Raw genomic sequence first — 72,089 nt, forward strand, 5'->3', positions numbered from 1 at the left:
CTTTTGGCAAGAGCTTGGGTTGGATTTGGTTTGGCTGGTGGAATCTCTTCTTCAGCTTCTTCCATAACATAGGTTGCAAGTTGGAGATGTATTCTACCTTTTTATATTTTATTTTACAGCTTTCCTATATGCTCCATGTCTACAGATTGAATGTGTGAGCTTGGGGAAATGAATCTAAAATTTGTATAGTGAGGAAGGAAATATATGAAAGCATAAATTTGTTGTAAGGTTTTATTCTATAGTTTGTGGGAAATATTTGTATTTCTAGGTTTGCTGAAAGCCTTCTGTGTCTTTCTGAGTCTGCGTCGTGCAGGGAGTTTGGATTTAATATTGGCCTTCAAGTGTTTATTATTTATTTAATGTTGACGTGAATTTTATTTATTGGGTAATATTATTTTATCCATTAAGTAATTCAAAGGGGGTAATTTGTATTCTTTTATTTAAAAGTTATTTTCACCCCAGGTCAATTGTTTAATTTATTTTACCTACCCTTGGATTTGATTGGCTGGAAGTTTATGGTAGGTAGAAAATATATTTTATTTTCTTGAACTTTGGGAAGGTAGGTATGGAGTATAATATCTTTTTGAAATATTTTGATTGGAGCATGGTTTTGCCTGGTTTTTTTTGGATTCTTCCATTTTCTAGATTGGTGGTTTTATCGGCACTTCGCATTGTTTTATTTTAAAGATTCTCTGCAAGGTGTCTGAAAGATTGTTTGGGGATTTAGAAAAGAATTTTAAATTGATTCTCATTTTCAAAAATCAGATTTGGAAGGGATTATTTTATTCTTCTTGTTTTTGAGAAATCAAGTGAAAATGTGAGAAATGGTTTCCTGTATTTTGTCTTGTAATTTTTCCTGTAGTTTTTCCTGTAGGTTAATTTGCTAGTTGCTTGATTGTGTGGTACTTTCCGGATTAATTCTTGTATCAGAGGTATTGTTGAGGGTGTTGGTGAGTTTTCTAGTTTTATATTTGATTTTATGTGATGTATTTTGTTGGTTTCAAGCATATTTACCTTCCTATGTTATTGGGGAAAGAATTGTGCTTTCATCCATATTGATGTGCTATGATTGGTGAGTTGGAAGTGTTGTTGTTTTGGGGAAGCAAGTGAGTTGGCGTTGCTATGGTTTTACTTTCATTAATGACAACAAATTTAATGGCTTGGTATGCCTATGTTTATTGTTGGCCAAGAGGCTCATTTTTTTTATGTTGTTGTAGCTTTGACTGTGTCAAGTTTCCTTGTCATAAGGCTTTATGAATATGAGTTTGGTTGTTGTTTTTTTTTTAGTTTTGTTTGAGATTTAAATCAGATTTCAATTAAAAAGCTTTTATGATATTTATGATTCTTTTTATTGATGGTTAATTATAGCTTTTGATGTGGTATTCCCAAGAGGTTCATTGTGATTTTGGCTACTTGAATATCTTTGTTTTGGGGAGTAAGCCATTAGATGCATATGAGTGTTATGTTGCAGATTGGTATTTTATTTTAGAGCCTCTTGTGATGTATTGTTGGGCCATGTTAGGAAGAGTGGGCTTCCTTGTGATGACCAGGGTCACGAGAGATAGGCTTGCATGAGGTTCTTTGTAAGGATGCATGAAGTCTAGACTGCTAGGGCACATTGGAGTTTTCCATGATTTGTGAACAAGTGATAACATTGATAATAAAATAATTGGGATGGGAAATTATAACTAATTTAAACAAGATAATGAATAGTTTTAGTGCCTCATGGCTTAGTCCTAGGGAGGATGTTTTAGGATAAGCATGAGAAGGCCGTGAAGATGGTAAGCTAATCTCCCTTGGTCTCTCATAGGTTCCTTATGAAATATTGTATGGATGTTCTTAGTGAATGATTTGCTAATCTTATTAATGGAAATTACTAGTAAGTGTATGGGTAGATGGTAAAATGAATGCTTGTCTTCTAGAAAAGGATTATAATGTATCATGTGTTATGGTTTAAGGTTATATCTCCATTTGGTGGATGCTATTAGTGGTTATGGAATTAGGATATTGTATCATAGTTTGTGTTGAGATGAATTCATGTAGTTACCTAATTTGTAATGAGATGATTGTTGGTTAATTGATACAGTGTAAGATAGTTTATGAGTATTAAACAAGCTATGGGTTAAATGATTAAGGATACTTTGTGAGTATTGCATTATGTGCTTGTGGAATCATGATGAAGTAATAAGTATGCTAGGAGCATAGATTTATAAGTGACTATGTAGGAGTTAATTGTAAATTGAAATTATGTTAATGCAATGTAAGGGTTAATCTTGATATATGGATGGTGATGTCCATAGTCGAAGGTTGGTTAAAGGTAATAGGAACATTTGGACTTGGCATATAAAATGAATCTAAGTGAAAAGGAAAATAGATGTGCATTGAAAGATAGAATCTAATATTAAATGAAAGATTAAGTAGATTGCATATCATGAGTGTTAGGTATTTCTATGATGCACCTATGTGTGTATAATGATTAAGATTATGAGGTATTGATCTGGATGAAAGTAAATGTGTATTGCTTATGTAGGTAGATTAATTAATGGTGTTGAGATACCCTAGGGAGTTGGTAGTAATGATTTATTGTATTCCGCTTGCGTAATTGTTTGAATAGCTTGAGTGAATTATTCTATGTTCATAACACTTAATTGTTGTTGTGTGCTCACTGCATTTCTTAAGTGATGTTATGTGTTGTATTGTTTTAAAAAAAAATTAAATTAGTGTGTTTTTAGCTATATTTCTCTGGGGTATTTTGGCGGGCATTACAAGTGCTCCATGAGCTTCACTAGGTGCTCCTGCACCATTAGCACAATCTCGTGGGACTAGAATAGTATGACACATTACACCCTCCCCCAGCCCATCAACAATGCTTTCCCCAACCATTTCCCCATCCACTAGTATTTAGACTTCAACTCCAACAACAACAGCGTGAGCATCTTCATTGGTGCACTCTTCTTTTTCTTTCATGATCGCTTGCATCAGTAACAAGTGAACGTGGTCACTTAAATATAATTCTTTATAGTAGACTATCAAACATAGGCAAATCAATTCATGGCAATGTAATACAACAGTACCGAAATAGCTGTTTGTCCTGACCCATTGCCCCTGTCGCGGTCACGGTTTGCATTTGTACATCCATCATCATTTCCCCCAGACTCTTTATCAATGCTTTCTTCTATCGGATTATGCTGTTAAACATGACAAATTGTACAGGAGTGTAAGTAGACATTAAATCCATATGCCTATGAACACTACTAGACCAAGGCCGATGAATTTTACATAACTAAGGCAATAACAGGAAGATAGATAACATACACAAACCACAACAACATAAAAAATGCTCTATGGTATAACACTACCTCTCACTGGCTATTATGCACAATAAGAGCCCAATACCTATTCATCTCTTCTCTTATCCTCCAATGTTTGCCCCAATTCACTAGACTCCTCTACAATCTTCTCGCCACTGCATGCACTCAAATTTCCATTCATTGTCTCCTTCAGCTTCTCCCTCCAAATATACTTTTGAAGTTTCTTGTCCAATACCATGGCTGACTGCATACAAAAAAGAGTTACTCTATAGTATAACACAACATGTGATGATATAGCACTACATGTCATGCATAATGACACCACATTACTTGTTCATCTTTGCACCTATCCTCCAACCTCTGGCCCAATTCAGGAGACTGCTATGCAATCATCTCGCCACTGCATGCACTCGGTTTTTCAATCATCATCTCCTTCACCTTCTTCCTCCTAACAGACGTTGGATATTTTGGATGTGGTTTTTGGGAAACACTACACACGGTGTCACTAGGCAACTACATTGACTATTCTTTGCTCCTATTGTCCATCGTTTGCCTCAATTCAAGAGACTACTCCATAATATTCTCACCACTACATGCACCCAATTTTTTATTCATCATCTCTATCACCTTCTTCATCCAAACAGACAGATACCTAACAAACGATCGAGATTTTCAACTTGCTTTTTTGGGCACACTACATTCCGTGTCATCCAATACAACAAGACACTCCATGCTCCCTCCATGAGCCCCATCAAAATCAACATACAATGACATGGAAAAAATAGTCAACATACTACACAGTGGAGTATAAAACATACCATGCAATGAAAAGACACATATGGACAAGCCAACAGACAATCAACTTCAATGACAAATGTGTGGCCTCATCTAAAGTTGGCCTTGTTTTTTCTGTGACATTCTTCTTTTCTTGCTTCCCTGATGAATCAGATGCAGGCTCATTGACTTGAACGTTTGTTTCAAGATCTGAAGTCTACCTTGTTTTTTTGTAGCATTCTTCTTTTTTTGCTTCCCCAACAAAACAGGTGCACCCTCATTTGTTTCAAGATTTGAAGTCGGCCTTGTTTTTTGCACAACATTCTTCTTTTTTTTCTTCCCCAACAAAACAAATGCAACCTCATTCATTGGCACGGTTGTTTCATGATTGGCCTTTAATGCCAAAACATCCTCGCCATGGCCTGCACTGTCACTTAAACTCTACGCAATAGGATAGGATAGCTCAATAAGATATTCTTCAGATGTTTAAAGGAATTTAGTAAACTGTAAAATAATATGATCACTAAAATTTACCTCTGTTACAATATTCTTTCTTTCCAGTAACTCTAAAACCTTCTTCCATCTCACCTCCCTAACTGGACTATTGTCGTACACTTGCATTGCTTCCTTTATCTCTTCCTTACCTTCGATAGGAAGCTCATCATGTTTTTTATTGCCATATTTCATGCACACTCGTTCAGTGATATGTTTTTTTTGCATACAATGTTGTACGCTCATTTGGTATTCAATATATAACTCCCTCTTTTTCAAGTACATCTATGATTTCTTTGTATGATCTGTGTTGTGTTCTCCACTACCACATAGTTCACTTCTGCGTCATGCAACCCCTAATAATAGAAGTTGATGTTCTCTAGCTCTATGCATATTAAGCCTCCCCAGATCCTGAAACTTATGACCTCCATTGTAGGAACAATGATGAAAGAGACAAAAGTAGTGCAACCTACCATTAATATGTTCTTTTTTGTGATCGGCCTATTGCTGTGCACAGGCAACAGAGACAAAGCATCACATTAAATCAAACATTATAAAGATAATCTAAAATATAATGACTAATAGTGGACCTCCTCATTACTTACCCCTCCTCCTTGTTCCTGTTCCTGAGTGCTGACAGAATCACCTTGCCCTTCAGTGTCCTTCTCTATGCTCACCTCGTGCTCGCTATGAACATCCCCTTTTTCACTCTCACTGACTGGAGCATTAGTATAATCACCCTCATCTTCATTTCCAATGGCTTCATCTTCCTCACTAGCAGAGCCACTATCATAATGTTATTAAATAAAATAGCACACATCATCGATGCATTTTATGCCCATATATATATATATATATATCTACATTTCCACTTATAAGTCCCAACTTCCAGCAACCATCCCATGCAATGATGGAAAAAAATTATAATACAATGATAAATAATTACCAGTGTGGTTGTGCCATCACTCAGAAGCCGACTTGACAATGGGTTCAAAATTGGAGACCCGACTCATGACTCATTTAGATTGGAATCACCAACTAGTCCGTGACCTGAAAGGCCATCTCCTGACTCTTTCAGATTTGGATCCCCAACTAGTCCCGCATCTGAAAGCCCAACTCCTGACTCTTTTGGATTTAAATCCTCAACTATTCCTAGATGTGAAATTCCAACTCCTAAATTTTTCAGATTTGAATCCCCAACTGGTGCCACATCTAAAATCCCAACTCCTAACTCTTTCAAATTTGAATCCTCAACTAGTCCTGGATGTGAAATCTCAACTCTTGAATATTTTAGATTTGAATCCCCAACTGGTCCTGCATTTGAAAGCCCAACTCTCTCCTGGGTATACAAATTGGATCTCCAGTCACAAGCATTAAATAGTGACAAAACCAAGGAATACTACGTGTTGTATAATCCATTAAAATTACTTAGCTTATAGGAAGGCTGATGTCATGTGTCACTACAAAGCGAACGTGGCCAACTCCTAGGAGATCATCCACCTTTAGCTCCAGTAAACCATAATCAAGATCAATAGTTTCCCTCAACCTTTTTCTAAACACAATTGACATGATTGAACTGAAAAAAGAAGAAGATGCAATTGATATTCTTCACACTATCAATAACACCACACATTCACCACAAATGACACAATCAACACACGATCGGTTATTCACACATTGCAATATAAAGTGAGCATGTCGCTGTATTATGTAAAACCCAGGTAACGGTTAGCAATAAACTATTCATGACATTTTTATATAGAACATATTTCGTTAAAATTACAACAAAATAATGATTATGATCCCTCACCAACGCTGTCAAAAAGGCTTCATGAGTTGTCCCCATCCAAAATACAACACAAAAACTAGACTTTGTTAAGGATTGATTAAGTAGGATGCATAACACGCTTAACACATCGGTTGCATCTATTCTGGCTCCAGAACAGACCTTTCTTACAACGTGTTAGCAATAGGTTAGTCAATCGCAACCATTAATTACAAAATCAATGGTGTAAAACGAGTGTGCAGCAATTAAGATGGTCACTCTATGTCACACAATACATAGGGATTAATTACCATTAAGAAAGTCTTTGATGATAAATAATGTGTACAGAGACCTCCAATTCATTATTCAGAAGACACATGTCTTTTAAAATGAGTATCTATTCTAAAGGTTCCATCTCTTTGTTGATATGGGAATATTATTAATAACCTAGTCTTAAGTTTCAAAAAGAAAAAAACATTGTGAAGGATAGACATGTGAGGAGTTCATCATGCCAATCAGAGACATCTAAAATAGAACCCCAAATGATATTTGAAATCGAAGTTGGATCATCAAACACATGTAGTTCTCAAACATCACGAACATCGATAATCTAGATATACAAATACACTGGGATGAACATAAATACTCTCATGCAAATTAACAGAATATATACAAATTTATAACACATAATTCACAGGAATAAGGATTTTAGGTTCATATATTAAACACTAGTTTCATGACTCGAAGATCCATAAATAACAATCATACTACATTCAGGTTGGAAAATAATGTCTTATTGTCTAATATGGTGCATCTATAACATAGAGTATAAGGCATCAACCAATTGCATTGTTCATTTTCACCATTATCAAATTCAGTAAAAGTAAGGACATTAATATTAGATGATCAAGAATTGAATTTTATACATACATTTCTATCGCATATATATATATATATATATATATATATATATATATATATATATATATATATGCATATCTATATATGCATATCTATATATGCATATATATAACAAGCCCCTTTAAAAAAGTTGCACAATCCCAAATATTATTAATGAGGGGACATTACAGTGCAAGTAGTATTAAAGAAGGGAGAGAGAGCAACAACCTGGGAACGTCTGGACATTTGCAGGGGGACTGCTCAATAGTCCTTGAAAATTAACAACCTACATGGATACCTAATGTTAGTGGCAGTCTACATTGGGAAGTAAATGCATTTCAAAAGACATAAAAGGAACCTACTATTAGTCCCAACTAGTGCTAAGAGGGGAGGGGTGAATCAACACTTTACCAATTTAAACCAATTAAAACATTTAACTCAAATTTGTACTAGCTTATCATTCATCAATATAAGCATAGACTATAGAAGATTATGCATGCATGAAAATATAATTAGTTAGTTACAATGCATTCTTTTGACTATTCAAGTCCACTTTAATTTACCATTTCTAATTTAAAAGTATATTATGATGGTAAAGGATCCACCATTGTTGAGTTAAAAGTAGATTAAAGTTTATTTCTATTTACAATTCTCTTATATCTATAAATGTATGTTTACTAGAAAATAAGCTATGTATTCAAGTGATTGAGATCAATGGTTACAACATTTTTCTTTCCTTATGGAGAATTTTGATACAATTTATAAGGTGACATCTAAGATAGGATTCTAAGCAATGATTCATAATTATGTATCATATTTGGTTTGAGAGAATACTTCTAGTTTAGTGCATAGGTCAACTGAACTAAATCAAAATGAATGATGCTTTATTCATTCCTTTTCATATCCAATAAGCTCCAAAAATTAAACAAATCATTTTAAAATTTCTCAATCTCGAGTAGCCATATTAGGATTGTATAAACAAATTCCCTCTTTTGCCTAATTTAGGACTATAACTAATTTTAGAAATTGCATTTTTACACAAGGAATAAAGAAACAATGTGAAATTTGGTGAGGAAACTAGTGGCCTAAGAAGTCAAACTAACTCCTTTATTCTATAACAAAAAACCCAAACACATAGTATTGCCTTCTTAAGTCACTAAAAACACTCAAATCAACCTTCTTAAAGATGAATTAGGGTCATCATGGTGGACGATATCTTGTCATATATAAAAGAAAAATTGAAATTGAAATTACCAAAATAGGAGAATTGAGCTTATCAAATACCTTAATGCTTCTTTTAGTATAAAGAGAAAACAACAATAGAAGTCATGCTAGGAAATTTATTGATTAACACCTTTAATCAATCCAATCACCACATTTAACTATAAAATATCTTTATTTTGGAGCCTTAAAAAGGATGAAGCAAAAAAAACGCTAAAAAAGGCAAAGAAGCCACTGCATTGATTGTAAATTTTATATATGGAAGCATTTTATTGTGCTTTCTAATGGATTTGGGTATGAAGTAAATAAATCATGCAAAGGGTCAATCATGTGATTTAATTATGTATAGTTCTCATTCATTAAACCCGCATGGCAGCATGGAAATACACAAGCAAAAATTGCAATGTTAGAATGTGTTCCAGAGTGCTTTCATTAAATAAAATAATTTGAGAGCATCCTTACGAAATCCATATTTAGCACATCCTGCAATCGTTCAGTTGTATGGAATGATTTGAGGCATTCTGTCAAAGAGTTCACGCTCTTTGCCTATGATTCCACATGACTTTGTAAACATGTATACCAGAGTGTTTCAACTATAAAATCTGAAAAATAACCCCTTCTATTAAGCTTTGATTGATGTCCATACCCTGATGGTAATCTTCCGTGTTGGCATACATAGGGAGGGTGTTGGCAAAGGTTGCAGACCATGGCTTTACACCTGCCAATTGCATTTGATTGAAAGTTTATGAAACCCTTTCAAAAATCCATTTTGCTTTGACACCATTATCAAAAGATCCCATTGTAGCATGAGCTGGAAGTACGCTATCAAATGTTAACTTCGACTGGGCCTCGTGAAGTGCTACAACGTGGGAAAAGTAGATGAGTTCGAATTTCATTTGGCTTTTGCACGCAATAACAAAACTGCTTAGGAGAACGGAAAATGGAAACAAGTGCAGATGGAAAACTTTAAGAAACCCCCTCAGATAAGGTGTAAAAACCTGGTGAAAGGTGTATAATTGTCAGGGAAAATATTAATTTTACAGAGAAAAAATAATAATTTCTATTGGTGAATCATTCATGATCGCTCAAAGTTTGTGAAAAACTCTAATGAATCATAATGTTTTTAAAACCAAAAAAAATATTTGCATGGGTGAATTGTAATGTTTTTAAAACTAGAAAAATATTTGCATTGGTGATTTGAACCTATTTTCAAACCATAAAAGAAAAATATATTGGCAATTTGAACTTATTTTCAAACCATTAAAAAAATATATTAGCGATTTCAACCTATTTTCAAACCATAAAAAAAATATATTGGCGATTTCAACCTATTTTCATACCATAAAAAAATATATTGGCGATTTCAACCTATTTTCAAACCATAAAAAAATATATTGGTGATTTCAACCTATTTTCAAACCATAAAAAAATATATTGGCGATTTCAACCTTTTTTCAAAACGTGAAAATAATATATTGGCAACTCAGCAGTCCCCATCAAGTCATTAAAACACGTGGCATACTGTCGTCAGCCCTCTGCCTCAAAAGACTGCCTATTAGAAAATCTCACGACCTAGCGACAAGCCCTTACAACTCTATCTCCAACTCGCAAGATGAAAATGGTAAGCCTTCATAACCTCGAGAGCTAGCAACTGAGGGCAACTGAACTGCCACTCACCAATTCTCAACCTCAAAATGTTAATTCCTCGTCACCACAGCGACCTAGAGATAGTGGTAACTTTAACCCTTGTCAAGTACACGCCAACATAAAACTGTTTATCTCTTAACTGCTAGCACTTCACTCACAAACTCGTGGCTTGATCACGTCTTCAAACATTTAACCTCATGAGGTGATGATAACCATAAAACTGTCTAGTCGCTAGCTCACGACCTAAAACTTCTAACATTAAACAAACATGAGAGCTAGCGACAACTGTATGAAATGAGTTACTCGCTAACTCTCATGGCTATAATGCATGACATCGGACCAAGTAGAGGACTTGCGACCAAAGCAATTTCATTAACAATCTCCTGCTCGCTAACACAAAATGCTAACACCCCAAAAGATAGAGACCTCGCAATGTAAACCCAAACCAACTTGTCGCCAGCTCATGGCTTGATCACCTCTTTAGACATTTAACCTCACGAGTTGGCGATAACCATAAAACTTAACCACAAACTGTCTAGTCGCTAGCTCGTGACCTAAAAATGCTAACATTAAACAAACATGAGAGCTAGCGAAAATTGTATGAAATGACCTACTCGCTAACTCTCGCGGCTATAATGTATGAAAATAGACTAACTGGAGACCTTGCAACCAAAGAAATTTCATTAACAATATCCAGCTCGCCAACATAATATGCTAACACCCAAAAAGCTAGAGACCTTGGGATTAGAACCCAAACCAACACTTGCTAACTCGCCGTTCTTAAAATGTTAAACATGAAATTGATCTGTGAGTTAGAGATGAAACATAAAACATGTTTGACCGATCGTTTGACCACCCTTGACTTTGACATGGACAAATAAAGAGAGGACAACTCAAATTTTTAGCACACGACAACTAGCCAACAAATGTAAAAAACAAACACAAAAACCTAATCACCATGAACACGACCAAAACTTGAGAAAAGACACTTCCATAAAACCAAAGGATAAACCCATGACATGAATCGAAGCTCGAAATGACTTGGCCAAAAATATTGAAGTCCTAATAGGTGTGACCCTTGAAGTTAGACAGACTTTGTCTAGTCTTCCCGATATGAACACTATTGGGGATTCTTGAATTTGGACAATTTGAAGTAGGGAATATATCATATTTTAAGACGAAGATTATGATCACAAAGGATATTTTGAGCCTTGGAGTTGGCATTTTGGAAATTGGAAAAAATGTTGTTCTAACATCATGTTAAGCATTTAATGTACAAAGGTTCTAACAATTATGCAATATAAATAATTTAATAGATCTTGTGACACAAATTGTTGCATTTCATGTTAAGAATAATGTGGAACCAATTTACCAAAGATAATATATATTCAAGAATCAAACTTCATGCAAAACTAAATATATTCTCTTAGCTTTAAGAGTCAAGACTCTAAATTTCTTAAAGTAGAACTAAAATATATAGTAAGAGTCAACATGCAGTTACAAACAACTATCAAAAACTAAATTATAATTGTTTACTAAAAATTCAAATTAAAAATTAAAAATATGAAATAAGTATCCATTCTGATTGACAATTTCAAGGAATACAATATAAAAAATCATCAACAACAACTATAGTTTTGTTACCTGTAAATTGTAATAACTAATATAACTCAAGAAGTGTAGTATAAATACCTAAAAATTGATTGTTAATTCACTTTAGTGAATCAGTCTAGAATGAGGGACTTTGAGGGTTCAACATCCCAAATGGACTCAAGATCCTGAATCTGGCTAGTACTAATAGGTCCATCTTCATTCTGAGTCGAGTATTCAAAATTTTCTTCATCTTCAATTTCATGCTAAGCCGACTTTGAGATCCATCAATTGTCTCAACACTAGCAGTAGCACCACCAGCTTTTGAAGTGTTGTACAACCCTCATCTTTCACGCATGGAATTCCAGATTGTCAGTGCCCTATCATAAGGAAAATCTATGACATTATACTGAGTTACAAACAACCTCAAGCAAGTTTCCAAATTTTTGTCTAGTTTGTTTCTGATATTTAATTTCAAAATCCCTAATGCATTGAAAACTCTCTCATCTTCCACTGGCCTCAATATCATTGTTTCACATAAATCAACTAGTTTGAATTATTCTAGTATTGAAGTATGCAATAATTCACTCTGATCTATCATTTTCCAAAGCTTTGTTATTGATCTAGGTTCAAATGGATTCTCGAAGTTTTCCAGCTGTTGTTTCATACACAATGCAAAGCGTTTACATTGTTATTTAAGATAATCCAAATTTAAAATTCCTTCTATTGGTTGCCATTGCAATATGCATCTTTTGAAAATGTCAATATCAATTCCTCTAGTTTTTTATGAAACACCTTTGCGCCATTTGGATTATCTCCAAATGAATGCCAAAATTGAGGATACAGACAATCCATGGCTTCAAGTATTTGTTCTTGAGGGAATCTTTCACAAATCTCAGTTGAAAGTTCATATGTCATAGACTTCAAATTATCACTAACAGATTTAACTGGTAGTGCTCTGCCTCGCTTGTCCGTCTTAGATTGGTGCATTGGTATCTGAAATCCTTTAACAAAGACACACAACTCATTTTTTGCATTGAAAAGTAAAAACAATTCAGCACGATTCAAATACGTAATTATCTGCCACCTAAAAAACTTTAGGCTTCGCCTTGTTAAATCTGAATATAGACCATCCAGAGCCATGCATGTCATTTTACGTAGAGTGCTATACTCATTGATATACATAGTTCTGTCTTGGGATTTCTTAACAAATTTGTTCATTGAATCCAACATGGGGAGAAGACTAGCTAAAGTTAACAGAGTCTCTATATCACTTAACTTATATAAGAGATCAAAAGCTTTGTCTACAATGAGGCATTGCTTGTGCATTATTCTAATCAAGGATTGATAGTCTATTAGAACTCGTTGCGTTGGTCCATGCAAGGAGATCCATCTGGTATCAACATCCCTGAGAAGCTTATTTCCCGTTGTTACTCCCTCAGCAAAAATCTAAAATTCTACAAAATGTTTAGGACTTCGGCATAAGTATGAGTGGAGCTCGTGGACCAGATCTTCAACTTTTGATACTGCAGGGAGATTTCTAACAATTCTATATTCTAAATTCATTCGATGGGCCATGCAGTGAATGCCAAGAATGTATGGTGCAATACTAGTTTGTAATCTTTCGCAAAGACAGGTCCTTTGACCTTGCATTACTGCAGCTCCATCAGCGCCAACACACACCAACTTCTTGGAAATTGTCAAGTCATCCATACCATAAATTTCATTCAAATCTTTCTTAACTTCCAAATATAAATTTTTTATTGTTGAATTGCCCCTCATTTTATGAACACAGAGTAGATGAGATCGGTGGATGTGTTCTTTTATGGTATACACATGCATACAGACCCAAGCAGTGTTATTTACTGCAGTAACTTCATCTATGGATAATGAAATGAATTTTGACTCTTTTACACTCTCTTGTAATTTTTTCTTTTCCACCTCAATGAGACAATTTGTCATTTCCCATTTAGTGTTTGTTGACTAATGTGACATAGGATAGTGAGGAACATTCAAAAAAATAAATAAATTACTATAGTCTGGGAAATCTTTCATAGGACACCCTCTCGACAAAATATGAAAAATAACACTCATCTGAATAGTCTTTGCCAGGTTTGCATCTTTCGTTGCATGTTCAAGCCCAGCCAGCCTTGATTGTATTTCCAGTATTACCAATCAATGTCATTTTGTGGTTATGCTCTTTATATTTCACAACATACTTAACACGAAGACATTCTTCCTTTGATTTCCATTTTAATACTAGTGTTTCCTTTTCGTCTATTATCTTTTTTTCATAAGCCTTACCAATATGCTTTTCTATGGTGTCAAGCTTTAACTACAACTTCTTCTCTCTTTTAGTTTTCCAGCTACAAATCTTACACCCACATTTTGTTGGTTGTTCATTATTGTTTGGGACTGGTTCAATGAATGGGTACTTTTCCACCCAATCAAGCTTAAAGATCCTTATCTTTTCCCACTCCCACCCCATTTTTACTTTTCTTTTTCTTTTCTTCCTACAAACATCATCTTCAATGCTAGCATTTTCATCCAAGTAAATTATCTCATTGTGGGTATCCCTTACAAAATCTTCTCCCGTGCCAGTATTGTCAACCTCATTTGACGCATTTAACTCAATGTCAATCCTACCTTGTGGTGGTGGTGAGCTACTATGAGTGGCTTCTACAACTTCAAAAGTTGATGGACCAAAAACTTTGCCTTGAGGAGTCTTACCCTTGTCTGGCCTCCCAATCCCTTCACCGCCCTAAGGAGTCTTACCCTTGTCTGACCTTCCAATCCCTTCACCGCCTTGAGGAGTCTCACCCTTTTTTGACATCTCAATCACTTCACCACCCTGAGGAGTCTCACCATTGTCTAAAATCTTGACCTCTCACTACAAATTAAAACTAGTACTATGAAGTATGAAGAAATTATTACTCACCTTTACACTTTCTCAATTCTCTAAATCAGGAATCAGGAATGCCTGGGCCTATGTTGTAGGATTGCAACTCTAGCCCTCCACCCTACAATCAACTTCAAGGTTCCAATTGAAATTACGTAATATGAATTGAGAGCTCCCAAATTTACTAATCAGACACAAACAAATTGTAAGGAAGGCTATTTCAAACTTTCAATTGTATTTATATCAATCCATGATTCTATTTTTGGCAAATTATGTGGGCTTTTCACAATGCATCTTATTGGCCCTCCTATTTGTATGTAGGTGTCATACTCTATATGCATTGGAAATTTGGAATTTGGTAAAATGGGTCCTCGAATGCTTATAATGTTTTATTGGCCCTCCAATTTGTATGTAGGTGTCATACTCTACATGCATTGGAATTTGGCAAAATGGGTCCTTGAATGCTTATAATCTTTTAATTGTTATTGGCGAATTGGGTCTCATTATGCTTAACATAAAATTTAACAATTGGTGAAATGGGTCGGTGCAGGCAATGATGATTTAATTAACTATTGGCAAAATAGGTCCTAGGTATAGTGTTGTGTTACTATTTCTAGCGAATAAGGGAGGTGATCTAATACCCACGTCCGAGTGATTCCAAGCGAATATAACAGGCATCCACATGAAACGGTATGTGGTCAATGGCAAATTTGAAATACATTGGACCATTAATGCCAAAAATCTGGGTGATTTAGCAACCATGTTGTCCAATACTATTCACCAATTCTGAGAAAATTCAATAGCAGAACTCACCAAAAGGCAAAGATTCGCCACTAAAAACCACTATAAAGATCTCCAAGGAATCTTGGACTATTTTATTTGTCAGTGGGAGGGTAAGAGGTATAGGAGCCATCAGTGGCATCTCGGGCCTTTAGAGGAATCCTCTGGAGAGTCCTTAGAATAAGAAACCAACTTTTTCTCGGGGGGTCCTTCTCCTTGTTTTTAGCTTTTTGAGAAGTGCCAATGGGGGTTTTCACAAAGATGTCTTTTAATCTGAGGGCTTGCTCTGTGGGGTTTTCTTAGACACATTCTTGGAGGAGGGATACTCTTCCTCTTCCCACTTAGTGTCCCATTTGTCTTTGTCCTTAGACATACTAATATTAGTATTATATCCTTCCAAGGCTGAAGTTGAATTGGGGTTAGATGGGGCCAATATATTTTCAAAATGCTCATGGATTAACCAAATAAGGCCAACACGCAGGACATGATACTTCCTAGGACTTTTTTGGTGTTTCTTAATACTATGTTTCAAATAGAAAAATAATTAGTAAGGAAATGAAATCCTCACCTTGTGTCAAAAATGATTGAAGAGGGAAAAATGGTAGCCATAGACTCTGGTAAATCTACCATCCATTGTAATATATTCCAAGATAACTCTGAGCACCTCCCTCCAGAGTGTATTTACCTTCCCAGCATCAAAATAACTATTAGAAACTTCCCTTGTTCCTATATTCTCTATCTTCTTGTGTGGCCCCTGTCCTGCTTCTATTTGGAGACTTGTCTGGTGTGGCCCATTTCTTGCTTCTATTTGACAACCTAGACCATTATGGGTGGGGACAAGAATAGGCAAGAACCACCCACTTATGATAAATGGAAGAAAAATAAGGAGGTGTCGCAAGAAATTGTTGATGGGGGAATGGTTTCCTTCTTGGAAAGACTCTATGGCTCTTCTCCTTTGCTCATAGAAAAGTTTGTCAATGGGTGGAAGAAAGGGGTTTTGAGGGCTTATGGTGCTGATTATCAGCTGGATGAAACCTTGGTGGCTACGGTTACGGGTTTGGCTATGAATCATAGAAGGTTTCACAAAGATAGAAAAATAGGGGAGGAAGACATGGAAATTTTTTTTGATAAAGATAAGGAGTGTTCAAGAGTTAATAAAATGGTTCACGGTGGCTACAACAGAAAGGATCTTATGGCTCCCTGGGTGGACATGGCCGAGTTCATCATGAGGTACATTACGCTTGATGACAGATATGCCAGTATCTTTTCTTATCATTTTACCATCTTGAATCACTTTAGGCATGACAAAGTTATTTTGATTCCTTTCTATCTGGTTTCTTCTTTGGAGAATAGCCTTGAAAAACATGTTGAGAATCCGAATAATCTGGTCCTCCATGAAGGGCTTATTGTTCTCATTATGGAGTATGCTAAAGCCCTTGAAGTTATGCCCTCTCTCTCTGAGAAAGGCCAAATCCTTAATTCTAATGTTCAAGATGTCTTTGATTTGGATATGGAGATAGAGAATGGTGGGAGCACGAAGCCCCTTGTTGACCCTGATTATAAGCCCGTTGAAGAGGGTGAGATGTTGGTCACTCCTAGAACTTATAGTAGAAAGAACCCCCCCAGATGGACTGCAAGTAAATATAAATCGACCACCAAGATGATTTCTAAAACTGAGCCTTATTCGAGAAAGAAGAAGTTGGTTGCTAAAGACTATGTTCGCAAGACCTTGCACCAGGAAATCAAATTGGACATTCCTCTTAATGTTCTGAAGGAGAATCAAGGAACTCTGCCTAAAGATGTGGATAGTGGTTTATAGGAGGAAAGTTATCTAATGAATTTGATGATGGAAGTGACTAGAAACCATGAGAACTCTTGGACGTGGGTGGGGAAGACGATTGATACCCTCAAAGAGGGGATTAAGGAGATAATTGATATCTTCACTGATTCACCTGAGCCTAGCAAAACTAAGAAGCTCATGAACATGACCTAGAAGCTTTTCCATGATGTCGAGGTTATGAAATGTAAACATGAGAAAAGAATTGAGAAGGTTGAGTAGTCTATGGAGGAGATCAAGATTAACCTTAACAATCCGGTTGACATAAGTAAGGATGCCATGAATAATAGTATGGAGGGGCTAGAAAAGATCAATGTCATGGTGGCAGAGTGCAGATCCAATCATATTGACAGTGATCCTGATGACAGTAACAGAAAGAAAGATCTGGGTGGCGAAGACTCTACTGTTGGTGGAAATAATACTACAGGCCCTAGTTCCAGGACCAGAAGCAGGAGCAACAATAAGGGTACCTCCAGGTTCATCATCGAGGAATTGGAGGAAATCAACAAAGCTACCATCCAGAAGAACAAGGAGTTGGTGCACTCGCTTAATTAAGTGTTTGTCTATGTTTTGTTTTGTTGCCTGTTGTTTCTTTTTGCTTTTTTGTTCGGTTTGGGGTGTTCCCCTATTTTTCTATTGGTTTCTGTTTGGTTGGTTGATGGCCAGGTTTTGTAAAACTCTTGGTTTTGGGTCCTTGTAAAACCCGTTTATCTTTATCAAAAAACTATTAGAAATTTTGACCAGTGCCTCCCTTTCCTCATCAATTTTGGGAATTTTTATGACTGCTCATCCAAAAAAAATTTATCACGAAAGAACTTCACCCCCTATGTGGAGAGACCAATGATTTTCCTAATAAGATTCTTGTCTATCTTTACATTCCTCCCAAAGAGATCAATTTCTTCATCCTTCCAGTTTTTAGCAAAATACTCTGTAATTTTTGGGTTAGCACCATGGAGCTTCTCGAAGAATGGATCCAGCCCACCCCACTCAATATGTCTCCAGACATTCAAGTTTTTCTTGTGCTTCTCACAATTGTTAGACTCAACCCTCTTTCTACTTTCCCCCATTGTTGCATACAACTTTCTTCTATTGATTGTAGAGAAAATGAACTAAATAGAGAGTCAACAACAAAACCAAAGCACCCACAATACGTGCCTGCCCTCGTAACCTGTAGAGATAATTAAGGCCCCACCATTGTATCAAATGATGACACTATGCCAGGCTCTACTTCGCTTCATCATAATTAAATGTGGCAACTTTACCATGAGTGACATCATAGTCGATTAAGGCTCTAACGTCAGCTCTCAATCCACTATAGGCCTACCACGTCAGTTGACCCATTTGCTTGACCGATTCATTGGTGAAATAGTCGGCCACCTTATTAGCTTCCCTAAATACATGGGAAATTCTAGCCTTATCAATGTCGGATAAGATAGATTTAGCTTATGCTATCCAACAATTTAGAGTCCATGAAGGGGGGGAATTGCCAATAAGGCACTCTATAATGTTATTGGAATCACCTTCAATGAAGATGTTTTTAAAGTTCATTTTATTTGCAAGGTTGATTACCTAGAAAGATCCTATGGATTCGGCTATGTGATTGATACATATCTTTATTTTAAAATAGTGTTTAAAATAAACATGAATCAAATTTTAGTCATTAATTTATTTTTAAGTTAATTAATTTAATTTTGTTCTTACAAATATTTTTAAATAATAAAAAAAATATTTTAATCAAATATTTAAAAATAGGAAATCAAATTTAAAAAGTCAAGGATCCTTAACCTATAGAGGCCTCGTAACACAAATGAAATTGAATGTATTATTATAAGGTTGAAGAGCTAAGAAGCCTAAAAATATTTAGTGGTGGGTTACAACTGCTGTTCATTAAGCTAATCGGCGGTATCATAGCTTGAAATAACGCCTTATTATGTCAATACAAATAAACAAAATAACCAACCATTAATTCGCGAGAGGAGGAATGCTTTGAGAGTTTTTGAAGTAATTTTTGGGATCCACCTGAGTTTTTTCCCTTACAAGCCTATCATAGTTGTGATGGAAGTACTTGTCAACCCAATCTCTCACCTTTCCAACCTTACTACCCAGATCATCCATACGAAGCCCTCCGAGAATGGGACACATATATTTGCAAATCTTACTCATCCATTCAACTTAGTGATCATCCTCACTTCTATTGCTCTAGGTTAATTTATACTGAATGTTGAATGATGTTTCTTTCCGCTAAGAAAAGGATAATGCATTGGGCGAAATCCTGTTCATTATCCCTCCTAGAGGAGAGAAAATGGGATAGGCGCTAACCTCCTCTTCTATTATCGACCATGGTCCTCTCAGAGTGGATTTTGGAAGAGGTTTTTTACTAAAATCTGACTTGAATTTGAAGAAAACTTTGTTGTTATAATATCTATTGGTCAACTGGCTCACATTGATGCTATCAAAGTTTCCAAATGGCTCTATCAATTTCATTTCTTTATAATTTCTAGCCATCATTTTGAATTCGGGGAAGATCTTGTTCATTTTAGTCACCAACTCGGGCTCAGGTCCCAGGTATATACCATGAAATGACGCTTGGATGGTTTTTGTTGTTGTTCATTAATCTATCGAAGAATTGCACTCACATGGACATATCCTCCTCCATTTGAAAACCCATGTATTTGAAGGGAGAAAGAACACAAAAAGCAATAAAACAAAAATATGAAGAGAGATAAATAGTTTATATTAGTGCCAAAACAGAGCTGCCAGTGCTCTCATACATCCATTCATCAAAAAAAGTGTATTTATTGCTATATTTAATAAAACTAAGTATTACATTCACATTCCTTTTCAAAACAAGCATTTACCCACAGCCATACGAGAAAATTCCAAAAATCGTGCCAAAAAAAAATCATCTACATGCATCGAAGTGTATGAAAGAAGATAGGAGAAGAGAGCAGTAAATACAGTCTGTGGAATAGATATGCTACGGAGGCAGGGGAGATTAGAATGCATAGCTGGAGTCCACGTACACCAACACCCCCCCCCTTAATATTCACTTCCGTGTATATTTGCAATATCAATTCCTTTTCGAAAATGCTCAAAAATATTATTTGCCAGCAATTTTGGAAATTCTCTAATAAAATGATATCTTGTATCAACATGCTTGCTTCGTCTATTAAAGACATGATTTTTAGTTAAAGCAATTGCTGAATTGTTATCACAATAAATTTCCATAGGTTCCTCTTGTAGATGTCTCAAGTCTGAAAGTACTCTTCTCATCCATACTACTTGGAAAGCTGCTGATGTGGCTGCAACATATTATGCTTCAGCTGATGAGAGTGTCACAATTGATTGTTTCTTTGATGCCCAAGACATAGCACCCGATCCTACATGAAAGATATACCTTGAAGTGTTTTTTTCTATCATCCATGCTAACTCCCTAGTCACTATCCTTATATCCAATCAGTTGTAACCATTTGAAGGTGTATAAAAAATTCCAAAGCTCTTTGTTTCAACTATATACATTAAAACTCTTTTTCTAGCTTTCAAATGTGATTCTTTTGGTTTGTCCATGAATCTAGAAATGAGACTAGAATCCAGTACATAATAGCCAGTCTTGTGGTGATTAGATACACGAGGCTACCAATTAATATTTTGAATAAGTTTGCATCCACACCAAGACTTTGTCATCCAAGTGCTAAGTTTTAAACCCAAAGCAACAAGTGTAGGAGCTGGATTCAAATTTATCATCTTAAACCTCTTCAACAAATCATTAGCATACTTGCTTTGACATATAAAATTGCCTTGATCATTTTGACTTACCTCTATCCCAAGAAAATATCTCATGAGCCCCAAATCAGTCATATCAAATTCTCTTTCCATGGATGCTTTGAATGATTTAATTGACATATTACTTGTGAATATCAAAACATCTACATACAAACAAACTATCAAGATTTCTCTTTCATCATTCACTTTGACATACAAAGTTGGTTCAATGCCACACTTGCTAAACCCATTGTTCACAAAATAAGAATATATCCTGTTGTACCAAGCTCTAGGAGCTTGCTTCAAACCATACAGGGCATTTTTCAATTTGTATACCTTATGTTCTTCTTCCAAAACTTCATAACTGTGTAGCTGATTTATATACATTTCTTCTTCTAAAATGCCATTTAGGAATGCTGATTTAACATAAATTTGGTAAACCTTCCAATTGTTTTGAGTTGCTATAAATTTAAGACCATTCTAATGGTATCCAATCTTGCCATTGGTGCAAAAGTTGCATTGAAGTCTATGCCCAGTTTTTGTGTGAAGACTTTAGCTAATAGTCTTTCCTTGTGTTACTCTACTTTTTCATTAGCATTATACTTCATCTTGTAAACCCATTTAACTCCAATCACATCCATGCCTTTAGGAAGCTCTACTAGATCCCAAGTTTGATTCTTTTCTATTGACTGAATTTCTTCATCCATTGCTGCAATCTATTTGTCATGTTTAATGACATCTTCAAAATAAATTGGATCAACTTGTGTTAAGAATGCAAAATTGGAGAATAAATCATCATTTTCAGCCTCATGTAATTCTCTTAGACTTCGTGTCTTCTTTCATGTGTTTATGGACCTTGATATTAGTGATGCAAGTGTTGGATTATAAGACTCATTTCTATTCTTACTTGCTAGAGTAGTAGGATTTGGAGTGGTAGGTGCCCTAGTAGGTGTTGTAGGAACATTTGCTTGTGTAGTAGGATTCATAACGAGTTTCATTCTCATCATTCTCTTGTGGAACATTAGCTGCAACTATAGTTGTTTTGTCTATTCTGCCATCCCATGCTTCTTCTTCAACAAACTCAACATCACAACTTATATGCCTTGGATTGTTCACTATATCCCACAAATATACACTTCTCTCCTCTATCATCTAGTTTCTTTCTCAACTCTTGAGGTATCAATGAGTATGATACACATTCAAAGAGTCTCAAGTGTGCTACATTGTGCTTCCTTTTGCTCCAAGCTTCTTCGGGTGTTTTATTTATCACTTTTTTTGTTGGACATCTATTTAATATGTATATTGAACATGCGACCGCTTCAACCCAATACTCATTTGGTAAGTGTTTTGTTTTTATCATACTTCATGACATTTCCATAATTGTTCTATTCTTTTTCTCAGATACCTTATTATATTGAGGAGTGTACCTTGCTATAAATTGCTTTCTTATGCCGTTTTCTTTGCAATAATTCTGAAAATCATTTGATATGTATTCACCAGCTTGATTAGTCCTCAATGTTTTGATATAGAAACGATTTTCTTTCTCAAATTTTCCTTTGAACTCTTTAAAAACAACAAATGCATCTGATTTGTATTTCAGTAAATAGACCCATACTTTCCTACTAAAATCATCAATAAATATCAAGAAATAAATTCTTCCACTTATGGATGGTGTTTGCATCAGTCGACAAAGATCTGAATGCACTATCTCAAGTGGTTATTTTTCTCTATAAAACTACCCAACTGGAAATTTGTATCTATGTTGCTTTGCCAATATGGAACTCTCACATGTTGTCTTAAGTGGCTCTATTGGTGGCAATCCATATACCATTCTTTTCTTATATAATAGTTGTAATCCTTTGAAGTTTAAATGACCAAGTCTTAAATGCTACAACCAAGATTCATTCTTGTATGAAGCTTTAAAAGATAATTCAACAACCTTCTGCAATTCATGTGGCTCTAAGAATAGTTCACTTTGAATCCTAAGTGGAAACATCCCATTTTTTGTCAAATCAATTCTTGCAATCAACCTATTGCTTGGTTTCTTGTCTAGAATCACACATTCACCATTTTAAAAGTATATTTTGTATGATCCCTTTTGCACTAGTTGTCTAATGATTATGAGATTGTGTTGCAAACTAGGAACATACTACACATAAAAAATAGGCTTTTCCTCACCTTGCTTGGTTCTTATGTTAATTGAGCCTTTTCCTAGGACTGAAACTTGTTGATCATTTCCCAATTTTACTTTTGATTTTATGGAATCATTCATTGTTGCAAACATCTCCTTACTCCCACACATGTGATTACTACAACTAATATCTAGGAATCATACTTCTTTGGAACTCTCTTGTGCTACATTGCACGTTATCAATATGGCGTTTTGTTCACTAGTGTTGGACTGGTTTTCATTTGTAAAGTGGGCCTTTCACTTATTCATGTCATATTTCTTTTTCCTACATTCTGATGCAAAATGCTCAAATTTATTGCAATAATAACATTGGATACTGGAATTATCATACCTTTTTTCTTGATGGTGGCTATGAGAATAGCTACTCCCCCTTCCTCTTGTTGATGTAGAATGAGCATGCAAGCTTGATTTTGGTCTTCTGCTTTCATATTGTGTATTTTCTCTTCCTTCCCTTGGTGTAAAACGTCCTCTACCTCTGTCGTGATTTGATCTCCCTTTTTTTGGCCAAATGAAAGCTAAGTCTTGAATGCATTCTCCAATGATGATGTTCCTAATTGATTTAATCTTGTCTCATGTGCTAATTTGTGATCCCATTAATTCATCTATTGATAACTGAGTGAGATATTAGGACTCCTCAATAGCCACTACAATTGGGTCAAACTTTGTAGGTAAGATTATAAGTATCTTCTCTACAACCTTTTGATCCCCAATGGTTTCTCTATATGATCTAATATGATTTACTATTGTCATTGCATGAATGAAGAATGAATCTACTAAATCAAAATTTTTCATTTACAAGTTTTCAAAATCCCTTATGAGAATTTATAATTTTATTGTTTTCGCCTTGCTTGTGCCTTGGTATGTTGTTTACAAACTTTCCCATGATTTCTTTGATCTTGTGGCAATTGATACTTTTGGTAAAATTGATTCCTCCATTGCTTGCTAAATGAAACATAATGCTTTGGCATCCTTTTCATTTTCCTTCAATGAATCCTTCTCAACTTGTTGAAGAGCTTGATAAGCTTGCTGGTCTACTAGTTCAGGGAACCCATTTTCAACCAAGTCCCAAACATTTTGGGAGCAAAATAGGGTTTTCATTTTTATGCTCCAAAAATCATAGTTTTTGCCTTTAAAGTTTAGAATTTGGGGTTGTGAAATGCTTCCACTTGTTCCTTCCATGATTTTAAAAAAAAAAACTTTGCCTCTACTCACTATATCTTCAACCTTTTTCCATTTTATATCTATCGATCTCTTTACCCCTTTAGTGTTTTCTTTTGACTTCCCAATTTCCAGTTGCAGCCTTTAAACGACCCTCTTTTACTTATGGGATCTCCTCTAAAATTAGGCTCTCCTACAAGACTAGAAGTCATAGGCATAGTAATAGCATTTCCTACAAATGGTGCAAATTTCCCCAACATCCCTGTTGATGGTGTTTTGATGCACTATCGAACATAGAATAAAATATAAATGGTACTTTATCCTCTCTTGATAAAAAGATTCTCAAATGCTAAAGATCTGCAAAGCATCACTTGAGATGACTCCAAGGTTTTTTTATGTTAGGTCTTAACATGTCTGATAGATTCAGTTGTATTGATGTGATTTGTTGTATCTGTGAGGGGACTTATGTTGCACACCTAAATGCTCGAATGATGTTGGAATGTGAAGTTAACCTGACTTGAATCAAAAAAAAGAAAAAAAAGGGATAAGGCTTGAAGAGAGATCTAATTCTAACATGAAGAATGTAGGAGCAATGGATGATGTTTGATGAAACTCTAACCAATTCTTGCTTCGACATGTAACGAACATCTCCACAAGGCTAGTGCGATCTTCTAAGGATATCTTTGTGATTTTCAAATCACCGCTAGTAGCATGGACACCATCAAGTTGATGCATATCAATGAAGAAGCAATAATTGAAGTTAAGCTTCGCTAAATGATTCCAGTTGACCATGCAAGGCACCTTACCATTGACAAGGTGTTAGTAGTATGGATTTGCGAATTTCACCATTGATCAAACAAAAGTTCTTCCATACATCTAAACAAAATGAAATTAAAATGAGTAGTATAGAAACCATGCAAATTGTTGAATCAAAACATAGAATTCACCATATCTTCAATGAAGTTTACATGTCTTTTGCAACAATGTCTTGGCAACAATCTTTGCCTTTTCTTTCTACTCTACATCTAAAATACTATCTATCTAATGTGTACTGACTACTAACTATTAACCTTACAAATGAAGAAGTGAGGCCTTTTATAGTGCTCTCATTAGATTTCAGTGGCTCAGATCAATTTGAGATCAATGGCCAAGATTACAAGATAGAAACCCTATTGCGAAGGATTTAATGATTGACCAATGATATTATTACATTTGATGGGACACATGTCCTTCTTAGAAAATTCAACCAATAGATGATGGTGGTAGGTACATCGAACCTTGTGCCCTTGTGATAGTTATCTTCTTGTTAGGTTCATTGAATCTGGACACCTTCTTGTGAAATGATGTAACTGGATGTAATGATGACTAGGTGCCACTTCATCTTGATTGATCTCAGTAACTCATCACAAGTATACAACTGAATGAGGCATATCTCTTGATACTCAACATTGCTCTTGATGTGACTCCTATTCCTGCCTTGCATGAGCTTGTGACTTGACAATCCCAATAGTTGCCTTGTAGAAAAATTGAAGTGTGATGACCTCCTTGATTTGAATTTGTTGTGATCCTGCCATCTTGCATCCGAAAAAATTGACTAGGTTAGTGTCAGGTAATGGTATTCACTTGCAAGTGTAAAAACCTTAACAAAAATCTTGTAATTCAAAGTCACGCCTTTAACCATTGACTAAATATAATCATGCAAACAAATAATAATCTTGCAAGTGTGAAAACCTAAAGAAAAATCTTATAATTCGAAGTCACACGTTTAACCATTGTCTAAATATAATCATCCAAACAAATAATAATCTTGCAAGTGTGAAAACCTTAATAAAAATCTTGTAATTCGAAAGTACGCCTTTAAACAATGACTAAATATATCATCCAAACAAATAATAATCCTTTCAAAATGCTCTAAGATGATGAAAATAAAATAAAGAAGGCTATTGTAATCAAGATCATGCAATAAATCGAATAAGACAAAACTAAATCAGTGTAAGACGAAATTTGATCAAAGATGACTAAAGAAGCTCATCTCGGATCTGAGATTACTGATATACTGATCTAATTGTCTTTTATAGATATTTTGATCAAACGCAGTGATCAAAATTAATGTAAATTCTCTGCCACTAGACAAACAGAGCTATCGCCTTATGCATATGTGTTGCCTTGCTTTCGACCACCTCTATAATAGCTATGAACTTCAAATAGCTATATCTTGAATTAGAATCATTTTGTTCCCAATTGATTGCTAAATATAGTCCTCTTGTTGAATTCGTAGTATGTGAAGACTCAGATCGAGAATTGAAGCAAGTTAGAGGCATCACATACAGTCCTCTTTTTCTTTCCAGATAAGGTCACTGTATATGGTTGATTTGCTATGAAGGCTCCCAATCATGAATCGTGGCCTCCAATTTCGAATCAAATGGGCATTGAAATGCAGCTTCTTCATCATAGGCGTGGTATGAACTCGAAATCCTATGAAGATGAACTCGTTGCCCTTCCAAAATCGTATTGTGACGACTTCAAGATAAATTAGCAATATGAATCATTGTCAAACAAATAAGGGTTAGAAAGAGCAGGGAAAACAAAAACAGAAACAGAAAAAGTAAACAACACACGATTTATTGTGGTTCGGCAAATATGCCTACATCCACACTCAGAGCAGGGAATAACATCTATTAATCAACTCTCTAAATACATGGGCTGCACATAGCCATTATATAATCATAATCAGCTATGAAATGAACAGTTGTGAGAACGCGAATGGTCATGTGATCGTTGGGCTTCACATTCCCAACAATCTCCCCCGTGAAGTCCAACTGGTACAGCCATGCAGAACATCCCTGCTTCCATTGTCAAATTCATATTACAACCAGCCCGCAAGACTTGATCTTAGCGAACTCTTGTTCATGTACACTGCGGGTAAGCCTTCTCCAAAACAAATCAGACTCCTCAAAGTCTAACAACCGAACATATTCACTTAAAACTTTACCAAACTCAAATGCACCCATAAATTCATAACCAAAAATACTGCTATCTGTAGGTGCAAAATACACTCTATCAACGTCTCCTGCTCCTGCGCTCCCCCGTAACAGAAAATCTAAAGGTGTGCCATCATTCTCAAATACCATGAGATTTACCTCACTTTGGAGAAAGACAATAACATGAAAACTACGCTTGAGAATTCAATGATCCTCTCTTTGAGCCATCAGGGGTACCTCCCACTCTAACAGCACAACCCTGAAGCAAGTATCATACAGTGCCTCAACGTCCAAAATCAAGCACCTATCTGCATTAGAAACCTTGGGCGATAGAAACACATTAAAAAATGGCATCATTCTATCAAACATTTGGCATGCAATGCCAATTTCTCCCAATTCACCATCATGTAGAGTAAGATACTCTTCTAACAGAGCTTCCAGTGCACAGTCCACCTGGAATGGTACACCGCATTTCAAGGCAATCATTACAACAAATAGATTGTCAGCCAACAGGCTTTCCTTGAATCCGCTCAACTGCAAAAGCCAGTGAGAGAACGATGCTTTGTCTAATTCAACATAACGATTAATGATAGTAGTAAGAAAAGTCTCTGCCATCACAGCCGTTGCTAAGTCTGGGGAAATATTGTCCAATAGCCTTACCAGCACTGCCAGTGCCATCATTGCTTTCGAATTGTTTTTGACATGCTCCTTCACTCCCGGCGTGGCCAAAGACACCTGGTTTAGGCATGACACTTCACCATCATGCCCCAGCCGCTGTATGTTATGCCTCTGTGATAGCGTGTAATGCCTCTGTGCATGCATTCTGTCCAGTGCAGAATCGATAACCACCATGTTCTTCTCCACGCATCATTCCTCAATTTGTCCATACTTGCAATCACATGCAACCGCATCAATATCATCAAATTTCTGGCCAATAGAAGTCTCTGTTCTATTTTTGGAAGCGGCAATTACAATATATTGTTCATTTTTCACAGTACTGGCATATAATAATTCCTTCTCAGAATCATTGCTAGCATAAACGCAACCCACACTTGGATCTTTATCGTTACTAACCTCTGTCAGACACACACCGTTATTCTTCTCCGAATGAACCATATTAGACGGTGATCTTTCATCTAAATTCTTTGTTATAGCGTCCATTACCGTAGTCTTCTTGTTATCCACGTTTCCCCAAAGCACCACTATGTAAGTGTTATTGAAACGCTCAGTGTAAAATTCCCGTTCAATCTGCAAAGAAATGGAATCAAGTACATTTGCAGAGCGATAATTATCAAAAAAACTATCAGCAGGCTACCGTGACATAGGATCCCTGTGAACAAAGCCAAGACTCAGCAGATACTCCATCCCTCTCACCATTTCAAATCCCTACATCAATGCCAGCTTGAGAGGTACAACTCGGCTCTATCTTGTTTCCAAAAATTGTCGTACAGAGCTCCCCTTGGCATATTCCGTCACAGTACACCAAACCATGGGCTTCATACATGCCGCTATGAATCGCACCACATTCTGATGTTCAAAAGCGGTAGAGGTGTCTTCGTTAGCAATCACAAGGGGCATATGTAAAAAATCGGCCAATGCTACCTCCCACGACCTTGCTGGCAAAACCATTGAATCTGCAAAATTGCGTTCAACAACAAAGCCACCTTCCGAGAGAATATGGAAACGCTTCTTACACGCTCCAGCTCTCCCTCAACCTCAAGGAAAAACTCCCTTAAATCCTGTTCGTTTTCCTTTATCACGATGCTCGCGGCAGTGTTGGAAACCCCAAGCAGTTTGTCATCCAAGGAACTGTGCAGGCTAAAGAAGGCATCAAAGTCAAGGCCATCGCTTCTAGGGATGAAGAAGCCTTGCACCATTGATTCTAGTTGCTTTTTCACCCAGCTCCTCTCAACGTCAGACTGCTCATTATCCATGTGACTGTTGGCCTCCTTTTCATCCATGTCCATCAAATCAAGGTAGGGAACGATGTCTCCCTGCAATGCCTGAAACCGCTTGGAGCGATGTCCATTGTCCTCTGCTCCTATCAATGGCCGCTTTCACTTCAAACCAGAAAATTGTCTTTCATCTTGCACTTCTTCATCCAAGTCCATAGGCTCATAGGCTTCTATGAAATTATCTGTGCAAAGGTTGTCATCATCATGGGAGTGCCTCTTTATTTTTGCCAAGGCCATGCCATCTACAAAGCTCTCCGAAGCCACCATTTCTTTCGGGCTTCCTTGCCCTGCTACCTCACTCCAATTTGCACCCTCCTCATCTTGAGAGTCCACAACAGATTCAACTTGGGTCTTCGACAACATACACTCTTCCTCCCACAAGCCCTTGAGTTCATCCTCTTCAACAACAACCTCTTTTCCAGCATCTTTCTGCTCAAAAATTCCAGCGTCTATATATGAACTATCACGATGTTCAACCTTCACCACACGAATGCCAATAACTTCCCGGCCACTAATTGTTTGGCCAATAAGTGCCAAGGCTGATTCAAGGGGAGAGCAAATGAGAATCCCAACATCCTTCTCTTTTGCTGGATTCTCCTCTTCAACTGAGTCCCCCTCTTTCTTCCAACCATCCCACCAATGTACGTGGCGCTTGAAGCATAGTTTTACATGGAACGTAAAACTGCCATAGAAGTTATAAGTTTTACCTTCTCCTTCTTCCTCCATCTCTGCTCAAGCCAATATGGCTTTGATACCAATTGTAAGGATTAGAAAGAACAGAGAAAACAAAAACAAAAACAGAAAAAGTAAACAACACATGATTTATCGTGGTTCGGCAAATATGTCTACATCCACACTCAAAGCAGGGAATAACATCTATTAATCAACTCTCTAAATACATGGGCTGCACACAGCCATTATATAATCATAATCAGCTATGAAATGAACAGTTGTGAGAACGCGAATGGTCATGTGACCGTTGGGCTTCACATTCCCAACACAAATTGCTATGACACGGGATGAATTCGTTGTCAAACAGAGTGACTTTGGTTAGTCTGCTATCCTCAAGTCGTTAATCAAAAGGATGAAATTGATATGACCAAATGGCTGATAAAGTTGTCACGTGGAGTCACATGTCTGAGATGAAGTCGCCGATCAAACTCGGTAAGTTTCAAATCGCTGATGTTAAAACCAGAGTCACCACCTTATGATGATCAAAATTTGATAAAAATCTCAAATCGTTGGTGTATATATTGGCTGTGTTCAAGTTGATCATAGGCAATTAAAGGCAAGTCGATTACAAATTGATCAAACGAAGTGATTAATAGCAATAGGTAACTCATCACCTTTTGGACGATTTTATTAAATGAGCCTGAATTAGGATACTAAGCAGTTCGACCACCTTCATTAAATGTCAATTCACAAACTTTAAATGACATTTTGTTTTATTTTCAAACCACTGGACATCTTCATTGAATCGAATCATGAGGCCTTCAAAATTTCCAAGTTGAAATTGCCTTATCACCTTCATCGATTGATAGCAAAGCTTCATGTATTAAATGATTTGAATTATATCGCCACCTTTATCGAATGTATCATTTTAAAATTGATCTTCAAACCATTAATTAAATGCTTCACATTTGCCTTTGAATTTTGTTCTTGAGCTCATACATGATCATTGAATACCTTCTAGAGTTGTATCGTGGAAATTCAAATTGTGTTGCTACACTTTGCATTGCATGTGCTCTTGTTCATTGTGGAATTGAATATTGAAATTGTTTTCAACAACTTGCATCACTAGGAGTAGTGATTAGCAATGCATGAGAAGTGCAATGCTTTCAAGAAGCAAGCAGCAGTGACATGAGGTGGCACTGCTTAAAAGAAGCAGTGACACTGAAAGACATTGCTTAAAAGAAGCAGTGGTACTGCTGCTAAACAGCAGAGGCACCAAAAGGCATTGTTTAAAAGCACAAGTGGCACCATTGAGAGGCAGCAGTGCTACCACTGAGAGGCAGCAGTGCTACCACTGAGAAGCAGTAGTGGCATCGTTTAGAAGGCTTATTTTCTATGTCTTAGTAAAAATTTTCATGATTTTTTGAAAATTTTCAATTTTTTTCGATTTTTAAAATTTTTAATTTTTTGTATTTTTTATTTTTTATTTTTTTTTGTATTTTTTAATTTTTAAATGTTTTTGGATGTTTTAATTTTTAATTTTTTTTTAGATTTTTTAATTTAAGAGGCACACACTTTAAATTATACGAAACTAAAACACCTAATTTATGACAACTAAGCTAAGAAAAGAGGACTCCCCATTTACAATAGGGCGATGTGTGAATACGTCACAACAATTCCAAGGTCCACAACAAGATCTAAAGAATGTAGAGAACCATTAGGCAAGAAAGGAGAATTCTAAACTCCAAGTGGGAGGGGACAAAGAGCAAGATTGTCATGGTTAAAAGTTAATATTTGTTTCTATAATTATTACATTTTGATGCTTTCTTACATTATTTCAATATTGTTGTCCTTATATTTGTCATGCTTATTATTCAAATCTTCAAATTGTTCCCAAGGTTAGAGCGGGATCTAATGAGTGTTTACACGTAGGTAATGAGCGCGTTGTCCAAGATCATTGCTAGCCAAAACCTGAAAATGGAAGAGTTTTTGAGAATTACCATAAATTGAGGGAAATCGCATGACAGTCAGGATCTAAATATCATTTTATGTTGTGTGGCCAACTTTCACCTGAGCCCAGTTCATACTTTGTCATATTTTAAACTTTCCATTTTTGGTGTCTGTTGCCCCCAAAATGATTAAATATCTCATCCTAGGCTTCATCATGTGGTGTAAATAATCATGTTGACCTTTTTCCCTTTCATTGATACGTTTTTCAAATTTCAAGACCTAACTCCCCACCATTTGAAAGTTATGCCATTTTTCGTCAGCCAAAGCAATATATTTGAAATATTTAAATTATTTTTCAAATAATAATTTAATATTTTAAATTATTTTCATATGTCTGATCTTTTGGTTCTTAAAAGGAAGTTCAAAAGCATCGGTTGCACTCTTCCCTGTTTCTACGCTGTGATCAATGGTTTTCTAAGGTCTAAAGGATAGTTCGTGAAGCTCAAGTTTAGAAATGCTCAATTTTTGAGCATTCTTAACCTCTTTTTTTAACCCTTGGCAAAAAAGGTTAGAAATGCTCACTTTTTGAGCATTTCTAACCCATATTTCTAACCTATCCCCAAAAGGTTAAGAATGTTCAAAATTTGAGCATTTCTAACCCCATTTCTTAACCTTTCGGGCCCCACTTTGTCAAGAAGGTTAAAAATGCTCAATTTTTGAGCATTCTTAACCTCTTATTGATTTTATCAAAGAAAGGAAAGATATTAAAGAAAAATAATAAATAAAAGAAGGATTCAGAGAGCAAGTTATGAGCGTTCATCAAAGCATTGAAAAAGAGAGGGAATCGCGTCAGATGTTGTAGTTGTGACTACTTTGATAGCCAATATACGTAACATGTTTGAATGTTGCAGAATGAGGAAGAATAGACAATATTCATGAGATGCTTGACAAGAATATCATGTATGTTGTAGGTTATGGATGCACAAAAAATGCATGTGAACCATTTGACAGAATTCCTCAAAGAAATGTGGTCTCATGGAATGCGATGAATATAGGATATGCATGAAATGGAGTTTGCGAGGAAGCTCTCAAAGTGTTTGGATTAATGCCACTCATAGGTGTTTAACTATTTGGAAGACCGCCTCAAGGAGATATGGAACACGTCACATGCAAATCATGGGATTCTTGACATGGCATGTGAACTCTTTGACAGAATATCGTGGCAGATAAGAATGCATCGGGGAAGCATAGGAAATGCGTTTGACAATGCATGTTAACTGTTTGGCATAAGTTCCTCAAAGAATACCAAGATTATCAGCAGTGCACATACACTATTTGGCGTCATCCCTCACAGTTATGTGGTCTCAAGGAATGATAATGTGACAAGGTGTGTGAACTAAACGTTGTTTCCAACAGAGATGGTCTTTGATATCATTTTTTTTATGTTGCTGCGAATTGTGGGAAATGTGGAATGCACAAACAACGCACATGAACTGTTTGACAATGCATGTGAACTATTTGACAACGCCTGTTAACAGTTGACAATGCACGTTAACTATTTTGCAGAATTCCCCAAAGGAGGTTGTGGTTTCAGCAATGCACTGTTTTGTGTCTACTTTCTCAAAGTCACGCGGTCTCAGGTGTTGGCTGCAAACAGAACACACCACACCGTTAGCATAATTCCTCATGGTCACGTGCTCATAGGGCATGGACAGGTGACAAGGCATGTGGACATCGCTTTCAGCAGGGTTAGTTTGTGACAGCTGCTGCAAGTCGTGAGAACTATGGAAATACAAACAACGCACGTGAATAATTTGATAGAATTCCTCAAAGTAACGTGGTCTCTTGGCATAATAATAAACACATTTTATTTTGATGACTTTTTCCAGCATCCTCCTTGCCAACGATAAGATAGAATGAATCAATCCTCGACATTATATCAAATAAGTAAAAGAAATTACATCTGCGGCTTTGGCGAATATGAGTGAAGATCATAAGGCATTGTGCTAGCACATAAACTTTTCCACATGGCATTTTGGGCATCGTGGTATGTGAGCCGTAAAGCATAGACAATATGCAAGCTATTCAATAAAATACTTCTCGCCAAATGTGGAGAGAAGAGTTTTACATGTCGAGGATCGGGAATGTTGAAATGGCTTAAAGTTGTGGACAAGCACTTATGTTTATACCAGAGAGAATGGCATCGTTTAAACCCTTGTAAGAATGGGAAAAGACATTGGTGAATGTGTCCACTTGGTGCTCATATATCACATAAAAATATGAGTTTAAGAGTATATGCAACAACTCAAATGATGTGGCTTATGTTCATCTCTTGAACATTTGTGCAGAATCAAGTATAAGAGTCAAGGTTCAAGTCGTGAGGAAATTGGCAAATGAATAAGATGAAGTTGGATAAGAACCTCATTGCAATCCTAACTTGAAAGTTTTATCTAAAGTTTTATGTTTCAAGATGATCTTTTGTAAAAGTGATTTAACTCACTTATTGTAACTAAAGGTTAGGAAGTTGACTTTTTCTATGCATAAGTGTGTAAGTTATTAACTCTTTGAAATTCACTTAGAAAAGAGTTAGTTATTAACCCAGGAATAAAGTTAGTTACTAAGGTGGTTATTCTGGGAAGCCTATAAATACAAGGCTATTTGTAATGTAAGGGGAGACTTTTTACAGAGGGAAAAACTCTGCTAGAATTGCAGGAGAAAATTGTAATGATATTTTGATTTGCACTATGTATAGAAAGGATTTTGGACTTGTATATTTCCAAAAGGATAATGAAGAATACGTCTTAGTTCATATGTTCTAAATGTATTCATGTGTTATCATTGCTAATTTCTCGTAAGTCAAATTGGTAGTCCATTAATGCATATGTGATTTGTACAATTGATGTGATGATGCACAAGCAACCTTTGGTATCTCAGTTTGAATGTGTTGAAGTGTCTTATCTCTTCGTATGTTGAGATTCGTCATTCTTCTTAATCTTCATCTCATGACTAAGCATATAACCTTATATACTCCCCTTGTAATTTGTTTTTAATGGTGATAAATCTCAGTTGATGGTCGTATGTCTATTGTTGGGGTTTCTATCTTTATTTCTTTTTAGTTTTATGTTTTCTCCTTTACGTACTTTCAGGTTAAAAGTACACAAAAATCCTAAATACCCCTATCATACGAGGGAGCTGCCCCTCTCAAACGCAGAGGAAGATCATGTTTCACAGAACGATCTCTCCAACTGTTGGGACGTTTGTCACTGCTCATCGGGCAAACAGGGTCAGTTTCAGGTAAATGATTGCAGTGACAAATCTATTTACTAACAAATATTTAATAGAGTTGAGTACTCCTATTCTTTATGAGATATATAATGATATGCATAGAAAAATGTTGTCTACATAAATATTCTTTGTATTATAAAATCTTTCTCTTTAATTTTTACATCATTAAACCAAACAAATATATAAAACTCCTAAATGATACTAAACTCAAATCTTTTACAATATTTAAAAATTAAAAATAGAAAACTAAATTAATTTATTCGGAACATGTGCAAACATTTAAAACAATTTTTGTTTAAAGAGTAAAAGAAAATATCTCACGTTATCGGTGGATTTTCAATGACGTTACTGAAAACAATAACTTCGACATGTTTATTTAAGGAATATATTTTGCCGTTGTAAATGTCAGTGTAGAATAGCTTTGAAAAATAAATGAATAAAGAAATAAATATATACAGTGGCTTTTAACTGGCAAAACAATAGTACACTTGAGATGTTCACCTAGAATGAATGCCAAACTCGGGACCTCCCCCATTGGATTAAACGGATATGAAATTATAGAAGAATAATTTCTTTCTAAACGAGCAACTTGCTTTGAAAAGTCTTACTCACACAGTCTATTTATGATCGAGCATGTGCAAAATCTTTCAAAGAATTGCAGAGCACTACACTCGAGATGTTGACATAGAAAAGTCTTACTCCCACTGGCCCCGGTGAATATAATAACTGTTTTTCATCGACCATGTGCAAAACTTTGCTCATAATTGAAGCATACTACACCGGAATCGCGATACCTAATCTTGTTATTTTGGCTCCTTTTCACATTGATCATGAATATTAGTACTCCTTGTGCCTCAACTCTAAATAGGTGCCTTGTTATAGTAGCGATTTGTAAGTTTGAGAGTCGTCGCGAAGATTTTGTGTAGGGATGTTCGTAACAGACATTGACAACTGATTGATTTAACGAAGGCTCTCATAGTGTATACTCCATCCACTGCAAGGCTTGAATATTGTAAGAATCTTTACTCTTCCTACGTACGCTGTGAAAAGTGACTTTTGTGTGCTATTTAGAATGGTCTGGACTAATTGCAGATTGATGTCTTACTGTTTGAAGTGATTTTTGTAGTGTTTTCTAATCATTTTTGGAAAGAGCGGAAATTTCAACTTTTGGTTAAACAATTGTTTTTCACGTTAGGGCTTGTTTTCCACGTTAAACTGAGGTACACAAAGATGTGCTTTTACATCCCCTCCATCTTCTCTTTTGTTTCTCATACTTTTAAATTTTTACTTCTAGTAGGATTTATATATTCGATTACAAGCTTTCCTAGGAGCTTGCACTATTCTAGACCATTAGCTCTCCTAGAATTTTCCAATTTTGCCAGATTCCACAAGCTTTCCCCGCATTCTTCCTCTTTGAATAACTCATTAAAAGATGTTATGTTTTTTTAGTATCGTTATCGTACAACACTCCTGTTCCGTCTGTACTTCGGAAATTAAACTGTCAAATCTCAAGGAATGCTTCTAAGAATGCTCCAAGCGTAAGTTTTAAGTCTACAATCCGTGGTGTTAATGGCCAATACAACTGCTGTAAGCGTCAGTTTAAGACTGTCAACGAATCCCCTTTTCTAATAGGTTCCCTATTTAGGCATACGATTTTTAGATCTTCCTCTATTTTTATCTCCATTTGTTTGATAAGAATGCACATGAAAATTTAGAGCAAGGAGACTATATTGATATACAAAGAACCAGAAAAAAAATACGCAGAAGTATAACGTCCATTTCTACTGGCATTTTCATAAAGATAGTAGTGTATTACAATAGAAACTACTGTCAACGAGAAAAAGAGAATAAAGGGAATTGAATAGGCTTTCCTATGAAAGAACTTAAATATGAGGCATGAAATTAAATTTACTTATTTCATTTTAGTTCTGTCCAATTTTAACTTTAAACCGTTACTGGGTTTGGTAGAGAATTTCACCACATTGTTTCTTTCAAGGCATAAAACTAATGGCTATCGTTTGAGCTGAGGCAGCTACATTCTTCAATAATCTAAATGTATTGCTTGTCCTCTAGTTATCCTACATTAATTATAGTTAAATAAATTTATGAAAATATTCCATTGATTTTAGAAAATACATGAATTTCAATTCTTTTATTTTAAAAAAAATGTGTATTTTTTAAAGAGTTTAAACATAAAGAAGAATTCAGAAAATAATAATACAATTCCATTTTCAATCATAAATTTAATTCATAATAAGGGACTCTTTCTTTGTAAACAAGATCAAGCTCTAGGCGATAACATCTCCTATTTCCTTTTCTCTTTCTTTGTAAACAGGATCAAGCACAAAGATGAGACGACCCTACCAAGGGACTCTTTAATGGTGATATTGGATTTTCTCACCCACACTAGAGCTATCCTTTGACTTAGCATGAAAATCTATTACATTTTTCTCTTCCACTATTAGAGAAGCCTGATTACACAACGTATGACCCAGGGACTAAGGTAGATATGAATCCTCTCTTCTCCGAAACTTTTGAATTAAGGTAATGAGATTTTAAGAAAGTTGTATTTTACTTAAAGTAATTTATAAAGGAAAATAAAATTCAAAATAATTTTGTTTGCGCCTCTAAATTAAAGCAAAATATGACGATGAAAATTGTATGATCATTCTTAGGAATACTAACTTCATACAGATCATACTGATGCTAATCTTAATCCCTGCTCACATTACGTAGCATGGTTTGGTTCACTTAAGTTAATTTTCGAGGCTGAAATTTGTGTCTGAAAACTGTACGCAGTTGAGGAGTTTTTCCGTAAAGAATTCGAGACATTCTCCAGAGATGGCAAAGGTTATGATCGGTAACAATCCTCAAGTGGACAAAGGGAATGCAAATTTTAATGGATTGTTTGAATGTTTTAAAAAAGGTGGCTTAACAGACTTTATACAGTGTCCCGAGTATATTTCTACACTTGATTTTTCTGCGCAGAACCTTCGATACAGAGAACCTCAAATACGCAATCCTGACTTTATCTTTATTCCCGACGACAAATGCCAGCTGCAACAATTTGTGTTTCTACTATTAAATGATATTTGGATGAATGGTCAAAGGTAATGTTTTGTAAAGAAGCAAGAATTTTTTTTTTTTTTTTTATCATTAACTGTTAAAAGCAATGTGAGTGAATCCCTACTGTGTAGGATAAAATGCCCATGGGAGATTCGTGTTCGATGTGGAGGGCACAGCTACGAGGGGCTTTCCTACACTGCGGACGCTCCTTTCGTGCTTATCGATCTTCAAAAGCTGAACAAAGTCACTGTGGACGAGAAATCAGAGACGGCCTGGGTAGAAGGAGGCGCCACGTTAGGTGAAGTTTATTCTGCTATAGCAGAAAGCTCGCCTGAGCTCGCGTTTCCTGCAGGAATTTGCCACACTGTGGGCTCCGGTGGTCATTTCGCAGGTGGGGGGCTGGGTTTTCTGTCGAGAAAGTACGGCCTTTCAGTTGACAATGTGTTGGACGCCCTCCTGATAAATGGGTCAGGGGAGATGGTGAATAGAATCCAAATGGGCGAAGATGTGTTTTGGGCCCTGAGAGGAGGCGGCGGTGGCAGCTGGGGAGTTGTTTGTGCCTGGAAAATCCGGTTGGTGGCGGTGCCTCCAGTTTTAACAGCCTTCAAAGTGTTGAAATATGGTACAGATACTGTCACGGAGACCGTGAACAGATGGCAATATGTTGCTCCCAAATTGGAGGACAACATCTTCATGCAAGTAAAGGTCGACTTTAACGAGAGAAAAGTAATCAGAGCCTTGTTCGAAGGAACATACCTTGGGTGTCAGAACGAGCTGGTGCATAAAATTGCGCAGAGCTTCCCAGAGCTTGAACTGGAGTCGGCAAATTGTGAAGAAATGAGTTGGATAAAGACAATTGCCTACTTCGAGAACAACATCCCAATCAGTGAATTAACTAACAGGTATTATTACAAGAAGAGCTACTTCAAAGTGAAGTCAGATTTCGCCAATGTCCCTCTTCCAGAGTCTGCGCTGAGAGAACTGTGGAGCAGAATGGCAAAAGAGCCGTGTGTGTATACAATTTTCTTTCCCTTGGGAGGGGAGATGGACAGGATACTCTCCGATGCGAGGCCGTTTCCTCAGCGAGCTGGGACATTGTTCAGCATACACTACAACATATCCTGGACTGAGAGTGGTGAAGATGATTACTACCTTAAGTGGATGAGGGATCTTTATAAATACATGGAACCTTATGTCTCCCATTGTCCCAGGGCTGCATACGTGAACTTTCTTGACCTTGATCTGGGCACTGGCCACGATTCCGTTGAAGAGGCCAGAGTTTGGGGTGAAAAGTATTTTGGTGCAAATTTCGATAGGCTTGTTGAAGCTAAAACGCAGGTGGATCCCGCTAACAACTTCAATAATCCTCAGAGCATTCCTCCTAGGTGTGATTATAATATTAAGAAATGTGTTGACATAAAAGGAAGCTCCTAAAAGCTATGATACCGTCAATTAGCTTTAAGCGCATTTAACTTTAAAGACTTTCTAATATTTATAATATTATCTTATCTTATTATATGCACATCCCAATGCACTTGAAATATAAATGTTAGAGTACTCTGATGTTGCTATTCTTCTTTAGATTGTCAATGATGTGTATAGATCGTGAACTTTGTATTGATGTATATAGATTCTTATATGTTTGAATTGTATAGTGCATTTAACTTTTCATTTCCTAGATATTATAGCCTTTAACATTATGATTATTTGTTAGGTATCTTCATATCTAAATTATCTCAATGTTAGATGATTTTCAGTTTGATTTAAGTGTGTACTTGTTATTTAATTAGAGATGAACAACATACTAAAAGGAATTGTGTTCTTATTTCCATCTAACTCAATCCAAATTTGTGAGATAGGTTTTTTTTGGCTCATTGAATCTAAATCTAAATAAAGTGAATTTATTTTTCAATCTTAAGGAAACATGTTGAAACATGTTTAAATTAATAATTCTCTTATCGAATTCAACAACTTCTCGTTGTTTAACTAATTTTGTCATTATCATTAAGTAATACGATATTAAAGAAATACTCTACCAAAATCTCTTCCCACAATACCATAAATTGTCTTCTCATCGTGTCTTTCTTTATATATAAGTGTCTATTAAATATATCCATTTGAGAAAATCTTCCTTCTATACATGCTACAAGCATTACATTTGGTTTTGAGGGTTCAACTTTTCATTTGTATTTTAACATTAAAGCATGCTCCTTTCCATAATTACTTATTATTGGCTAGTATGCTTTTATCAAATCAATTGGAATTATAAAATATTTCCTATAATGATTGTATTATGTTCATATAAAGTTTTAAATTGTTGAACATTTACTTTAAGATTATATTTATTTTTATTTTTCCTTAAAATTATAATTTTAAACCTCTTCTCTTTTTTTAGGCCCTCATTATCATGCACTACAACATTCAACAACTCTTCACTAAAAATTTGATTGTTTAATTAAGTAATTAGGGTTATTAACCCATCAAACCCTTTACTTATGCTAATTTTAGATTGGGCATATTTTGTTAAGATTCCCACAGATACTGAGAGGGGGGGATGAATCAGTATCTAACCAATAATAAGATTTTCTTAACTTAAAACATGTAGAACATATCAATACAGTATACCGGTAAACAGAAAGTAATGCAATAAATAGAGATAAAAGCAACCAAATGAAAATAACACCATAACATGGTAGTTTAATGAGGAAACCCGGTGGGGGAAAAACCTCGGTGGGATTTGTGACCCACAATATTCACTTACTGGCCAATAAGAGAATATTACTGCTACAAGAGGGGCCTGCACATGCAGGAAGGCCAAGTGCCTAGAGCTCACTGCTCAATTACAAAATGGGAATTCTCACTGACTTACAAAATGGATTATATAAATCCAATTTCTTGTATTGCTTCAAAATAGCATCTACTATGCTAGATCCAGTATCGGTTTATAGCTCTGTTTCTTACATAAATCCTCAACCTATAATTCGCATAATAGGTCTGCCTTATTTTGGCTAATTACATTCCTCCATGATTACATAATTGTTCTACAATGATCTCTTATATATATGAGTCATTTTACAATTTGCCAAGTCGGCTTACAATGATTTTACAATAATAAACAAAATATATTATCAACAAAATATCTGTCGGCTTATGTGCCGGTATGCTTCCTTTCACTACCGGTGCCGGTGGTCTGTGTGTCGGTGTAGATTTTGACTTTGCTAGTGCTGGTGGATTGCCTTGCTGGTGTCATAGGATTGTAAGGTTGCCATCAATGACAAAACCTTCAATCACCTACAATGTCTCATTGGAGTGTGCATTTGCCAACATATTTCAAATAAAATTTATTACTTGAATTAAAAAACTAAATGGGAAAGCACCATCTCTTTCTTATATTGGATCTTTGGACTCATTTAATTTATTTTTCATTAATATCATATTATGTCTCCAATTAATTAGGGATAACTATTACTTTTGCATGTCTATGTTATTGAGTGATTTTGTATCTATTTTTTCTAATAATTAAAAAAATTCAAAAATCTTAGTAGCAACCCTCATAGCACACTTCAACGAGGCTTCTCTTGCATTCTCAATCCTTTCATGGCATCTTCATTCTATCCTCAACTTATTTCAATCTCCTCTATTCCTCATTGTTCAATTCATATTCTATCTCAATTTTTTCAAAAATATCTCCTAATCTTTTTGAAAGGAAATATAAGAGCAAGGAAAGAAAAACAAAATCCAAGTAAGTTTAATGATGAAGTAAATGTTACCAAGGGAAATGCAAAAACCTTGGAGCAATCACCTAAATGTGAATAAGGAGGAACAAGAACTTTTGAAAGGGGAAAAGCAAAGAAAAACCCCTTGTGATATTATGAATGAGGCAATGCCTAAAACGAGAGAGAGAGAGAGAGAGCAAGAAGCTCTTTACAATATTGTCATTAAGAAGAAATGAGAGAGGAGACATCTCTTAAATAGAGATGAGGAGAGGAGTTACAAAGTAACTCCCAAATCTATGAATGCCACCATTCATAAAATGTGTGTGCCATGTGTCCACATCCTCTTATGGAGGAAATCTAATATTCCTTAATAAAGGAAAATAAAAGAAATGGCTTGTCCTCACACATGTACTAGAGGACAAATTACATGTAGGAATTCCAAAGGAATATCCTAAACTAAATACAAATAAACCTAAGCCAAGTAAAGATTAAATATTCTAACACTTTTTTTTATAATATTTCTCTATTAGTGTATTTTATATTATTTTAAACTAATCCTATTAATTTATCCCTAATGGATAATGATAAAATTAAATTATGATTATTTTTGTTGATTATAATTTTGTAGGTGTTTATCACCTTGTATGGTGTGACTCGGTGGTGTGATTATTTTGTTAGACTACATGGATCACCCACCTAACACAACTTGCCAGTTGGTAGACCATGGGTCTTCCTCTCATTGGTGCATGCTCTCATCTATTTCTAGAAGTTCACTTGTGCCTTTTCTATAAGATTCTAAGAATGATCTTAGTGGTTAAGATAACATGTACAACAATTTCTCTTCATCTAGTTGACTCTAAACCTTTTGTTTTCTTTAGAACTAACATTGGTTTCTTTGTATATATGTATATTTGAATATTTTCTCTTAGCTACTCTATCTCTTTATGTGTACTTTTCCATGATTATTAACATGAATTCATACTCCTACTAAAGTGGGGGTAAATGTACTATAGTAAATTGTAGACCTTTACAATTTCACATAGATCATTTTAGGCCTCTTTGTGTCCAGCTATGCCTCATAATTTAATTATCAATCCCATAATTTAACTATCATAGAATACTCAAACTAGGAACTGATTTAGCATCACAAACCTTGACAAGTGTGATTCCCTTTCATAGGTCCTATTTTTGTGGGACTAGGGTGCCTTCCACTTATGTCCCGCCAAAATTCTTTGAAGTTACAATTATTGTTAGTGAAATTATTCTCAATTTGGATTGTAGTCTCAATTTTTGTATTTGTTGATTTTATGTTGACCTAAAATCTTAAACATCTTTTGAACATATATAAAGTAATCTTTTATCATTCATAAATTTAAATTATAAAATTAATTATTCCTATGTAATTCAAACAAAAGAAATTATGAACACACTCAGTTAGCAAGATAAATTGCAGAGCTATATTGGTGTATGATTTCATGTTCCTAATTTATGTTTCATTATCATGTTATTGCATCAACACTTGGAGGACTCGACTAAAGAGCATTGCTTCATCAAATTTATATGAACTCCATATAATGCTTTCATACCAAAGGTAAAATCACTTCATTTTAGTATTTATATTATTACCAACACTCTTTTTACATAATCATTACTACTTTGAAGGTGGGAATACCAACACAAGCTTTAAATTATGAAGGCCCTTATATAACACAACTAGTTTATCCCATTTTCATGTGTGCATGTTTAGATCCAACATTGGAGAGTACTCCAAGTGTGTAGAGAAGACTATGATAGATGACTGTAGATATCAAACTGATGAAAACACCTAGACTAGGGTGTCTTCTAGTTGTGTCTAATATTTTTTGGCTCAAATTCTTGGAACCAAGCTTACAGGACCTCTTCACTATGTTTTTAAACTTTTTTGTTAGCTTGGATGCCCTTAGGACTACGGTACCCTCCAACCCTATCTAGCACTTTTGGCTCCCAATTGTAGCTATGTGTTCTTCTCTGTATCTTATTTATTGATTTGTCTTACTATGCTTGTTATTAGTTTAGTATATTGTTTTCTATGTTAAAAGTCCTCATTTTTCTATCATTTAACTTAGTTCATTCACACACTCTTCACTATCTCAAATCCATTCAAAAAAGGAATCATAAATCCTTAGCATTTAGCTCTACTTTTAGAATTTCAACTTGGCCTTCTTATAATTCTATTGATATGCCATGGAGATTTGAGATCTCAGTTTACATTCTTAGGATAGGATCTCATTTTCCCACATATCAAGTCGCTAGATCACTATTTTATAATTTCTCTTCCATACTCTCTCTATATATTGAAAATAAGAGTTGGATCTTATTAGGAGTTGAGTTAAAGCTTCTATTTCTCCAATTTATTAAATTTATTAGCTAGATGAAATATATAACATGATTTAATAATTGATAGATTTAAAAACCCAAGTCCATATTCTAAAAATAATGCTATTTTGATATAACATTTTTAAAATAAATCATTTAGGGTAAAATGAAGGGAGTTTAATGATAATTTAAATAGATTTTATGGATAAATGTGTAGGTATTAGTTGTAAACATGATGGTTGAATAATCTATGTTGAGGGATATAGTTTCATAAAATTTAAATGAATTTAACTCATAATTAAGTATGTCTTGATACAATAGCCAACATTTAATTGGTATTATAATGTGTTGATGATTAACTTATTTAATTATCATCTTAATGATCATAAATCATCCAACAATAGAAAGGGTGAGTTATTTTAATTTCTATTCATGGTCTTTGATAATTGGTTTCTGACATGTTGATAATTTCTATTCATGGTCTTTGATAATTACTAAGATGATAACTAAAATTTTCATCACTTGATAAATTTTATTATTGTTTCATGATGGATATCTTTTATAATAGTTGATATTGAAATGGTGTTCTTGATGGTTAATTTATCTTAAAATTTAAAATGCATTGGGTAAGGTGTTAATATCCTTTAACATCATATAATTTTGACTTTTATTTTATGAATTATGATATAGTTCATAAAATATTATATGGATGAATTATGCTTATGTATGCATTTGTAATTGATTTTATATTCTTAGTATTTTGAGTCATTTTTAGATGGGTATAATATATGGAGCAATATAGAAGAGTAAGTTTCTACTTCAAATTTACCTACTTATAGTTGTCCTAAAAAGATTCTTTGTGAAATGATCATTATTTTTTAGTAAATGCTTGAGATTTGATTGTTTATTGTCTTTCTCTCAAGCATATCATGATATTTTTTATATTTACATTTAGAATGTAAATATATCACACTACAATAGATTCCTTCACTCTTGCTTGTTTTGGATTGCTAGGCATCCTCATGCAAGATAAGGTATTCTTCATTAGGAGGATTTTGGGGAAGCATGGTGCTTTAAAATTATGCTGTAAGGTGCTTCCATGATGTTTTCACCCATATTGTTCTTGCGTGGAGGTTGCAAGTTAGGAGTACCTATCAAGATTGATTCAATCATGTACTTTATATACTAGTTTTACTCGACCTTACATTCTTCATATAAAGGAAATAGTTTCCTTATGTTGTGCCTAGTTTTGGGCTTATGTCCACAAATATTTTACCAAAAACTAATAACATATCTTTATTCATATATTTGTTCAAGTCAATTTAGTGTTTTGATTACATATGTGTATTTTATGTAACTTCTTATTTTATTAATATGAGATTCCTTACACATGATTATTTTGATGATGTATATATATTTTTGACATGATAAATCTTTCTTACTTGTTAATTATGATATCTTAATGATTAGTGAGTTTAGATTTCATTTGATTAGTAGAAAGTTGCAATAATTTTATTAATCATGTTGATTCTATAATTGAAATATGTGGTTGGTAAATTTTTTTATTACTCAAATTTGTAGCCTTAGTAGACATAGGGATAGTATGTACTTAATGATGCTTGTCCAACCTTAATTCCAAACAAACTTATCTATGATGAATGTCCTATTAGAATTGGTTGTCCTCGTATGGATTCTCCTAATTATGCATAATCTGGTTCATCTTACCTATATAAAACTTTTTTTGATCTTACATTGACTTTTTACAAAGAAATATGACAAAAAATTGATGTCATGTTATATTTTTTTAAAATTCAATTAAACAAAATTTTTATCAATCATCATTAATCCTTATTTCATTAATAGTGACTCAAAGGGTCTATATTTTTTTTCACTAAATATTTATTAATGGCAAGAGACATTCTATCATTGTAGAAGGTGATGTAAAGAAATTTATTCTCATGAGAAAAATATTAGAATATAGAATGAGATCATTATCTTTATTTTAAAAATATCATTTGAAATTATCTTGAATTAAATTTTAATCATTGTTTTTCTCTAAAGTTAACATTTTAATTCAATTTTATCTTGACATTTTTTTTTAAAATGAAATATTAAAAATTAGAAAATAAAATAGTAATCAATTGATATTAATAAATGTATTGAAAAATCTAGTTCACAACATTATGATGTATCTAAATTTTTTTAAAAATATATCTTTAAATTGTTTTTATATAATTTTTTTAAAGATATATATGCTAATTATGATATGATTGTAAAACTTTTTGTCACATAAAGATATAAAAATTCACTAATTTTTTTAAAGCAAAACCAAAATCTATAAATGGAGGTACCTTTAACATCTACAATATATTATTGTATGATTGAAGAACTAGACAGCTTTAAAATATTGACTAATAGGTTACAGATGGCTGCTAGTGCTAATCAACACTACCATAGCTTTATAGACCGCCTTATTATGCAAGCAGAAATAAACACAATAACCGCTAATTCGCGAGAGGAGGAATGCTCTGAGAGTTTCTGAAGTAATTCATGGGATCGACTTGGGTTTTTGCCCTTACAAGCCTGTTGTAGTTGTGATGGAAGTACTTGTCACCCCAAGCTCTCGCCTTTTCAACAGAAGCACTCCCGTTGAAGGCACTGCCCAGATCAAGGTCGAGATAATTGACATACGAAGCCCTCGGAGAATGGGAAACATAAGGCTTCATATATTTGTGAAGCTTCCTCATCCATTCAATGTAGTGATCATCCTCACTTTTATTGGTCCAGGTTACCTTATACTGAACATCGAACAATGTACCCTTCCGCTGAGGAAACGGCAACGCAGTCGAGGGAATCATGTTCATTATACCTCCTAGAGGAGAGAAAATGGCGTAGGCGCTAACCTCCTCTTCCATTATCGACCACAGTCCTCTCAAAGCGGCTTTTGTCAGAGGTTTTTTTCCAAAATCTGACTTGATTTTGAAGAAAACTTTGTTGGTGTAATATCTGTTGGTCATCTGGCTCACATTGATGCTATCAAAGTTGCCAATTGTCTCTATCCATTTCATTTCTTTACAATGTGCAGTCACCATTCCCAACTCGGGGAAGATCTTGCCCATTTTAGTCACAAGCTCGGTCTGACGTCCCAGGTATATTCCATGGAACGACGCTCTGATGGTTGTGCTGTTGTTTACTTTTATGCCGAAGAACTGTACTCGCATGAAGATATCTTCCTCCATTTGAGGACCCACGTATTGCCATCTATGGACAGCCTCCGTGACATTATCGGCCCCGGTTTTTAACACTGTGAAAGCCGTCAAAATGGTGGGAACGCTCACCAGCTGGAGTTTCCAAGCATATACAACTCCCCAGCTACCGCCACCGCCGCCTCTCAGAGCCCAAAAGACATCTTTACCCATGGTGTTCTTATCCATCACCTTTCCTGACGCATTTATCAGCAGTGCATCCAACACATTATCGGCTGCAAGGCCGTATTTTCTCGACAGGAAGCTCAGCCCTCCGCCAGCAATATGACCGCCGGATCCAACCGTGTGGCAAACTCCAGCAGGAAACGCCAGGTTAGGCGAGCTGTTTGCAATGGCAGAATAGACTTCACCCAAGGTAGCGCCAGTTTGTACCCAAGCCGTCTTTGATTTTACATCCACTTTGATTTTGTTGAGTTTCAGCAAATCGATGAGCACGAATGGCACGTCCGAGGTGTAGGAGAGCCCCTCATAGCTATGTCCTCCGCTTCTCACACGAACCTCCCATCCGCGTTGTATGCTGCACACCACGGATTGCTCCAATTGGCTTTGGCTTTCAGGAATAATGATAACATAAGGCCTGGGTGTCTGAGTTTCTGTGAATCGAAGATTTTGGGCGGAGAAATTCAGCAGAGAATAAAACTCAGAAGCAGAGGAGGAGACGGTTGTAACGTTTGTTAGGCCGCTGGCATGCAAGCATGACAATAATCCTTCACCATCCTCACTTTTGGCAGATTTAGAAGATGCTGAAGTGCTGCAGACTGCGATAAGCAAAATCAAAAGCATACAAAACTTTGCCATCTCTTAGTTTTGCTATCCATAACAGATGCTTTGTGGTAATACTCTTCAATCTTCTTCAATTTATAGACAGCAGTTTCGTGTCTGTTAACAACTATGACTAATTCTAGATCAAATTCTACGGATAAGCTCGCAACAGGGTGTATCTTGACTTTAACGTTTCACTCCCGATATATTATTTTCTTTAACGTTCAACGTGATAAGCACGCTTTTCCTTTTGAGCGTTTGGAGTAGTCTGAAATTGCCCTTCTAAAAATGTTTCCCTTTCTCGACAGGGTAGTTGAAAACACAAATTAATAACAATCTAAAAATTAAAGCTTACCGCTCTTGAAATCCTGAATAATTTCATTTTTTCTTAAACTAACCGCTTTGCTATAAACAATTATCACATTGTGGTCAACGTGCTTATTAAAATCAATAATACAAAATATAATACCTGACTTTTTCAGTTATGAAGAATAAATATGTTTTAACTTGATCATAAAGATATGGATGCTTGAATTGTACTGCTAACTTTTTGCAAATAAACAAAATCAGCAATTTGCATTTTTCAATTATTTTTTTCGGTAAAAGCCTTGTAGCAACTACAAAAGAATATCTGCATACAAATTTAAAAATTGCAGGCGTCTCATACTAACGGTTCCAAATTATATTTAGAATCTTGGTCTTTAATGGTTAGTATTTAGAGTAACTAATATTTAAACTTTGTCAAATTTGTAATGAATAGTATTTAGAGTAAACGAATATTTTACAATTTCGAATTTAAACTTTCTTTTACCCTCCATTTAGTAGAGAGTCAAACACACATGTTCATTATAACTACACAACTTGACATAAACTTACTTGCAAAATGATGATATACATTGCATCTTACGCTCTCTCATCAACACGGATGCTCATAAAGGATGCGTCGTTACCATATAAGCCTATGTATAATAGGCTTTAATGATGCAACATAACTTTTTAATATTATTGTGACTGAAATTAGCATACCCATCCTTGTTTATTTTCCAATTTTGATGTTAATGTTCACAACTTAAATACTTTTGGGCTAAGTAATTTATATTTATTCATTTCTTATTGGTATTATTATTCTTCATGCATTATATTGAATGATTATTTATCTACTAATGTCTCTAATTATTTATAGGTTTGCAAATCTTATTCGTAAATTGTAATTTATTATTAGTTCTTTAATAAAATTTTTAATACATTTATGTGCATTAATGCTTCTAATTACATATGTGTGTGCAAATAATAGTTGTAAATCTCATTTTATGTTGTGATCCTATATGCCCTATTTTTGGTAAATGTACACTTCTGCTAGTATAGAGGGTATAGCACGTGCATATATATCCAATGAATCAAAAAACTAATGTAGTCACTATGGGATACCACATTAACGCCCAAGGTGGAAGAAGGAATATAAAAAATGGATATAAAGAGGCCTTTGAGAAACAAAAATTGATGATAGAGTAGGTAACTTTGCAACAAGGTATTAGGGCTTGAGGATAAGTAAAGAAGCATAATAGGAGATTTGTTGTTCATTTTCGTCAAGTGAATGGCACCTTAAAATTAATGCCTCTAATCACAAGGAGAAATATTAGAAATTTAACTCATTATATTGTGCCACATGTGGTGAATGGAATAGTCACCCTATAAAAACTAGCCATGCTAATCAAATATGCATCTAGAAAGTTGAGGATCATTCAGACTCAATATGTCCACTGCATCGTAAATGTGATAGATAAATATATTGAAACATGGCTTATATCAAAGGCCTTGTGGAGCAAAATTTGTATGCTGGTGATGATAGATATCGAAAAACCTCATGGAGAAATGAAATAAATGCCTATGCATTTCAAAAAATCTTTTTTAAAACAATCCAAAGAATAATACACAATCCAATCATATAGGGGGAGAAATATCTTGAAGGAATAACCATAAGGAAAATTATGTAACCACCTATAACTATTGTAAAGTAGGTTAATTTTCTATGAAATACTATTTTAACAATAAGAAAAGTTATGCACTATACAATGATGATACTTGTGATCTATTCAAATATGAAAGGGCACATCAATATTTTTTAGAATGCCCAAAACCACTTTCAAGAAGAAATGACCTAAAAGGAAATTGAGGAGCAAGGGTTATAAGGAGAAATGTACTATAGGGTATAAAAGGATGCCAAAGAATAGACAATTAGTCATCAGATACTTCAAATAGAGAATATTCAAGAGAAGAACAACATGTACGAACCCCAAAGCAGAAATTAGGCATTAAAAAGGATAAAGTTATAGTACTAAGCCACCAAGGTATGGATGTTAGGATAAAAAATAAGGATATTGTTGAATAAATCATTGAAGTCTCTAGTACGAGAGAAGAATAATATTATTAGTTTTGAACTATTAAAGACTAGCATGATAAGCTATACTTAGAAATTTTTAAACAACACATCATACAATGACAAAATGAAGATGTGACTTATTTTCTTAAAAAAAGAAGCAATAATGTTGAAAATATTGGCCACCTTGGCTAAACAAAAATATTTAATGGGAAAACTAAAACAATTGGTCAAATATTAGAACAATAAAAAATAATCACAAATCCATAAAATTATTAAAGATCAAACGTAGAAGAATGGACCTCTTATAATGACCACAAATCTCAATAACGATCACCATTTAATCACTCCACATACAAATTATAAGAGAAAAATGCACATACCCTCACCATATATTAAATATAAAAGAAAATGAAAATACATAGAAAATATATTGAATAAGAATTCATTGATGTTAGTAAAAAGGACAATACACAAAAATATCTTCCACCCCTTATCATACCTACCAAGTACAATTTACTTCCATAAGAAATACATATTACCACTTACTTTTGAGTCTAAAAAACTTATTTCCTTGGCCAACCTAATGAATAAAAGACATATAATTATAAAAGAATATTCTAAGTACACCTTCAAATAAGATATTATTACTTTATAATTGTTTGTATAATCATAGTGTATCAAGCCTAAATTTTGAAATAGTTCATTGAGATCGAGACAGAGAAAAATTAATGGCTAAAAACCACGAGAAGATGAAAAATGGCCTCAACATTAAATATAATCCTTAATTCCATAGCAATAAACATATAAAGTCTTTTCCAAAAATATTTCCACTTGTTAAGTTACTATTTCTTTGATTTCTTTCCTGATCTATGTTTCATACCAACCCTGAGATCTTCCTACCATGTTAGTTCTTATTTTCATTCATACTTGCTCTCAAGACATAAAAGTGCAACTTTGCTTCCTAGCTCCAAACACCAAATTCATTCACCAAGAGTTGTAGGAGGTCTAGGACATTTTATAACATCCTATTAGGCTTAATTCAACATGGTTTGATGGTCTTTCAATTTGTCTTGTTATCCAATTTGAGGGAAAGCTCAAAAGAGGGCTACAAGAAAAGAGCCCCAATTAGCCCTCTAAAACTGCTAAAATGCTTATAACTCCACAAACGGCCAAAACACCTCATGAAACCTTTGCATTTATGGATACCCTTTATGGAGATATTTTAAATTTGTGCTATGAGAAGGTCTAACAGGGCTGTACAACTGGTGTCCTATAAATGTGCCTAAAAATGAGGGTTTTCAAGGGTTTTAAGTCTTCAAACACCTTATGACCATTCCAAACTCTTCTTCAGACCAAAGTTTTTTTTTGACAAGGTCTGTACCATCATTATTAATCCTTCCAACTTCCTTCCCTACAATCATAAAGACAACACTTGATGTGCAACCAAATTTCAAGAGGAAAAGTGCTAAAAACCCATTGTATTTCAATACTTTGGCTACTCAAAATACATTTCCAACAAACTATTCATTGAAACATCCTCCCATATATTATAAAATATCTATCCAAAATTAATTCCACCTTAGGAAACCAAAAATGAGGTCCACTTGGTGGGGGTTTGCAAAGAAGCTTTGTTTTACACCATGAAAATTGACTAGCCGAGCTATAGGAGCTCGCCTAGTAAGAAACAAAAACCATTCGGTTTTTCATTACCATCAAAAAAAAAATTGTATATACAAGAAGGATATGTAAAAAAACTTGACTCTTAGAGGCCATGGAGAAAGAGCCAAAGAAAATCAAGTTGCTTCCATTATTGAAGCCAAACCCTTACTCAACCGAGAACAGGGCAAAAACCAAATAATTTTGCTAAAATGATAAAACTCCACACCAGCACAAAAAACCAGGTGAGAAATATTTAACACAACATGAAACAAGTACCCAAATGAAAACAATATAGCCAAATGATTAGGAAGTACGGTCTGCTATAGCATATGGAGCAAAAATGCAAGAAAAGTGACAAAATTCTTAGGTTTTGTATTGAGTTCTTCTTGTTTTTGAATGCCAACCTGATACAAAGTTGTGTGAGGATTTAAATAGACACTCACTACCCAAATCATTCCCAGGTATGGATCAATAACCACCTTTTGCCTTATTTTACAAATTTTCCAAAAATTATCGAAATGTTGCTTGACAGCTTTGACAATTTTTAGTACAATGAGCATTTTTGACTTCTAAGCCAAACAAACTTAACTCCACTAAGTGAAATGGTTTAATATAAACACAAAAAAATATTTCAATTCCTAACAAGGCTTTATAAGGCATTTTGACCATTTTTCTACATTTTGCCCATTAGAGGCTTACAAAGCATAAAATGTCAAAAATAGACCAAAAACTCAACAAAAAACAAAAATAAGACACAAAGGACACTTAAACGCGATAAAAATACCCTTTTTACATACAAAAAGTCCATTATCTAGTTTAGACCAACATAGGTCATTTTAAACAATTTGATGAAGTGCTCCCTAAGCTTCACTAGGTGCTCCTCCACCACACTCCCCCAAAGACAAAGAAGTCAAGAGACTCAGTTTGGAACCAATGAGGGATCAATTCTAGACTGAAGAAAGTCTAATTTAGGTATGCAAGTAGCCTTAGAGTCTGGTTTGTTCCTCCACTTCATCAAATGCTCCATATAGACTTGGTGCCGAGTCTTTTTGAGAATCCTAGAATCCAAAAACTTTTTCAGTTTGAGGCATTGGTGTAGAAGGAAGAGGCAGGTTTGAAAGTGATGGATGAACATCTAAAACTCTCTCATCCTCCTTGGGAAGCTTCCCTTTGTATGCAACCAAATCTGAAATATTAAAGATAGGAGACAATGCAACATTATTAGTCAAATCAACCTTATAAGAATTAGAGCCATACTTAGCCAAAACCTTACAAGGACCTATCCTCCTCATTTGTAGTTTGCTGGGAATTCCTTTTTGAATTCTAGACTGATTCAAGTGCACCATCACAAAGTCACCAATTGAAAATTGTACATCTTTCCTTATTGCATCAACTCTAGCTTTGACCTTTTGTGAGGCATCTTGGAGAGCATGCTTTACTTGATCATGAACCTCCTTCATATACTGAGCTACATCATCAGCTTGACCACTTCTTTGCTACATATTACCAATGTTTCTCAGCTCCATAACACCCTTTAGGTGCATACCATACACTATCTAAAAAGGACTCTTACCAGTAGACCTGTTGGCACTGTCATTGTAGGCAAACTCTGCTTGGTGAAGAATCTGATCCCAACACTGTCCATATTGTTTTCTCAAGCACCTTAAGAGGTTACCAAGTGTCCTATTGACCACTTCTTTTTGGCCATCGGCTTGGGGATGATAGGTTGAACCAAAAGACAAGTTAGTACCTAATCTTTTCCAAAGAGTTTTCCAAAAATGTCCAACGAATTTGACATCTCTATCTGAAACAATACTAATAGGAAAACCATGGGTTCAAACCCCTTATTAGCTTCTTTGGTCCACTAAAACTTTGTCTTCACTCCACCTTTAATAGTATCTAGTATAGGTGCACAAATCTCGCTGAATCCCCTTATAAACTTCCCGTAGAACTGTGCCAAACCATGAAAACTTCGCACTTCACTTGCTATTTTTGGTGTTGGTCAATTGGTGATGGCTTCCACCTTTGATGTGTCCATTTTCAATTCTCCACGTGAAACTACAAAACCAAGATAGACTAGTTCTCGGTGCATAAAAATTCACACTTCTCCAAGTTTATTGTTAGTTGATCATCATACAATTGTTGCAATACAAATTGGAGATGCTTTAGATGTTCATCTTTAGTTCTACTGAAAATCAAGATATCATCTAAGTATACAACAACAAATTTACCAATAAAATATTTAAAAACTTCATTCATAAGTCTCATGAATGTACTAGGAGCATTAGTGAGACCAAATGGCATAACAAGCCACTCATAAAGTCCTTCATTAGTTTTGAAGGTTGTTTTCCACTCATCACCTTCCTTTATCCTAATCTGGTGGTAACCACTCTTGAGATCAATATTTGTGAAACACTTTGCACCTCCCAAGCAATCCATCAAATCTTCAATCCTTGGGATAGGGAATCTATATCTGATAGTGATTTTGTTAATGGCTCTTGAATTTGTGCATAGCCTCAATGTTCCTCCTTTCTTTGGAGCTAACACTTTAGGTACGACACAAGGACTTATACTCTTCCTTATCAAACCTTTATCTAACAACAATTATATTTTCCTAGCCACTTCTTTATTTTGTTCTGGGGTCATCTTGTAGGCTTCTTTGATGGGTAATGAAGCTCGAGGAATGAAGTCAATTTGATGGCTTATGGCTCTAGTAGGTGGTAGGGTTGCTGGTGCTCCATCACTTATGATTTCTTTAAAGTTGTCTAGTATTTGCTGCACTTCATGAGGTATTTGAACCTTCTTTTCATTCTTTTCTCTCTTTGGTTTCACTATGAGAGAAAACCCCACTCCTTCACCCTCTTCAAGAGTGTTTATGAGCTCTTTTTCACTCACCAACAAGGCATTTGGGTTTTTGGACTTGCTGCCCTCTCCTTCATCATTTAAGGACTGAATTTTATATGTGACTCCATCTTTTTGAAAAGAATAAGAGTTCTTCTCATCATTAGGAATGGATTTTCTATCAAATTGCCATGGCCTACCCAGAAGTAGGTGGCAAGCATACATTGGGAGTATATCACATAGGATTTTATCCTTATAACCCCCTATTGTGAACTCAACCTAAGCTTGTTCATTCACCACATGCTGCTCCTTGTTGAGCCAAGTGACCTTATATGGACTACTATGTGGAACTCTCTCCAGTTTAAGTTTATTTGCTGCTTCCTCTGACACAATATTGTCTATAGACCCTAAATCTATCACCACTTTGAAAACCTTACTCATGATCTTGCACTTGATTCTAAATAAAGATCTTCATTGAGTTGGTTCCTCTTTGGTTGGCTCCTTGATCAAAACTCTTCTCATCATTAAAATTTTCCCATCTTTTGAAGCTAAACTCACTTCTTATGCCTTACCACTTGCTACATCTTCTTGCACATATGTCGCTCTTCTTTCACCTCCTTGAGATGAAGAAGATTTCTCAGGGCATCTATAGGCGGGATGACCCAACTTTTGGTAATTGTAACACTTCATGATTGAGAAGTAGGACCCTCATCCTAGTCAACTAGATCTACCTCTTCCTGCATTGCTAGATCCCCTTCCTCTATAGCTACTCTTTCTATTAGAATCCCCACTTTTCTCTATAAGTTTGGACTCTCCTTGGGACCTTTGATCAGCTCCTCTACCATCTCTTCCCCTACCTCTTCCTTTGTTACTTTGTTCTTTCTTCTTCCTACTTTTCTCTTCCACTTTGAGTGCCAGTTGGTAACACTTCTGCACTGTATTGGGATACAATAAACTCAATTCTTCTTGTATATTCCATCTCAATCCATTGAGATATCTTGCAACTTTTATGTTCTCATCTTCCATAACCTTTTACTTTAAAATAGTCTTTGAAACTCCTCTGTATAGCTTCTCACATCTAACTCCCTTTGCCTCAAATTCCGCCTCTTCTTATGTAGTTGGATTTCATAATCATCTGGTATGTAGGTTTCCTTGATCTTAGACACCATTCCCTTCCAGATTGCTATGGGTTGTTTCCCCTGTTTTTCTCTCTCAGCTTGAATGAAATTCCACCATGTTAAGGAAGCCCCTCTCAACCTAGACTTAGCTACCTTCACCTTCTGGGCCTTTGTCACCCCATCACATTCAAAGTGATTCTCTAGGCCTTCAATCCACTCCATGACTGAGTCTGGATCCATCTTGCCACTAAAAAGGGCTACACCTTCTAAGGTTTTTCCACTCAAATCCTTCAAGGCCTTCAAGAAAGGTTCTTGTTTAAGAAAAGGGTCAGGTATAGGGATCTCATCTTCTATTTCTACCAATTTTCTCCTATCTCCTACCTTATCGCTCACTTCTTCAGTTCTGACCTCTATTGAAGCTAGTTTTGTCTCTAGCTGCTCCAATCTCTCCCTTAGTGCTCTATTTTACTCTTCTTGGTCTTCTACCTTCTTGGATAACTCAGGATTGGTCACCATCTTTAAACTACTCATTTCTACCCAAGACTTACTTCTTGCTTTGATACCACTATGATAGGGAGAAACTCAAAAGTTGGCTCAAATTGTGTGTTTGTAATCAATTTGGCTTGCAAGTTCCCTCAAAGGTGATTGTTAAAGGTTTTGCCACTTGTTTGGGTGTTTTTTCTTTGATTTATTTCCTTCTCTATGTTTCATACCAACCTTGATATCTTCCTACCATGTTAGTTCTTATTTTCATTCATACTTGCTCTCAAGACTCACAAAAGTGCAACTTTGCTTCCTAGCTCCAAACACCAAAATCACTCACCAAGAGTTGCAAGAGGTCTAGTACATTTTATTACATCCTATTAGGTTTAATTAAACTTGTTTTGATGGTCTTTCAAGTTGTCTTGTTACCTGATTTGAGGAAAAGCTCAAAACAGGGCTACAAGAAAAGAGCCCCAATTAGCCCTCCAAAACTGCTAAAATGCTTATAACTCCACAAACTATGAAAAAACCTCATGAAACATTTGCATTTATGGATTTAAAATTTATGGAGATATTTCAAATTTGTGCTATGAGGAGGTCTGACAGGACCGTACAACTGTTGTCCTATAAATGTGCCTAGAAACAAGGGTTTTCAAGGGTTTTAAGTCTTCAAACACCTTATCACCATTCCAAAATATTCTTGAGACCACCAAATCTTTTTATAAAGTCTATACCATCATCTTTAATCCTTCCAAATTCTTTCCCTACAAGCATAAAGACAAACACTTGATGTGTAACCAAGTTTCAAGAGGAAAAGTGTTCAAAAACCATTGTATTTCAATACTTTGGCTGCTCAAAATGCATTTCCAACAAACTATTCATTGAAACATCCTCCCATATAGTATAAAATCTCTTTCCAAACTTAATTCCACCTTAGGAAACCTAAAATGAGGTCCACTTGGCGGGGGTTTGCAAAGAAGCTTTGTTTTACACCATGAAAATTCACTAGCTGAGCTATAGGAGCTCGCCTAGTAAGCAACAAAAAACCATTTTCTTTGTCATTGCCATCAAAAAAAAAATTATATACAATAAGGCTATGTAAAACAACTTGACTCTCAGAGGCCATGGAGAAAGAGCCAAAGAAAATCAAGTTGCTTCCATTATTGAAGCCAAACCCTTACTCAACCAAGAACATGGCAAAAACAAAATAAATTTTCGACAATGCTAAAACTCCACACCAGTACACAAACCTAGGTGAGAAAGATTTAAAAAAACATGGAACAACTAGCTAAATGAAAAAAGTACAACCAAATGCTTAGGAAGTACGGACTGCTATAGCATATGGAGCAAAAATGCAAGAAAAGTGACAAAATTCTTAGTTTTTGTATTGAGTTCTTCTTATTTTCGAATGCCAACCTGATACAAAGTTGTGTGAGGATTTAAACAGATACTCACCACCCAAATAATTTCTAGGTACGGACCAATAACCACCATTTTTATTTTATTTTTACAAATTTTCCAAAAATTATCAAAATGTTGCTTGACAACTTTGATAATTTTTATTACAATGAGCATTTTTGACTTGTGAGCCAAATAGATTTAACTCCACTAAGTGAAATGGTTTACTATAACCAAAAATATATATTTCAATGCCTAACAAGGCTTTATAAGGCATTTTGACGATTTTTCCACATTTTGCCCATTCTAGGCTTACAAAGCATAAAATGTCAAAAATAGACCAAAAGCTCAAACAAACAACAAAAATAAGACACAAAGGACACTTAAACACACTAAAAACACCCTTTGAACATACAAAAAGTCCATTATTCAATTGAGACCAACATAGGCCATTTCAAACCAAAATTTGATTAAGTGGATGTAGTGTCCACCCTTGACTTGACTTGTTTTGACTAGAGTTGACTTTTAATTCTTGCATGATAGGCATTATTGGGCATATGCTATTTAAGATGATTTATATGATGTTGATACTATCATTATTGATCATGTTATTTATTAGACACTATATGCTTATTATGTGATTGACTATCAAAAGATTATATTGATCATGTTATTTGATGAGAATAAGTGTTGATAGATTTTGCATGCCTTACTATAATCATGAATTATACTAATCATGCACTTGATGATGTTTTTATGTACTAACCATATTTAATGATTATCTATGATGAGTTGATCTTATGGTGTGCTGGATTGTTGTATGACTATCTTCGGGATAGAGACAATTCCATATCACTCATTGCGAGCGAGATGCGTCATTGCAATTCTCTAACCCTTGCCTATTATAATATATATGCATGTCGTATCATTGCTTTGTGGATTTAGGATTTGTAGGTACTAGACATCGACTCCACCTGGCTCCAGAGGTCTGAGCATGTCTTTAAATCCCAATGGTATGTGGTTCGGAGTTGGCACAAGTTCCCCTTACATACTCTAGGTCTAAGTTGTTCACTGTGAGTCGTTAGTGTCTTGGTGCAAGTCGTCATGTCAGTTAGTAAGCTGGGTTTCTTCTGTGCTATGAGTATGTTAGTATTGGCTGATTATTCCTTTTATGTTGAGATTGACTATTTGATTATTGATGCGAGATTAAATAATTAATGATGTTTATTTTAATTATTTTGATTAATAGTGATTTGATTATTTGGTTATCTAATGTTTAATTTAATTTATTGGATTCTTGCCTTTTTGGTTATTTGATTATTTGATATTTAAATGTTTATTTATTTTAATGATGATTTAATATTTATTTAATTTTTATTGTTTATCTTATGATGTATTTTATATTTATTTGTGATTTAACCTTTATTGGTATTTATTTAATCGCCTATGGTTTAATATTTATTTGACTTTTAATGTTTATCTGGTTCATTAATTCATTTATGAGCCTTTGGTTTATTTAATTTAATTTCCCCATTTGATTTATTTAATTGTGGCTCATGTTTTATTTATTAGTTTGACTTTTATATTAAGTGGGTTGTATAAATAATAAAATGATAAAACATTCCCACCAAATTGTAAAAGCATGATTTATATTTACCTTACCTACCCTCTTCTCTTATTGGTTGAATTTAAAAAGGGAGGTAAAATTATATTAAATGGTGGGGTTGGTAAAATATATTATAGATTGAAATATTTTAATTGGCTGAGATTGAGGCTAGGGTTTTTGGTTAATGTTTGTCTTTTTATTTTCTTTTTCGTGAAGTTTTTGAGGGTTGGTTCCTCTCTAGAAAATTTTCTTCAGCAAGTTTTCTTCTTGGTTTTGGTTTTCTTCTCTCTTGGCTTTTGGCAAGAGCTTGGGTTGGATTTGGTTTGGCTGGTGGAATCTCTTCTTCAGCTTCTTCCATAACATAGGTTGCAAGTTGGAGATGTATTCTACCTTTTTATATTTTATTTTACAGCTTTCCTATATGCTCCATGTCTACAGATTGAATGTGTGAGCTTGGGGAAATGAATCTAAAATTTGTATAGTGAGGAAGGAAATATATGAAAGCATAAATTTGTTGTAAGGTTTTATTCTATAGTTTGTGGGAAATATTTGTATTTCTAGGTTTGCTGAAAGCCTTCTGTGTCTTTCTGAGTCTGCGTCGTGCAGGGAGTTTGGATTTAATATTGGCCTTCAAGTGTTTATTATTTATTTAATGTTGACGTGAATTTTATTTATTGGGTAATATTATTTTATCCATTAAGTAATTCAAAGGGGGTAATTTGTATTCTTTTATTTAAAAGTTATTTTCACCCCAGGTCAATTGTTTAATTTATTTTACCTACCCTTGGATTTGATTGGCTGGAAGTTTATGGTAGGTAGAAAATATATTTTATTTTCTTGAACTTTGGGAAGGTAGGTATGGAGTATAATATCTTTTTGAAATATTTTGATTGGAGCATGGTTTTGCCTGGTTTTTTTTGGATTCTTCCATTTTCTAGATTGGTGGTTTTATCGGCACTTCGCATTGTTTTATTTTAAAGATTCTCTGCAAGGTGTCTGAAAGATTGTTTGGGGATTTAGAAAAGAATTTTAAATTGATTCTCATTTTCAAAAATCAGATTTGGAAGGGATTATTTTATTCTTCTTGTTTTTGAGAAATCAAGTGAAAATGTGAGAAATGGTTTCCTGTATTTTGTCTTGTAATTTTTCCTGTAGTTTTTCCTGTAGGTTAATTTGCTAGTTGCTTGATTGTGTGGTACTTTCCGGATTAATTCTTGTATCAGAGGTATTGTTGAGGGTGTTGGTGAGTTTTCTAGTTTTATATTTGATTTTATGTGATGTATTTTGTTGGTTTCAAGCATATTTACCTTCCTATGTTATTGGGGAAAGAATTGTGCTTTCATCCATATTGATGTGCTATGATTGGTGAGTTGGAAGTGTTGTTGTTTTGGGGAAGCAAGTGAGTTGGCGTTGCTATGGTTTTACTTTCATTAATGACAACAAATTTAATGGCTTGGTATGCCTATGTTTATTGTTGGCCAAGAGGCTCATTTTTTTTATGTTGTTGTAGCTTTGACTGTGTCAAGTTTCCTTGTCATAAGGCTTTATGAATATGAGTTTGGTTGTTGTTTTTTTTTTAGTTTTGTTTGAGATTTAAATCAGATTTCAATTAAAAAGCTTTTATGATATTTATGATTCTTTTTATTGATGGTTAATTATAGCTTTTGATGTGGTATTCCCAAGAGGTTCATTGTGATTTTGGCTACTTGAATATCTTTGTTTTGGGGAGTAAGCCATTAGATGCATATGAGTGTTATGTTGCAGATTGGTATTTTATTTTAGAGCCTCTTGTGATGTATTGTTGGGCCATGTTAGGAAGAGTGGGCTTCCTTGTGATGACCAGGGTCACGAGAGATAGGCTTGCATGAGGTTCTTTGTAAGGATGCATGAAGTCTAGACTGCTAGGGCACATTGGAGTTTTCCATGATTTGTGAACAAGTGATAACATTGATAATAAAATAATTGGGATGGGAAATTATAACTAATTTAAACAAGATAATGAATAGTTTTAGTGCCTCATGGCTTAGTCCTAGGGAGGATGTTTTAGGATAAGCATGAGAAGGCCGTGAAGATGGTAAGCTAATCTCCCTTGGTCTCTCATAGGTTCCTTATGAAATATTGTATGGATGTTCTTAGTGAATGATTTGCTAATCTTATTAATGGAAATTACTAGTAAGTGTATGGGTAGATGGTAAAATGAATGCTTGTCTTCTAGAAAAGGATTATAATGTATCATGTGTTATGGTTTAAGGTTATATCTCCATTTGGTGGATGCTATTAGTGGTTATGGAATTAGGATATTGTATCATAGTTTGTGTTGAGATGAATTCATGTAGTTACCTGATTTGTAATGAGATGATTGTTGGTTAATTGATACAGTGTAAGATAGTTTATGAGTATTAAACAAGCTATGGGTTAAATGATTAAGGATACTTTGTGAGTATTGCATTATGTGCTTGTGGAATCATGATGAAGTAATAAGTATGCTAGGAGCATAGATTTATAAGTGACTATGTAGGAGTTAATTGTAAATTGAAATTATGTTAATGCAATGTAAGGGTTAATCTTGATATATGGATGGTGATGTCCATAGTCGAAGGTTGGTTAAAGGTAATAGGAACATTTGGACTTGGCATATAAAATGAATCTAAGTGAAAAGGAAAATAGATGTGCATTGAAAGATAGAATCTAATATTAAATGAAAGATTAAGTAGATTGCATATCATGAGTGTTAGGTATTTCTATGATGCACCTATGTGTGTATAATGATTAAGATTATGAGGTATTGATCTGGATGAAAGTAAATGTGTATTGCTTATGTAGGTAGATTAATTAATGGTGTTGAGATACCCTAGGGAGTTGGTAGTAATGATTTATTGTATTCCGCTTGCGTAATTGTTTGAATAGCTTGAGTGAATTATTCTATGTTCATAACACTTAATTGTTGTTGTGTGCTCACTGCATTTCTTAAGTGATGTTATGTGTTGTATTGTTTTAAAAAAAAATTAAATTAGTGTGTTTTTAGCTATATTTCTCTGGGGTATTTTGGCGGGCATTACAAGTGCTCCATGAGCTTCACTAGGTGCTCCTGCACCATTAGCACAATCTCGTGGGACTAGAATAGTATGACACATTACACCCTCCCCCAGCCCATCAACAATGCTTTCCCCAACCATTTCCCCATCCACTAGTATTTAGACTTCAACTCCAACAACAACAGCGTGAGCATCTTCATTGGTGCACTCTTCTTTTTCTTTCATGATCGCTTGCATCAGTAACAAGTGAACGTGGTCACTTAAATATAATTCTTTATAGTAGACTATCAAACATAGGCAAATCAATTCATGGCAATGTAATACAACAGTACCGAAATAGCTGTTTGTCCTGACCCATTGCCCCTGTCGCGGTCACGGTTTGCATTTGTACATCCATCATCATTTCCCCCAGACTCTTTATCAATGCTTTCTTCTATCGGATTATGCTGTTAAACATGACAAATTGTACAGGAGTGTAAGTAGACATTAAATCCGTATGCCTATGAACACTACTAGACCAAGGCCGATGAATTTTACATAACTAAGGCAATAACAGGAAGATAGATAACATACACAAACCACAACAACATAAAAAATGCTCTATGGTATAACACTACCTCTCACTGGCTATTATGCACAATAAGAGCCCAATACCTATTCATCTCTTCTCTTATCCTCCAATGTTTGCCCCAATTCACTAGACTCCTCTACAATCTTCTCGCCACTGCATGCACTCAAATTTCCATTCATTGTCTCCTTCAGCTTCTCCCTCCAAATATACTTTTGAAGTTTCTTGTCCAATACCATGGCTGACTGCATACAAAAAAGAGTTACTCTATAGTATAACACAACATGTGATGATATAGCACTACATGTCATGCATAATGACACCACATTACTTGTTCATCTTTGCACCTATCCTCCAACCTCTGGCCCAATTCAGGAGACTGCTATGCAATCATCTCGCCACTGCATGCACTCGGTTTTTCAATCATCATCTCCTTCACCTTCTTCCTCCTAACAGACGTTGGATATTTTGGATGTGGTTTTTGGGAAACACTACACACGGTGTCACTAGGCAACTACATTGACTATTCTTTGCTCCTATTGTCCATCGTTTGCCTCAATTCAAGAGACTACTCCATAATATTCTCACCACTACATGCACCCAATTTTTTATTCATCATCTCTATCACCTTCTTCATCCAAACAGACAGATACCTAACAAACGATCGAGATTTTCAACTTGCTTTTTTGGGCACACTACATTCCGTGTCATCCAATACAACAAGACACTCCATGCTCCCTCCATGAGCCCCATCAAAATCAACATACAATGACATGGAAAAAATAGTCAACATACTACACAGTGGAGTATAAAACATACCATGCAATGAAAAGACACATATGGACAAGCCAACAGACAATCAACTTCAATGACAAATGTGTGGCCTCATCTAAAGTTGGCCTTGTTTTTTCTGTGACATTCTTCTTTTCTTGCTTCCCTGATGAATCAGATGCAGGCTCATTGACTTGAACGTTTGTTTCAAGATCTGAAGTCTACCTTGTTTTTTTGTAGCATTCTTCTTTTTTTGCTTCCCCAACAAAACAGGTGCACCCTCATTTGTTTCAAGATTTGAAGTCGGCCTTGTTTTTTGCACAACATTCTTCTTTTTTTTCTTCCCCAACAAAACAAATGCAACCTCATTCATTGGCACGGTTGTTTCATGATTGGCCTTTAATGCCAAAACATCCTCGCCATGGCCTGCACTGTCACTTAAACTCTACGCAATAGGATAGGATAGCTCAATAAGATATTCTTCAGATGTTTAAAGGAATTTAGTAAACTGTAAAATAATATGATCACTAAAATTTACCTCTGTTACAATATTCTTTCTTTCCAGTAACTCTAAAACCTTCTTCCATCTCACCTCCCTAACTGGACTATTGTCGTACACTTGCATTGCTTCCTTTATCTCTTCCTTACCTTCGATAGGAAGCTCATCATGTTTTTTATTGCCATATTTCATGCACACTCGTTCAGTGATATGTTTTTTTTGCATACAATGTTGTACGCTCATTTGGTATTCAATATATAACTCCCTCTTTTTCAAGTACATCTATGATTTCTTTGTATGATCTGTGTTGTGTTCTCCACTACCACATAGTTCACTTCTGCGTCATGCAACCCCTAATAATAGAAGTTGATGTTCTCTAGCTCTATGCATATTAAGCCTCCCCAGATCCTGAAACTTATGACCTCCATTGTAGGAACAATGATGAAAGAGACAAAAGTAGTGCAACCTACCATTAATATGTTCTTTTTTGTGATCGGCCTATTGCTGTGCACAGGCAACAGAGACAAAGCATCACATTAAATCAAACATTATAAAGATAATCTAAAATATAATGACTAATAGTGGACCTCCTCATTACTTACCCCTCCTCCTTGTTCCTGTTCCTGAGTGCTGACAGAATCACCTTGCCCTTCAGTGTCCTTCTCTATGCTCACCTCGTGCTCGCTATGAACATCCCCTTTTTCACTCTCACTGACTGGAGCATTAGTATAATCACCCTCATCTTCATTTCCAATGGCTTCATCTTCCTCACTAGCAGAGCCACTATCATAATGTTATTAAATAAAATAGCACACATCATCGATGCATTTTATGCCCATATATATATATATATATATCTACATTTCCACTTATAAGTCCCAACTTCCAGCAACCATCCCATGCAATGATGGAAAAAAATTATAATACAATGATAAATAATTACCAGTGTGGTTGTGCCATCACTCAGAAGCCGACTTGACAATGGGTTCAAAATTGGAGACCCGACTCATGACTCATTTAGATTGGAATCACCAACTAGTCCGTGACCTGAAAGGCCATCTCCTGACTCTTTCAGATTTGGATCCCCAACTAGTCCCGCATCTGAAAGCCCAACTCCTGACTCTTTTGGATTTAAATCCTCAACTATTCCTAGATGTGAAATTCCAACTCCTAAATTTTTCAGATTTGAATCCCCAACTGGTGCCACATCTAAAATCCCAACTCCTAACTCTTTCAAATTTGAATCCTCAACTAGTCCTGGATGTGAAATCTCAACTCTTGAATATTTTAGATTTGAATCCCCAACTGGTCCTGCATTTGAAAGCCCAACTCTCTCCTGGGTATACAAATTGGATCTCCAGTCACAAGCATTAAATAGTGACAAAACCAAGGAATACTACGTGTTGTATAATCCATTAAAATTACTTAGCTTATAGGAAGGCTGATGTCATGTGTCACTACAAAGCGAACGTGGCCAACTCCTAGGAGATCATCCACCTTTAGCTCCAGTAAACCATAATCAAGATCAATAGTTTCCCTCAACCTTTTTCTAAACACAATTGACATGATTGAACTGAAAAAAGAAGAAGATGCAATTGATATTCTTCACACTATCAATAACACCACACATTCACCACAAATGACACAATCAACACACGATCGGTTATTCACACATTGCAATATAAAGTGAGCATGTCGCTGTATTATGTAAAACCCAGGTAACGGTTAGCAATAAACTATTCATGACATTTTTATATAGAACATATTTCGTTAAAATTACAACAAAATAATGATTATGATCCCTCACCAACGCTGTCAAAAAGGCTTCATGAGTTGTCCCCATCCAAAATACAACACAAAAACTAGACTTTGTTAAGGATTGATTAAGTAGGATGCATAACACGCTTAACACATCGGTTGCATCTATTCTGGCTCCAGAACAGACCTTTCTTACAACGTGTTAGCAATAGGTTAGTCAATCGCAACCATTAATTACAAAATCAATGGTGTAAAACGAGTGTGCAGCAATTAAGATGGTCACTCTATGTCACACAATACATAGGGATTAATTACCATTAAGAAAGTCTTTGATGATAAATAATGTGTACAGAGACCTCCAATTCATTATTCAGAAGACACATGTCTTTTAAAATGAGTATCTATTCTAAAGGTTCCATCTCTTTGTTGATATGGGAATATTATTAATAACCTAGTCTTAAGTTTCAAAAAGAAAAAAACATTGTGAAGGATAGACATGTGAGGAGTTCATCATGCCAATCAGAGACATCTAAAATAGAACCCCAAATGATATTTGAAATCGAAGTTGGATCATCAAACACATGTAGTTCTCAAACATCACGAACATCGATAATCTAGATATACAAATACACTGGGATGAACATAAATACTCTCATGCAAATTAACAGAATATATACAAATTTATAACACATAATTCACAGGAATAAGGATTTTAGGTTCATATATTAAACACTAGTTTCATGACTCGAAGATCCATAAATAACAATCATACTACATTCAGGTTGGAAAATAATGTCTTATTGTCTAATATGGTGCATCTATAACATAGAGTATAAGGCATCAACCAATTGCATTGTTCATTTTCACCATTATCAAATTCAGTAAAAGTAAGGACATTAATATTAGATGATCAAGAATTGAATTTTATACATACATTTCTATCGCATATATATATATATATATATATATATATATATATATATATATATATATATATATGCATATCTATATATGCATATCTATATATGCATATATATAACAAGCCCCTTTAAAAAAGTTGCACAATCCCAAATATTATTAATGAGGGGACATTACAGTGCAAGTAGTATTAAAGAAGGGAGAGAGAGCAACAACCTGGGAACGTCTGGACATTTGCAGGGGGACTGCTCAATAGTCCTTGAAAATTAACAACCTACATGGATACCTAATGTTAGTGGCAGTCTACATTGGGAAGTAAATGCATTTCAAAAGACATAAAAGGAACCTACTATTAGTCCCAACTAGTGCTAAGAGGGGAGGGGTGAATCAACACTTTACCAATTTAAACCAATTAAAACATTTAACTCAAATTTGTACTAGCTTATCATTCATCAATATAAGCATAGACTATAGAAGATTATGCATGCATGAAAATATAATTAGTTAGTTACAATGCATTCTTTTGACTATTCAAGTCCACTTTAATTTACCATTTCTAATTTAAAAGTATATTATGATGGTAAAGGATCCACCATTGTTGAGTTAAAAGTAGATTAAAGTTTATTTCTATTTACAATTCTCTTATATCTATAAATGTATGTTTACTAGAAAATAAGCTATGTATTCAAGTGATTGAGATCAATGGTTACAACATTTTTCTTTCCTTATGGAGAATTTTGATACAATTTATAAGGTGACATCTAAGATAGGATTCTAAGCAATGATTCATAATTATGTATCATATTTGGTTTGAGAGAATACTTCTAGTTTAGTGCATAGGTCAACTGAACTAAATCAAAATGAATGATGCTTTATTCATTCCTTTTCATATCCAATAAGCTCCAAAAATTAAACAAATCATTTTAAAATTTCTCAATCTCGAGTAGCCATATTAGGATTGTATAAACAAATTCCCTCTTTTGCCTAATTTAGGACTATAACTAATTTTAGAAATTGCATTTTTACACAAGGAATAAAGAAACAATGTGAAATTTGGTGAGGAAACTAGTGGCCTAAGAAGTCAAACTAACTCCTTTATTCTATAACAAAAAACCCAAACACATAGTATTGCCTTCTTAAGTCACTAAAAACACTCAAATCAACCTTCTTAAAGATGAATTAGGGTCATCATGGTGGACGATATCTTGTCATATATAAAAGAAAAATTGAAATTGAAATTACCAAAATAGGAGAATTGAGCTTATCAAATACCTTAATGCTTCTTTTAGTATAAAGAGAAAACAACAATAGAAGTCATGCTAGGAAATTTATTGATTAACACCTTTAATCAATCCAATCACCACATTTAACTATAAAATATCTTTATTTTGGAGCCTTAAAAAGGATGAAGCAAAAAAAACGCTAAAAAAGGCAAAGAAGCCACTGCATTGATTGTAAATTTTATATATGGAAGCATTTTATTGTGCTTTCTAATGGATTTGGGTATGAAGTAAATAAATCATGCAAAGGGTCAATCATGTGATTTAATTATGTATAGTTCTCATTCATTAAACCCGCATGGCAGCATGGAAATACACAAGCAAAAATTGCAATGTTAGAATGTGTTCCAGAGTGCTTTCATTAAATAAAATAATTTGAGAGCATCCTTACGAAATCCATATTTAGCACATCCTGCAATCGTTCAGTTGTATGGAATGATTTGAGGCATTCTGTCAAAGAGTTCACGCTCTTTGCCTATGATTCCACATGACTTTGTAAACATGTATACCAGAGTGTTTCAACTATAAAATCTGAAAAATAACCCCTTCTATTAAGCTTTGATTGATGTCCATACCCTGATGGTAATCTTCCGTGTTGGCATACATAGGGAGGGTGTTGGCAAAGGTTGCAGACCATGGCTTTACACCTGCCAATTGCATTTGATTGAAAGTTTATGAAACCCTTTCAAAAATCCATTTTGCTTTGACACCATTATCAAAAGATCCCATTGTAGCATGAGCTGGAAGTACGCTATCAAATGTTAACTTCGACTGGGCCTCGTGAAGTGCTACAACGTGGGAAAAGTAGATGAGTTCGAATTTCATTTGGCTTTTGCACGCAATAACAAAACTGCTTAGGAGAACGGAAAATGGAAACAAGTGCAGATGGAAAACTTTAAGAAACCCCCTCAGATAAGGTGTAAAAACCTGGTGAAAGGTGTATAATTGTCAGGGAAAATATTAATTTTACAGAGAAAAAATAATAATTTCTATTGGTGAATCATTCATGATCGCTCAAAGTTTGTGAAAAACTCTAATGAATCATAATGTTTTTAAAACCAAAAAAAATATTTGCATGGGTGAATTGTAATGTTTTTAAAACTAGAAAAATATTTGCATTGGTGATTTGAACCTATTTTCAAACCATAAAAGAAAAATATATTGGCAATTTGAACTTATTTTCAAACCATTAAAAAAATATATTAGCGATTTCAACCTATTTTCAAACCATAAAAAAAATATATTGGCGATTTCAACCTATTTTCATACCATAAAAAAATATATTGGCGATTTCAACCTATTTTCAAACCATAAAAAAATATATTGGTGATTTCAACCTATTTTCAAACCATAAAAAAATATATTGGCGATTTCAACCTTTTTTCAAAACGTGAAAATAATATATTGGCAACTCAGCAGTCCCCATCAAGTCATTAAAACACGTGGCATACTGTCGTCAGCCCTCTGCCTCAAAAGACTGCCTATTAGAAAATCTCACGACCTAGCGACAAGCCCTTACAACTCTATCTCCAACTCGCAAGATGAAAATGGTAAGCCTTCATAACCTCGAGAGCTAGCAACTGAGGGCAACTGAACTGCCACTCACCAATTCTCAACCTCAAAATGTTAATTCCTCGTCACCACAGCGACCTAGAGATAGTGGTAACTTTAACCCTTGTCAAGTACACGCCAACATAAAACTGTTTATCTCTTAACTGCTAGCACTTCACTCACAAACTCGTGGCTTGATCACGTCTTCAAACATTTAACCTCATGAGGTGATGATAACCATAAAACTGTCTAGTCGCTAGCTCACGACCTAAAACTTCTAACATTAAACAAACATGAGAGCTAGCGACAACTGTATGAAATGAGTTACTCGCTAACTCTCATGGCTATAATGCATGACATCGGACCAAGTAGAGGACTTGCGACCAAAGCAATTTCATTAACAATCTCCTGCTCGCTAACACAAAATGCTAACACCCCAAAAGATAGAGACCTCGCAATGTAAACCCAAACCAACTTGTCGCCAGCTCATGGCTTGATCACCTCTTTAGACATTTAACCTCACGAGTTGGCGATAACCATAAAACTTAACCACAAACTGTCTAGTCGCTAGCTCGTGACCTAAAAATGCTAACATTAAACAAACATGAGAGCTAGCGAAAATTGTATGAAATGACCTACTCGCTAACTCTCGCGGCTATAATGTATGAAAATAGACTAACTGGAGACCTTGCAACCAAAGAAATTTCATTAACAATATCCAGCTCGCCAACATAATATGCTAACACCCAAAAAGCTAGAGACCTTGGGATTAGAACCCAAACCAACACTTGCTAACTCGCCGTTCTTAAAATGTTAAACATGAAATTGATCTGTGAGTTAGAGATGAAACATAAAACATGTTTGACCGATCGTTTGACCACCCTTGACTTTGACATGGACAAATAAAGAGAGGACAACTCAAATTTTTAGCACACGACAACTAGCCAACAAATGTAAAAAACAAACACAAAAACCTAATCACCATGAACACGACCAAAACTTGAGAAAAGACACTTCCATAAAACCAAAGGATAAACCCATGACATGAATCGAAGCTCGAAATGACTTGGCCAAAAATATTGAAGTCCTAATAGGTGTGACCCTTGAAGTTAGACAGACTTTGTCTAGTCTTCCCGATATGAACACTATTGGGGATTCTTGAATTTGGACAATTTGAAGTAGGGAATATATCATATTTTAAGACGAAGATTATGATCACAAAGGATATTTTGAGCCTTGGAGTTGGCATTTTGGAAATTGGAAAAAATGTTGTTCTAACATCATGTTAAGCATTTAATGTACAAAGGTTCTAACAATTATGCAATATAAATAATTTAATAGATCTTGTGACACAAATTGTTGCATTTCATGTTAAGAATAATGTGGAACCAATTTACCAAAGATAATATATATTCAAGAATCAAACTTCATGCAAAACTAAATATATTCTCTTAGCTTTAAGAGTCAAGACTCTAAATTTCTTAAAGTAGAACTAAAATATATAGTAAGAGTCAACATGCAGTTACAAACAACTATCAAAAACTAAATTATAATTGTTTACTAAAAATTCAAATTAAAAATTAAAAATATGAAATAAGTATCCATTCTGATTGACAATTTCAAGGAATACAATATAAAAAATCATCAACAACAACTATAGTTTTGTTACCTGTAAATTGTAATAACTAATATAACTCAAGAAGTGTAGTATAAATACCTAAAAATTGATTGTTAATTCACTTTAGTGAATCAGTCTAGAATGAGGGACTTTGAGGGTTCAACATCCCAAATGGACTCAAGATCCTGAATCTGGCTAGTACTAATAGGTCCATCTTCATTCTGAGTCGAGTATTCAAAATTTTCTTCATCTTCAATTTCATGCTAAGCCG

At 34.9% G+C, this 72,089-nt stretch overlaps 2 protein-coding genes across 2 annotated transcripts; one reads left to right on the top strand and one right to left on the bottom strand.

Moving 5' to 3' along the window:
* The first annotated feature begins 30,366 nt into the window (after positions 1–30,366).
* Positions 30,367–39,670, top strand: LOC131074755 (berberine bridge enzyme-like D-2). Its single transcript, XM_058011430.2, has 4 exons — positions 30,367–30,427; positions 33,452–33,633; positions 37,970–38,280; positions 38,368–39,670. The coding sequence occupies exons 1-4, from the start codon at positions 30,367–30,369 to the stop codon at positions 39,668–39,670; spliced, it is 1,857 nt and encodes a 618-aa protein (XP_057867413.1).
* Positions 39,671–46,811: 7,141 nt separating this feature from the next.
* On the bottom strand, positions 46,812–48,371 carry LOC131074756 (berberine bridge enzyme-like D-2). The gene has a single exon (XM_059215747.1). It carries the CDS (start codon positions 48,369–48,371, stop codon positions 46,812–46,814), a length of 1,560 nt encoding a protein of 519 aa, XP_059071730.1.
* Positions 48,372–72,089: the final 23,718 nt, after the last annotated feature.

This window comes from Cryptomeria japonica, unplaced genomic scaffold (genome assembly GCF_030272615.1).
Source record: "Cryptomeria japonica unplaced genomic scaffold, Sugi_1.0 HiC_scaffold_252, whole genome shotgun sequence".
NCBI classification, from domain to species: Eukaryota; Viridiplantae; Streptophyta; class Pinopsida; order Cupressales; family Cupressaceae; genus Cryptomeria; species Cryptomeria japonica.

Excerpts from the sequence above, each read along its gene's own strand:
- LOC131074755 (XM_058011430.2), top strand. The coding sequence starts at position 30,367 with ATGGCTGATAAAGTTGTCACGTGGAGTCACATGTCTGAGATGAAGTCG. Across the intron at positions 30,428-33,451 it reads GAAGTCGCCGATCAAACTCG|AATTCCCCAAAGGAGGTTGT; the intron begins GTAAGTTTCAAA and ends ACTATTTTGCAG. Across the intron at positions 33,634-37,969 it reads TGGACATCGCTTTCAGCAGG|TTGAGGAGTTTTTCCGTAAA; the intron begins GTTAGTTTGTGA and ends AACTGTACGCAG.
- LOC131074756 (XM_059215747.1), bottom strand. The coding sequence starts at position 48,371 with ATGGCAAAGTTTTGTATGCTTTTGATTTTGCTTATCGCAGTCTGCAGC.